This window comes from Macrotis lagotis, chromosome 1 (assembly GCF_037893015.1).
Source record: "Macrotis lagotis isolate mMagLag1 chromosome 1, bilby.v1.9.chrom.fasta, whole genome shotgun sequence".
NCBI lineage: Eukaryota > Metazoa > Chordata > Mammalia > Peramelemorphia > Peramelidae > Macrotis > Macrotis lagotis.
This window is the reverse complement of record NC_133658.1, coordinates 466,355,562-466,427,650: the sequence shown is the minus strand read 5'-3', so window position 1 is coordinate 466,427,650 and position 72,089 is coordinate 466,355,562.

The following is a 72,089-nucleotide window of genomic DNA, read 5'->3' as shown; positions in this document are numbered from 1 at the left end:
TACCAGCTCCACCTGCTTCCATTTCCCGGATCTGGGCTGCCACTGCCACCTCTGCTTGCTGAGTGCCCTGAGGGCTGGGCTTCATGTGCTTACTCTGGCAGAGGGGCCCCTGCTGATCTTCCAAGTTGTGCCCAGTGCTCCCTGGGGTATAGGTCAAGAAACTGTCCCCACTGCCATGAGCTGTGGCTCCCAGGAGCCCTGGGCTGAAGTTCCTTCACTCTGGAGGGCTGCCCCCTAACCCAATGGAGCATTGCCTTGCCACTATTTTCCAGGTTACCTTTGATTGGAAATTGCATTTATCTGAGTTGTTTAATCTTTCCCTTACCAATGTTATATAAATTAGATAAAAAATGTCCCCCTGTTTCTACTCACATTATGTCCATTAAATGTCTCCAGGATTTTTTATCCTTTCATTAATTCTATTTTTGTATCTGTTTATATATTTTAATATAATTAATGTATTTCATTAAAATCTCCTATTTACATGAATTTTTTTTTACTATTTTTAAAATATATTTTGTTTAAAATTCTCTTCTTCCCTTTACTTTGTAACAGTTTATATGTCTTCCCAGGGCTTTCTGAAACCATCATTTTTTTCTATTTTTTTGAAACCATCATTTTCATCATTACTTATAGCACAACAATATTCTATGACAATCAAATATGACAACTTTCTGTCATTGCATGCTGTATGGGATTAGTTCCAAATTGTTCTCCAGAATGATTGAACTAGTTCAAAATTCTATTATATTCTATTAAATATATTATACAAACTAGTTTATTATATATATATTATTTTATTATCATATATATTATTATTACTAATATTTTATCAATTTTGCTGTTTCTTATTTTATATTATTATATAACAAATAATAATGTACTCATTGCTCAAGGTCCATGAATAGTCAAGAATACTTATTCCCTTGCTTAAACCGCCATCCTGTAGTACTGTAAAATCATTCCATAAATATAACAACTTTAGATTGAAGTTTACCTATGTGGGTAAAATGAAATTGCAAATGTTCAAGAGTCAAATAATGCACAATTTTGGTGAAGGTTGGTTTTCTCAATGACCTATGCAGTCAGTTTTTCTATAACATGTCCATAGTGCTAGCTCCACATTCAAAAAGGGGAAGAACTTCAAATGACTAGAAAATCAATTAATTCTTTCCTGGACCTCCATAATTCACATGATCAACAAAATTTTTCTTTATATTTTTACTTTGCATCTCATTGTTCTTAGAATTAGTTCTTCGATCTGCTACCCCAAGCTCAAATCACTATTCATTACTGGTTTAGAAACCCCTGTCTCTTGTCCAAAGAAAATTCCTGCAAGTATATAGCATATCTTCCATAGAAACCAGGACATCTGTAGTTTTCATTCACTTCCCATTACTGCCACCACAGTCTTTATACTAAATAAACTCTTTTGAACTAAGACCTCCTGGGTCTTATTCTAATATGTTTATAGTCAATATTCTAGCAGGGTTCTTTGTGTGACATACAATCCCACATTCTTGTTAGATAAAAGATCAGATAACTGTGAAGTCCACACAACTTGCTCCTTTCAACCAGCTAAGAGGGGGACTGGAATCAATTTATCTCTTCTCCATTTCATATATGCAATCCGTGGTATGGTCAATACATTCCACTAAGGCTGTAGAGAACACAACCTATGTAATTCAGCTTTGCACCTATCTCCACCATTTGTTGAATCAAACCAAGCAAATCATTTCTAGCATGAAAGAACATTAAGTAAGTATGAGAAACCTTGGAGAAGGTATTAAAAAATGGGGGTGTGTTGCCCAGAATCCTTCTTTCATGTCAAAAGCCCAACTCCAAATGTTAGTAATTTTAAATCATCTTGCATGAACATTTGGATTGTCTCAGTCCCCTGGGTATCCATGCCACTAGGTTGAGAGGTGTTGTAAGTCTCAAAAGTAGATAACAGATATAAAGCATTTTTAAGCCTTCAAGTACTATATAAAAGCCGTTGTCCACAGCAGCAAAAGCCTATAGTCATCAGGTCTATAAAATCATAATGATTTTCTTTCCTGAACTTTCTACTACAGTCCTGCTGATGATGTTTTATAAAGCAATATAGGGGTCTACTTATAAATGTTTAACAACTGGCCTCTTTAGAAAAAAAAAGAACATAGATATTATGATATGCATTATTAGCACTTTCTGAAGTCTAGCCCTGATTTTCAATATTAGGGCCAAGTACACCACACCCAGACCAAGGCCTTTCAGTAACCATTTGAGGATTACTGTATATCAATATATAGTATATAAAGAGAGAGTTTTAGATTGTACACTAGCTTGTGGTATGTGAATGTGATGGAAAATTATTTTGCTATAAGAAATAATGAAGGAAGAGACTTCAGAATAAACTAGAAAGACTAGTGTGAACTGATGATGAGTGAAGTGAGCAAAACTAGAAAAACATTGTTCACAATAGCAGTAACATTGGGTAATGATCAACTATGTTGGACTTGGACTTGTTCATTTTAGCAGTACAATAATCAAAGACAATTCTAAAATTGGACAGAAAATACCATCCATATCCAGAGAAAAACATTTGGAATTTAAATAAAGATCAAAGTTTACTATCTTCAGTTTTTAAAAGTTGTCTTAAGTATTTAATATTTTTTCCACTTGATTCTTCTTTTTTAGCATTATCAATATAGATGTATGTTCAGCATAATTATTCATATATAAGCTATAATGGTCTTCTGTTGGGGGAGGGAGGAGGGAGTAAAATGTGAAACTCTAAACCTTGCAAAAATGGTTGTTGAAAACTATCATTGCATGTAGTTAGAAAAATAAATAAATAAATTATTTTTAAAGAGAGAGAGAGAGAGAGAGAGAGAGAGAGAGAGAGAGAGAGAGAGCCATTTTCTGAACTGGAGAACTAGAATTACCATCCCAGACAACCTCTCATCCACACATTTTGACCTGAACATTTGTCTTTAAATTAAATTTGTGATCTTGGATGGAAAAGATGACCCACTGTGGTTCTCCTTTGTATTTTCCCAGAAAATAGGAAGTTCAAGATAGAAGAGATAGTATGAAAATGATACATGAGAGTGAACAGATCCAAATTGACCAGGGTACTAAGAGAATTTATGAAGATGATTTTTGAGGTACAGAGAACATAGCATAGAATGGTCTTGAATAAACTAGATTTGAATCCTGCTTTGCATACTCTCTCCCTGTGTAGTTGGAATATGAGGTGTGTTCCAAGAAGACTAATACCTCTAGTGTGAAGGCTACCAAGTCTTTTTCAGGACTGCTCTCCACCTTTGGTGTCCACCTGATTCACTCAACTTTCAGTTCTGGCTCTAAGAAGCTATCATGATCACTGCACAGTTGCTAAATCAGGTTGAGGGTAATTGAGGGGTCTCAGGTCCTCCTGACTGCAGGGCCAGTGCTTTATCCATTGCACCACCAAACTGCCCCAATTGAAGGGTCTCAACATCTACACTTGAAGACATTAAGGTCTTTTCCTACATCCTAGGTCATCACCAGTCATTTTAACTTTGTCCTGCCACTGGACTTTGACGACTCTGGAAAAGATAATGAGGTCAACAATGACACACAACTCTGCCTAACTTATAACCAATTCATGTGCAAATCAAAAGACATCATCCATACCATTTTTTACCTGGCTCAAAATCCTGTGCCAGAGGCAAGTGATGAAACAACATGTGCAAAAATACTGGAAGCTGTAGTCACAACCTTTCACACAGGTGGTCCAAGTTATAAGTTCATCTTCTCAGTGGAAACAGCAGTGTGATTCAGCAGTTATCTAAGACTGAGCAGTCTTTTAAGAACAACACTGATCATCTTCATGTATGAAGGAGGATCTAGAAAAGGTGCCCTAAAAATTGACTGCATACCCAACCCTGGCCTGTTTTTCACAGTGGGTGGAGATCACACTCTGAGATTAAAACACAAAAAAATGTGCAAAAATCTTCTGCAAAAATGATTCCACTTTTCTTCAGTACATAAAATGTGCATACAATTATGGCCAACACAAAATCCAGTAGACCTGAAAGATAAAGAACTCATCTTAGGAGAGAATTCAATAAATATCACATCCAAATAGCAATCCTAAAGTCAAAACAGGAGACATGGTTTTCTGGAATAGCCTCAGGGATGGGAAACACCATGAACTACCATAGATTTTTTTGCAATCCAAACTAACCTAGTCAACAAGATTATATGCCTACCAAAAGGAATGAACAACAGACATGACATTGCAATTGCTACTTGCAGTAAAGAGCTGCACCACCATTTTCAGTGTATATGTTCCCACAATGACAAACTCTGATCAAAGGAAAAAATTATGAAGACCTAGAGACCCTTACCATAAATATCTGAAAGGAGTACCTTGTAATTCTGAGTGATTTTAAAGCAAGAGTAGGTAAAGACTACCAGATGTGGTATGGAGTCCTTGAGAGGAATAGGATCAGAAACAATAACTATAATAGTCACTAACTCCTGAAGACTTGTGCATCATTTGACTTCTCATCACTAACACTGTCTTCTGTTTGCCTAAGTACAATAATATTTCTTAGATGCACCCTCATAGCAAGTTTTGGCATCTAATAGACCATGCCATTATAAGAAGAAGAAACAGACAAGATAGGGGAGTGAAGACATAGATGACCATGTGGCTCAGAATCCTGGATTAATCATAGACTTCCTCTTGAGTCCAGGAGGCAAATATTTACAGTAAACAAAAATGGTGGACCCAATGAAAAATGACTATCAGGAGACTTAATATCAAGCAATTAGAATACTTTGAGGGGGAACAGTTCAGTGCTAACTTGGAGGGAAAGGAAAGTCAATATAGAGTTGACGATAGTGGAGCAGAAAAGGAGTGGGTAGATTTTAGAGATTTGACATACAGCACTGCATTTGCTCATCTAGACACAGAACACTAATAAATGACAATATTCCTCTGAAAAAAAATGATAGGGAAGCAGCTAATCAAAAATGAGAACTCTATGGGGTTTAACAGTAGAAAAACTTGTCCATCTCTGAGAAAACAGCATTTAAATCCATCAAAAGTTAAATGCAGGTGAAACTTAGAGAAATGCAATATTCTCATCTTAGTAAGGAAGCCGATGAAATACAGATTTATGCTGATAGTTCCAATGCAAAATTATTTTATGATGCCCTAAAGGCTACAGGGTGAAAGATTTGCTATATTTGAACTAGTCAGTACAGATGGAACCACAGATCATCATCAACTGATGTTGAAGTCATTGACCAGATAACTCAGATTCAAACCAGTACCTCTCTTGTCAAACTTTCAACTGAAGAAGAGGTTTTGAATATTATTTCAGTTGAAATTTACAAGGCAGGGGATTCACTGCTCATGTAAAAACTGAGTAAAATCTTCTGGGTTATATGGCAAGAGAAGTTTATTCACCAGGAGTTCAAGGATGTCTCCCTTCTTTATCTCAACAAAAGAAAAGGAAAAGAACTGCCCTGTAACAATACCAGGTTAGGGAGGGGATAGGTGTTTCTCTTTCTTATTGCTGGGAAGACATTTGTAAGAATCATTCTTAATAGACTGATCTTTCACCTGGAAGTTAGTCATCTATTTGAGAGCCATTGTGACTTCACAAAGAACTGAGGAATGGTGTTTGCCGCCCAACAACTTCAGAATAAATGACCAAACAGAGATCTGTATGCAAAATTTCTTGATTTGATCAAAGCCATTGATAGTGTTAATCTTGAGGGCTTGTGAAAAATTATGTCAAAATTTGAATGACCAGAAGAAATCCATCAATTTTGTACCTCCATAACAACATGTTCACCTGGGTTCTGCATAATGAATGATGCTTCACATTTTACCAGTCACCAGTGGAATAAAGCAAGACTGTATTCTTGGTCCCTTACTTTTAGCTATGCTACCAGACTCCTTCAAAGAAGATGAAAATGGCATCAAGGTCAGTTATGGCACTGATGGCAAATTATTCAGCATGAAAAATCCACCAACCAAGATTAAAGGAGAGTTGGTGCATGATTCTTTGTTCAAAACTGATTTTGCACTTGATGCAGTCTTGGAGACTGATTTTGACCAGACAACACCCTAGGAAAACCCAGGTTTTTCACCAGTTAGACTCATATTGTCTATACATGGAGCCATTGATTACAAAAAATAGAAAAATTTGAATGCTGTAAATAAGTTTCCTTACTTTGCAGTATACTTTCCAGGGATATCAACATGGATGATGAGGTTGACGATCTAGTTCAGTGTTTGAGAGGTTCCAAAGGAAAGAGTTAGAATGAAGATGTATTAGACTGCCTACCAAACTGAAGGTCTACACAACTATTGTGTAGACTTCATTGTTGCATCCTTGTGAAAACCAAACAGTCTACTGCTGCCATTCCAGGAAACTGAGTTGCATTCATTAGAATTATGTTAGAAAGCTTCTGAAGATCACCTAGCAAAATAAGGCACTAGAAACTGATATCCTTTCTTAAGTTAAACTGCCAAGCATTCAAACACTATTACAGAAAGCACAATTAACTCTGATGGGTTTCAATTGTATGTTTTCCTAAAATATTAGTTTAAAGAGAATTCACACAAGACACTGAAATTGTGGTCAAAAGAAATAATTCAAGGACTCTCAAAGTCTCTGTGAAGAACTTCAGACTAGATTGTATGACTAGGTATACTACACTACAAAGGACATTCCCTGATGGAATGTCTGAAAATTTTGACATAATTTTTCATAGCTCTCAAGACTAACACTATCAAATGCCTTGGTAAGATCAATAAATATTGCATACATATCTCTGTCCTGTTTCTGACATTTCTCCTGGAGTTGTTGGGCAGCAATGCATCTCCATTCCACATGTTCAAAGAGACTATTTGTGACCAAATTGTGGTAGAATCCTTGAAGCTTGTTTTGGTCACAAAGGACAGCAACCAAACTGTGTGATTATAGATACATCACTTAACACCCCAAAACCTGAGTTTTGTCATCTAGAAAATAGTGACAATAATACTTTCACAAGAAACCTTGCATATATAACAGTGATTCCTCTATTTCCCACAGCCACATGGCCAAATAGGTTATATTTCTCTCTTCAGAGAACTCTCCTATATCCTTAAAAATTTGAACAATATTTTGTCTCATATTTACTCAAATCCCTAGTTGTGTTCCCACAATTCTAGCTTTTTCAATACTACAATGTCATTTAATAAATTATATTTTACAAAGGTATGTTTGCTTCAAATAAATAGCATGAGCGGACAAATGTTTCCCCCCATTAATCCTATAATTTGGGAGCCTTAGGGGATAAGAAGAGTTTAGATTCAAGTGTAGTTCAGTTCTATACAACATTAAGCTCATCACATTCTAAATTCAAAATTCAACCTGGACTTTCATTCCAAGGGTCTAGACTACTTAGTGATTCCCTGCAAACTCTGGTCTAGAATACTGGGATCAATTGAACTAGGCTCTAGTACTAGGTTTTAGGAACTCTACCTTTTGTACTTAAAAAAAAGACAACAAATCTCCAGCCTATTTCTTGGAGTCACCTGTCCTAGATAGAAGGAAAGAAGTTCACATGACCCTCCCTAAATGTTGTCTAATAACATTTAAGGAGAGGATGCGATCTTCACCCTTTAATTGCCACCAGAAGGAGAAAATGACTATGTGTTGTTCAGGTAGATGCAGTTTTAGCCAGTTCTGACTGTGTAGTCAAATGGAAGAGGCTCCTCCCATACACATGACAGAAAAATGCAGATCACTGACATCTCCTACATGGCAATCTTCATATTAATTGATCTCTCTCTCTCTCTCTCTCTCTCTCTCTCTCTCTCAAACCCCTACTGAACATGTTAAAGGTTAAAGGTGAGCAATATACTTTCGAGACATTAAAGTACTTTGAAAATTTAAGTTAATACCAAGAAGTATCAAGTAAGCAGCAGAGCAAAGAAACAAAAATGAGCAAAAAACTTAAAAGAGCACTCTCTATAGAAAACTACTTTACAAATAAAGATGACAGCAATGCCATGTCTGAAGAAGAAAACAGTGAAAAATCACTCACAGGGGAAAACAGTCTATAAATTGTACTCAAATACAAAGTTCATCAAAGAGCTTAAAAAAATATAAAAACCAAAGAAGAGAGGAAGAAGTAAAATAGAAAAAAGAAATGAGAGTCATGCAGGAAAATAATGAAAAATTTATCAAACAAATCAAATCTGCTTAAAAGCAAAAATAAACTAGAAAAGGAAACATAAAAGTTAATTGAAGAAAATAAAACTCTAAAAATTAGAATTGAACAAATAGAAACCAATCTACATGATAACAAGATTCCATCAAACAAAATAAAGAGGCCAAAAAATGAAGAAAATGTAAAGTACCTTTTAGGGAAAACAAATGACCTGGAAAATAAAACCAAAAGATTCAATCTACAAATCATCAGGCTACTAGAAAGCTTATATCAAAAAATAACCTGGAAAGCATCGTGCAGGAAATTAAGAGGGAAAACTGTCCAATTCTACTAGAACAAGATAATGATATAACCATTGAAAGAATCCACAGAACCATTCCAAAAATAGAGGCCAGGATAAAAATTTGAAGAGCTGTAATAGACAAATTTCAAAACTCTCAAATAAAGGAGAGAATATTGCAAGTAGCAAAAAAAGAAAACAATCAAAAAATCAAATATAAAGGGAACTCAATCAAACTCACAAAGGACCTATCGGTTTCAACATTAAAGGATAGGGAGACTTGCAATAAAATATACAGGAGAACAATGGACCTGGAATTAGAATCCAGCATGTACTACCCTGCAAATTTTAATATTTACTGACAGGGGAAAAGATGGCTGTTCAGTGAAATAGAGGACTTCCAAAATTTCCTGACAGAAAGACCAGAACTTAACAGAGAATTTAATCACCAAATACATGACTCAAATGTTGCATAAAAAAGGTAAATGAAAAGGAGAAGTAAAAAACAAAACAAATGTTAGTCAAGATTATTGAATTGTATACAACCCTAAAAGGAAAGATATAACACTTCTAATTCTTTAGAACTTTACTGCTCTTAGGATAATTAAAGGGTCAAATATAATTTAAGAGAATAGATTTAAGGCTAAGGATATTGTTGAGCCTTATCTCTCCACTGAAGAGGTCTAAGACAACATCACTATGAGACAAAAAGCCATGAAGAAAAGCAGGGGTGTTAACTTTAAACTTGCATCTCATCCTTTTACCAACTTTAATTCTACTGTGCTTAGCCCCTTATCTAATGAGGGCATCATAAACTGTGAAGGCCTGAGTCAGTGTCTCCAGTAACTAAAATCATTTGTAAACTTCTCAAGTGAGACCTCCAGAACCTCCTGGTACTTACAGATCTTTAATACCCTTGCAGTTAATTAAATCAGGGTTTGACTTAATCTATGCTTCACTTAAAAAGGGGCTAAGTACCTTGGATGGGGAGAGTGGGTAAAGTGTATGAGAGAAAAAGGCCTGGGGGAAAGGATAAAAATAGTTCAAGAAATTATATGACTTTGGATGATACTTTGGCTCATAAGAAGGATTGCGTATACTTGAAAGATATTTGAAAAGGGGGTGAGGTAAAAAATGATAATAATTATAATTTGATGTAATTTGGGACAATGCTGCCTATCAAACAAGCAAGCAAACAATCTGTGATGATATCTTGATAGCAACACCAGAGCTTATCAAGCAATAAAATAATCAAATTGTGATTGATGATACCTGATTAATAGATCCAGAGCTATAAATTACACCAAGAAAACAGGCAAAAAAGATTTATAATTTTAGAGGGAAAGAAAGGAGAATGTGAATGCTGAGTAAATTTTATTTAATAGATTTAGACTAGAGTGTGAATAAGATACATTCCCACTTGGGTTTAAAAAAATCTCATTGGGTGGCTAGATGGCACAGTGGATAGAGCACTGGCCTTGGAGTCAGGAGTACCTGGGTTCAAATCTGGTCTCAGACACTTAATAATTACCTAGCTGTATGGCCTTGGGCAAGTCACTTAACCCCATTTGCCTTGTCAAAAAAAAAACCCTAAAAAAAAAACTAGAAACCTACAATCTATTGTCTACAAGAAACACACATGAAGCAGAGAGATACACAGGGTAAAGGTAAAGTTTGGAGCAAAATATATTATGCCTCAGCTGAAGTAAAAAAAAATCTGGGGTAGTGATCCTAATCTCAGATTAAGTAAAAGCAAAACTCAATTTCATTAAAAGGATAAGGAAAGAAACTACATTTTCTTAAAAGGCACCATTGGTAATGAAGCTATATTATTACTAAACATATATGCACCTAGTGGTATAGCATCCAAATTCCTAGAGGAAAAACTGAGAGAATTACAAGGAGACATAGCCAGAAAATCTTTAATAATGGGAGATCTCAATTTCCCCTCTGTCAGAACTAGATAAAGCAAGTCACAAAATAAACAAGAAGGAAATTAAGAAGGTGAATGAAATCTTAGAAAAGTTAGATATTATATACCTCTGGAGAAAAGATAATGGGAATAGAAAAGAATATACATTTTTTAGGCAGTACATGGCACCTATACCAAAACTGACTGTGTACTAATTAACAAAAACCTTATAAGCAAATGCAGAAAGGCAGAAATAATAAATACATAGTTCTCAGGCAATGATGTAATAAAAATTACATTACACAAGAACTAATTGAAAATTAAATAACTTTATCATAAATAATTGGTGGGTCAAACAGCAAATAATAAAAATAACCAATAATGATATCCAAGAAAATGATACTAATGAGACATCATACCAAAATTATGGGATGCAGTGAAGGTAGTTTTGAGGGGAAACACTATATTTCTGAATACCTATATGAATAAAATAGAGAAAGAGGAGATCAATGAATTGATTATACAACTGAAAAAGCTAGAAAAAGAACAAATTACAGATCCCCAATTAAATAGCAAATTAGAAATTCTGAAAATCAAGGGAATGATTAACACAATTGAAAGCAAGAAAATCATTGATTTTATCAATAAAGTTGAGTTGGTTTTATGAAAAAAAAAACAATAAAATAGACAAACCTTTGTTTAATCTGACTTTAAAAACAAAGAAAGAAGATAACCAAATTGCCAGTATCAAAAATGAAAAGGGTGATCTAAACACCATTGAGAAAGAAATTAAAGAGATAATTAAGAGTTACTTTGCTGAACTGTATGCCAATAAATTGGATAACTTGAGTGAAATGAATGAATATTTACAAAAATACAAACTGCCCAGACTAACAGAAGAGGAAATGAATAACTTCAATAACCCCATTTCAGAAAAAAGAAATTGAATAATAAACTTCCTAAGAAAAAGTCTCCAGGTCCAGATGGGTTTACAAGTGAATTCTACCAAACATATAAAAAATTAATTCTTATTCCACAAAAACTATTTAAAAAATAAGAGAGGAAAGAGTTCTATCAAACTCCCTTTATGACGCCAAAATGGTGCTGATACCTAAACTAGGAAGAAATGAAATAAACAATGAAAATTATAGACTAATCTCACTAATGAATATTGATACAAAAATCTTGAATAAAATTTTGGCACTGAGAATACAGCAAGTTATCATTAGGATTAGTTAAGATTTATAATAGGTAGGCAGGGATGGTTCAACAATAGTAAAACACTCAACATAATTAAAAATAGCAATATCAAAAGCAGCAGAAATCATATGATTATCTCAATAGAAACCTGAAAAAGCCTTTGATAAAATACAACATCCATTCCTATTAAAAATACTAGAAAGTTTAGGATTAAATAGTCTTCCTTCAAATAATTAGTAGTATCTATCTAAAACCAACAAATCTAAAATCAACAAATATTATATGTAATGGGAATAAACTCAGAGCATTTCCATTAAAATGAGAGGTGAAACAAGGATGCCCATTATCACCATTACTATTCAATATAGTATTAGAGATGCTAGCAGTAACAATAAGAAAAAAAAAAGAAATTGAAGGAATCAGAACTGGCAATTAGGAATCAAAACTTTCACCCTTTGCAGATGTATAACTCCTTGAAACAATGAACAAATTCAGCAAAGTAGCAGGATATAGAATAAACACACATAAATCATCAGCATTTATATATATATATATATATATATATATATATATATATATATAAACAAAGCCCAAGAGCAAGAAATTGAAAGAGAAATTTCATTTAAAATAGCTAAAGACAATATTAAATCCTTAAGAATCTACCTCCCAAGACAAACCTAGAAACTATATAAACAAAAATTGCCCATGTACTAGGATATAAAAACCTAATGATCAACTACAGAAATGCAGATATAGTGAATACATCTTTCTCAGATCACAATGCAACAAAAGTCATATGCAATATTGGGCCAAGGAGATATAGAACTAAAATCAATTGGAAAGAATCAATTGGAAACTGAATAACCTCATTTTAAAGAATGTGTGGACCAAAAAACAAATTTTAGAATGAATTAATCATTTTATCCTAGATAATGACAATAATGAAATAACATGCCAAAACCTATGCGATTCACCCAGAGCAGCTCTCAGGGGATGTATTATATCTTTAAATGCGTACATGACTAAATTAGAGACAGTGGAAATCAATGAACTAAACATGCAACTAAAAATTAGAGAAAAAACAAATTAAAAATCCTCCATTAAATACCAAATTAGAAATTCTAAATATTAAAGGGGAAATTAAGAATATCAAGAGCAAAATAACTATTGAATTAATAAATAAAACCAAAAGTTGGTTTTATGAAAAAACCCAATAAAATTTGATAAACCTCTGGTCAATTTGATTTCAAAAAAAGAAAGAAGAAAAGCAAATTGCTAGTATCATAAAGGAAAAAGGTGAACTCACCATCAATAAGGAGGAAATTAAAGTAATAACTTGATATTATTACACCCAACTCTATGCCAATAAGTTTAGTGAAATGGATGAATATCTACAAAAATATAAGTTGGCCAGGTTAAATGAAGAGGGTATTAAATACCTAAACAACCCTATCTCAGAAAAAAAAATTCAACAAGCCATCATTGAACTCCCTAAGAAAAAATCTCCAGGGCCTGATGGATTCACAAGTGAATTCTAGCAAACATTTAAAGAACAATTGGTTCCAATTCTACATAAACTCTTTGGAAAAATAGGGAAAGGTGGAACTCTGCCTAACTCTTTCTATGAAACCAATATGTTGCTGATACCTAAACCAGGAAGAGTTAAAGCAGAGAAAGAAAATTAAAGACCTATCTCCCTAATGAATGTAGATGCAAAAATCTTAAATAAAATCTTAGCAAAACGATTACAACAAGTTATCACTGGGATAATACATTATGAACAAGTAGAATTTATCCCAGGAATGCACAATTGGTTCAGTATTGGGAAAACTGTTTGTATACTCAATTATATCAACAACAAACCTATCAGAAATCATATAATCATATCAATAGATGCTGAAAAAGCTTTTGACAAAATACAGCATCCTTTCCTAATAAAAACACTAGAGAGTGTAGGAATAAATGGACTGTTCCTTAGAATAAGTAGTAGTGTCTATCTGAAACCATCAACATGCATTATATTCAATGGGGCGAGGCTAGAGGCATTCCCAATAAGATCGGGGGTGAAACAAGGGTTTTCATTATCACCTCTACTATTCAATATCATATTATAAATATTAGCTTCGGCAATTATAGAAGAAAAAGAAATTGAAGGAATTAGAATTGGGAAGGAAGAGACAAAACTCTCACTCTTTGCAGATGACATGATGGTCTACCTAGAGAATCCAAAGAAATCATCCAAAAAACTACTGGAAACAATTACCAATTTTAGCAAAGTTGCAGTTTATAAAATAAGCCCTTATAAATCCTCAACTTTTCTGTATATGTCTAGCAACATATAGCAGGAAGAGCCAGAAAGAGAAATCCCATTCAAAGTAACCTCAGACAATATAAAATACCTGGGAGTATATTTTCCAAGATAGACTCAGAAAATTTTTGAAAATAATTATAAAACACTTCTCATGCAAATTAAATCAGATTTAAATAACCGGGAAAATATCAACTGTTCATGGATAGGTAGAGATAATATAATAAAAATGACAATTCTACCAAAACTAAACTACCTGTTTAGTACCAATCAAAATTCCCCCCAAAAAATACTTTAGAAAAAGTTGTATGTAAATTCACACAGGGAAATAAAAAGTCAAGAATTTCCAGGAATTTAATGAAAAAAAGTGCAAAATAAAGAGGCTGAGCCCTACCTGATCTGAAATTATATTATAAAGCATTAGTCATCAAAACTGCTTAATATTGGCTAAGAAATAGAGTGGTGGACCAGTGAAATAGACTATGTGCAATAGCAGGAAATGATTATGGTAATCTGTTGATAAACCCAAAGAATCCAGCTACTGGGATAAAAACTCTCTCTTTGATAAAAACATTGGAAGTTAGTATGGAAGAAACTTAGATTAGGCCAACACCTCATCCCCATTTCCAAGATAAGATCCAAATGGTTACAGGATTTAGACATAAAAAACAACACTATAATCAAATTAGAAGATCAAGGACTAGTTTGCCTGTCAGATCTATGGAAAGGGGAACAGTTTATGACTAAGGAAGAAAGATGGAGAACATTACCAAAAACAAACTAGAATATTTCAATTATATTAAATTAAAAAGCTTTTTGCACAGAAAAAACCACTGTAACTAAGATCAAAAGAAATGTGGTAAATCGGGAAACAATCTTTACAACTAATGATGCTGACAAAGGACACATTTCTAAAATATACAGAGAACTGTGTTGTATTTTTTAAAAAGCCATTCCTCAATTGACAAATGGTCATAGGATATGCAAAGGCAACTTACAGATGAGGAGATCAAAGCAATCCATAGCCATATGAAAAATTGCTCTAAATCATTAATTATTAGAGAAATGCAAATTAAAGCTTCTCTGAGGTACCACCTCATACCTCTCAGACTAGCCAATATAACCCAAAAGGATAATGATCATTGTTGGAAGAGTTGTGGGAAATCTGGGACACTATTACACTGTTGTTGGAGCTGTGAGCTCATCCACTGCTGGTTCCATACCCTGAAGAGATGATGAAAAAGGGTAAAAACATCACTAGTACAAAAATATTCATAGCAGCCCTGTTTGTTGTGGCAAAGAATTGGATATCAAGTAAATGTCCTTCAAATGGGGAATGGCTTAGCAAACTGGGGTGTATGTATGTCATGGAATATTATTGTTTTATTAGAAACCAGGAGGGACTGGATTTCAGGGAAGCCAGGAGGGATTTGCATGAACTGATGCTGAGCGAGATGAGCAGAACCAGAAAAACGCTGTACACCCTAACTGCAACATGGGGGCGATGTTCAACCTTGATGGACTTGCTCGTTCCAACAATCAGGGACAATTTTGGGCTGTCTGCAATGCACAATACCATCTGCATCTATATAAAGAGTTATGGTGTTTGAACAAAGTTCAAGGACTATTCCCTTTAATTTAGAAAAAGAGCAGATATCTTATTGTCTGAACTTTTTATCTCATATACTTTTTGTTTCTTCCTTAAGGATATGATTTCTCTCTCATCACACTCAATTTGGATAAATGTACAACATGGAAACAAAGTAAAGACTGACAGATTGCTTTTCATGGGCAGGGGGGAGGAAGTTAGATCGGGGAAAATTGTAAAACTCAAATAAAATCTTTAATAAAAAATATTGTTTTCTTCAGCATTTTTTTGGATTTCCTTGACTAAGCTGCTGACATGGTTTTCATATTTTTCCTAAATCTCTCTCATTTCTCTTCCCATGTTTTCCTTTACCTGACTTACTTGATTTTCAAAATTATTTTTGAGCTCTGCCATAGCCTGAGCCCAATTTCTTTTTGTTTTCTTAGAGGCTTTGGGTACAGACCTTGGACTTTATCACCTTTTGAGTTTGTGTTTTGATCCTCCATGGGACCAAATAATTGTCTATGATCAGGTTCCTTTTGTTTTTCTATTTATTCATTTCCCTAGCCTGTGCCCTGATTTTGAGGTGTTTTCTGAGTTTCTGAGTATTAATGGAACACCCTTGCAAGGACCTCAGTTCCTTCAAGGTCTCATGAGAGTCTTTGAATGTTCTTCTGGCCTCTTCTTTGGTCTGTGGATAACAAGCACAGCCCTTTACCCTAGAGCCATGAAGAAGATCCCTGCTCCTCTATGGTAGTGTGGGGGCCCAGACTGTGACCACAACTGAATATAGACAAAACAACAGTCCTGTCCCAGGGACAGAGGAGAGACATCTACAGTCTCCCCCTACACCCTTACCTTCCATGGGCTAAACACTCTGTGGCCAGCTGCTGGGTGTCTCCCTTCTGGGTGACTCCATGGGCTTGTCTCCATTTCCTGGGATCTGCTGCACTGAAGGCCATGTTGGCCTAGGCTCTGCACTCTCTCTGGCTGAGATTTCCCCACCAATCTTCCAAGTTGTGCTTCGTGTTCCCTAGGCTGGAAATTCACAAAACCATTTCTGCTGCCAAGAGCTAGCATTCCAGGGACCCAGGCACCCCCAGGCACTCTTCCCGGAAGGCTGGACCTCCTGCCCTCTGACGTGGTGATACTTGCTGCACTGTCACCCCCTCCAACTCCATCAAACAGAACCTTCCCACGATCTTCCAGATTACTTGGGTCATTCTGTGGTTTCTGTCTCTTGAAAATTTAGTTAGAATCATAATTTTAAGATTTTTGGAACATTTTTGAAGAGAGTTCCTGGAAACCTTCCTAATGCTGCCATCTTGACTCACCCACATCCTTCTTAAAAGTTTAGTCTCTACTCTGTTGAATTGCTCATCTTCTTTTGGGATGGTAACCTTCTCTCTGGGAGTGTGATTTCCCTTGTAACCTTTCTTGCTTCTATACTTTTCCTTACTGCTCATCCCCTCATGGTCTAAGGAAGTTTTGGTTGCATAGGAATCAGTGATTTACTGCTTTTAGTCTTTCTTTCCCTTGTTTCTTTATAAAATGATATTAACAGCAATCACATGCAAAAAAAAATTATGCAATCACTATAATATCCTCCATAAACTGAAACAACCGAGGAAACTTTTTATAATGACTTCTCACTCAATTCTTCTGAGTTGGACCCCCACCAACAATGGTCAACAGCCTTGTTAAGTAAGAATATGCCTTCCTTGTCCTTGGCTAATATTAGCATTACCTAATAAAATTTTCTTTGTTATTATACCTATCAAGTGATCTTATTTTCACATATGCTTGGGAGTCCTTTGTTGGAAGATTGCCTTTAAATTGACATTTTACTCTATTAAATCAACTATAGCTTTATTGTCAATAAGCAATGACTATATTATACATTTTCTTTCTCTTTTTATTATTGTAAATATATGGTCTATTGTCATTAAAACATTCATAATTTCAACAATGTAGGGATTTCCTGAGAAGAAAACTCTTTGCCAACAAAGGTTCACATCTGCTCTGAAATTCATAATCTTAAAAAGTTAGTGACTTGCCCAAGTCACACAGCCAATCTGTGTAAAAGACAATCTTCTTCATGCCAACCACTAGTAGACCCTCATATGAACATAGGGTACTTGATAAATATTTTATATAGATGGGAAAGTAGGCATAGAAGTCAGGAATTAATAATAATGATTCTGTCACTTATTTACTCCTTAATTATAGCAAGCAGTTGTTATCATTTTCTCTTTTAATTGTCTTTAAAATCCATCCTCCATTGCCCTCAAAATAACATCATGCCCAGGACAAACTTTTTCATGTTTAGTTTTTCGGGTTCAGCTACATATCATGAAGTAGTAGAAATATTGTAAAGAAAAGTAGGTATTATAATTAATTTATTCCTTCTGCACTGATCTTGTATCTCTCATTTAACATTGCTGAAGGCAATTTATATCTTACTGTCCTTTCATTGTTCAAGTGATTAGGATGAGGGCAATGACCTTTTATTGAAGTATCTTGCCTCTCCCTAGTAACCAAACATCTCTATTAAGAAATTAATGGTTTCCTAACTTAGCATAAAAGAATTAAGTCTTGGAGTTCCCCTTATAAACAAAAACCTTATTACCCTATCTCTCTCAGAGTACCAGCCCTCCCACCTACTTCTATGCTTCCCTATGTTTCCCTAGATACCCCCTAAAAGTTCACATTCTACTAAGTTGAGTTACTTGTCTTCTAGTGAAGCTAGACTGCTCTTGGGGATGGGGCATGATCCATGAGGTCATCTCTCTTGCTCCTCTACCTTTCCTTATTGCTCATCCAGTCATGCTGACTTACGTCATCCATGTGGCTGCTGCTGCTCCCAAGGACTACTCCTCTTAGGAGATCCAATGACTTCCAATTGTCTTTATTCTTTCATTTTTCCTTACTTCCTGCTAATACTGCAATATTTATATCTTTTTGTCCCTAAAATTTCTTCTGGATCAGAATTGAACTTTTATTTGAATTTTTTCACCTTCCACCTGAATCTTTAGCTGACTTCATTTTCACCTGTCATCATTCATATCTTCCTCATGAAGCAAAAAAAAAAAAAATTTAAAAACCACCATATACTGCTTAATTTATAATCATTAATGAAGAAAAGCTATCTATAGAAGTCTTCATGAATCGTTTTGTTATTCTACATCTTCATTTTTTAAAAACATTCAGAATGATCTTTCTAGTTAAATTAGGGTTTCTTCACAAACTTTCTATAAGAAATTTTTTTCCATAAGAAAATGTTTTTGCTACCACTCACTGTTCTTAAATCTTTAATCCCCATTTCCATTTCTCAATAGTCAATTTATTGTTAATTAAATTAAATTTTATTACTTCCCCCATTCATTGAGAAAACAAAAAAAACCCATTGCAAATATGTATAGATTAACTTCGTTGCTTAATAGAATGCTTTATCTTCACATTTTCATTCTTTTTTATTTTAATATTGATTTGTTATTGTCTCTAAGAAATTTGGGTGTTGCAGGCAAAAAATTTAATGTGTCATTTCCTATTCTTTAGTATTTGGTTTGCTTCTCCTTTTTTATGACCATATTTACCACTTTGTCTTTGAAGGAGTTTTTCCATTAAATGTAGGCATGATACTAAGTTGTTTAAACTTTCTCATTTCTTACTTTTGAGTTATATTTTCCAGCATTTCCCCCCCATAAGCAGCTATGCTTTCCACCAATCCATTAATCAAGTTTGGATGATCTTATTGAGCTCCCCACTCCCCCCATTTCCTCATCCTCTGTAACATAAGCTAGTTCATAAATCCAAAAGAGATTCTTTTCTTGATTTTTTTTGCAAAAGTTTATTATGTGATATGAAGTGGTCAAGTATCATATGAAATTAAATTCTTTACTTTCTTTTAATGAAGAATAAAATCAAATCTACCAATGATTCTCTACAAAGAATATTTGTGAGGCATTCTTCCATTGCTTAGCTCATTTGTTCTGACATCAAGATTAATATAATCCTATTCTTCCAGCAGTATGCCCACTTCTTCAATGGATCAGAATCACACAAAGAGGATGTCAATAGTCAAGTTAATGTATATAGATGGCATAAAACTGGTATTTTAAAAATATTATTTTCCTCTTTATAACCCACCCTGACAGTATTACTGTGCAGTTAGAGGGAGTCAGCCAAGCAATGAAGAAATTTTTTGAATTTTTTTTAACATTTCATAAATTTCCATAACCAAAGAACTAATTCCAAAGTGGTCAGATTACTGTGGACAATCATCCTCTATTGAACTAGCTTGTTGCTCAGAAAATAGCACACAACTGATATTTTCCCACAACAGTAGAAATTTCAAGTGCCTAAATTTTTTTTGACAAACTATATGTGACTCCAAAGTTACCTCTTTGCCAAGGCAAAGGATTCCCATAGAACTTAATGGAGGTTTTTATACACTTTAAGTACAGTAAATGCTTTTTTTTAGGTTTTTGCATGGCAAATGGGGTTAAGTGGCTTGCCCAAGGCCACACAGCTAGGTAATTACTAAGTGTCTGAGACTGGATTTGAACCTAGGTACTCCTGACTCCAAGGCCGGTGCTTTATCCACTACGCCACCTAGCCGCCCCAGTAAATGCTTTTTGATATTTCCTAATTACCAGCTTTCCTGGATATACTTATGTGAATGCCACAAAGGGAATTAGTGACAGCACCTGAATCCTATTATTAGCTTATCCCCTAAAACATTATTTGACCACAAGAAAATTATTTTAACTTCTCTGTGATTCAGTTTCGTTGTATGCAATTTTATGGAATTACAGAACAGTAAATTATATAATATCATTTATTATTTAACACTTTAATCTTATTAAAGTGCTTTTTGGCATAACAACTCTGTCACATACATAATGCAACTGCTATTATATTCTTTCTGGAGATAGGGGAAAGTGAGGTTTAGAAGTATGTGATTTTTCTCTCATAACTCAGCTGATGAATCATTACCTGGAATTAAATAAAGTTAATATGACTTAAAACAAGTCTTCCTTAATTATACAATCTTGCTTCTTTTCATGAGTTCCAAGATCTCATCTAGCTCTAAATGCCTATAATTCTGTTATGTGAACTAATGAAATCTTCTTGCTTCAGGTCATTTTCCTTTATATTTTTTACCTTCTTCTTGCATTCTTTGCAACTTTGCTAATGCTAGAGAATTTTCTTTATTGCATCAAAAATGAGACATTAGAGAGTAATATTCCCATAGTAATTGCCAGGCATTTAAAGGTTTATTATTATTTTTGCTGATTGGTTATTATAGGTTTTCATTTTAATTGGCTAATTGAAGGTCATGAATAGAATGAAGGGGAAATGGGAAGAGAAAGATAAAAAGTGCATACACCTGGTCTGGGACATCATCTTACACACACTTAAGTGCCTCTAGAAGCCAGTCAGGAAGAAAATTAACATTTTGTGAGAGCAGTGAGAACAACTATTTGCATATTATTTTTCTTCCTGGATTGTATTTAGAAGAGCAGAGTTAATTATCTGATAGAACCATATTGACACACCAGGTGTTGGAGTACAACATCTATCTCATTGTTTCTTAATGCTTATTATCATGCATTGCTCTGGAAGTGTCAGTTCTCCATTCATAAGTTGCACATAGAATGTAGGGATATGACTACTTTTATTAATCACATTTCAATCCTTATTAAACCCTATATAGTGATTGAGTTAAGAACTGTTTGCTATGATATTTTGCTGTATTCCATTTAAAGTAAGTTTTAAAGAATGTAGAACAGTCTGGAATGAGGACAACAGGATACTGACAATGATATGCAATATGATGTGTGAAATCCCTAATTGGTAACAAATTATTTATAGTTGGGTATGTTTTTAATCACTCCTTACAAATTATTAATATTTTGATGGCAAGAATTATATAACTTATATTCTCAAAAAAATGAGCAGAGATGTGTAGACTACTCAGATTTTCATACTAATATAGCTTTTATATTTCAGAAAAAGATCCTTCTGTCACAACACCATAATGGGAAGTGACCCTGAATTGTTGAAGGCAATGTTATGAGTCATATGATCTTCTAGGTTCTACCAGTTCAAAAACATCCTGAAAACAATATTAAAGAAAAACTATCTGCTTACTGAAAAACAGCCCAAATATAGAGTTCGTCCACTACAGTCATCTGTAAGTCATATGTTTGATAGCATAACTGAAAACACCATGCTAAAATGTATGGGAGCAAGGACGCATCCTTGTTTTACTCCCTTGGTGACTGGGAAATCTCAAGAGCATCATCCACTATCCAGAACCCAGGCAAGCACACTCTCATGAAATTTACGTACAATACTGATGAACTTCTCCAAGCAACCAAATTTTGATGTAATTTTCCATAAGCTCTCATGACTGATGGTATCAAAGTCTTTGGTCAAATCTACATATGCTATATGTAGACCTCTGTTCTGCTCCTGGTATTTTTTCCTGTTGGGCAGCAAACATTGTTTCCATTGTTCCTCTACCCTTTCTGAAGTCACACTGGCTCTCAAGGAGCTGACCATCTTCCAGGTGAAGGATTCACATATTAAGAAGGTCTCTGGCAAAAATATTACTATCAATGACTAAAAGAGAAATATACCCCTGTGACTGTCAAAGGACACTCTATTCCCTTTATATTTATACAGATGATCAAAGGAGGCATTCTTGAATTCTTGGGTGACAACCTTTTCATCCCATGTAACCTGGAAAATTTCAGTCAGTCTTTGGATGAACAAGGGACACTCACCTTGTAGATTTCATCTGGAATAGAATCAGCATCAGGTCCTTTTGCCACTTGAAAAGAGCCTAATGGTATTCAAAACCTTTTTTTTCAAAACCTATTCTTCAGTTGGAATTTCAGCTAGGAATGGATTAAATTGAGTTAAATGGTCAATGACTTTTGCATTGATTGATGATCATCTATTAAGAACACTATGGAAGTGTTCAGTCCATCTCTCTAAGATCATGTCCCTATCATTAATCAATGTGGATCTATCAGAACTGAGTAGTTGAGATGCACCATATGTCGCTGGCCCATAAATACCCTTCAGAGCATCATAAAAGCATTTTGTTTTGTTGCTGTCTGCATAAAATTGAATTTCATCTGCCTTCTTACTGAGTCAAGAGTCCTGCATCTCTCTAAGCTTTCCTTTTTATCACACTCATGGCAAAATCTTCAATTTGAAAAAAACAAAAATAATCTTGCCTATTCCAAACATATATTTTTATCAAAGATGTTTTCTAGTTATGTATGAGCTATTTCTATAATGTATAATTTATGAAATTAAAAAAATTCATAGAAGTGAAAAAGAAACTAAATGTGCCAGTAGTTACAGATGCATGTGTGTCTGGGTATGTGGGTGAGTGCTGTACTATGCTTGGAATCAAGATCTGGGATCTAAATTCTTTATCAGACACTTACTAACTATATGACTGGGCAACTTACTCCTCTGCACCTAAAGTTTTTGTTCTTATGACCAAAGTGAAAGTGGAGGCAGTGTTGGTACATGATCTTCTGTTTGCAGATGATTGTGGTCTCAATGCAGCCTCTGAAGCTGAGATGCAACAAAATATCAATCAATTCTCCGCTGCTTGTACTAATTTTGGTCTAACAATGAACATCATGAAAACACAGGTGCTCCATCAGCCAGCACCACACCATCCATATATGGAACCATTGATTACAGGAAATGGAGAAGTGGAGAAGTTCACTTCATTTGGCAGTGTCCTTTCCAGGAAGGAACACATTGACAATGAGGTTGGCACTGACATTGCCAGAGCTAGCTCAGTATTCAGGGAGACTCTGAGACAAAGTATGGGAAATAAGACCTGTTAGACTGAATACCAATCTGAAGGTCTACAGAGCCACTGTGCTGACCTCATGTGAAACTTGGACAGTCTACTGGCACCATGCCAGTAAACTGAATTGTTTCCATTTAAATTTACTTAGAATGATTCTGAAGATCACCTGGCAGGAGAAGATACCCAGACACTGAGGTCCTTTCTCAAGTTAAACTGCCAAGCATTCCAACATTACTACAGAGAGCGCAACTACGATGGGCTGAACATGTTGTTAGAATGCCAGATGTATGCTTGCCAAAAAGACTATTTTAAAGAGAACTCACACAAGGCAAGAGCTCACAATGGGGACAGAAGAAATGATGCCAAGACACTCTGAAGGCCTCACTGAAGAACTTTACAATTGATTGTACAGAATGGGAGACACTGGCACAGGACACCCAACATGGTGTGCCCTCAACAGTAGGGGTGCTGTACTATATGAGGAAGGTAGAATTGAAGCAACTCAAAGGAAGTATGGCATTCATAAATTTAGAGTACCCACCCCCATATGGACTATCTGTGCCCAACTCATGGTAGAGCATTCCAAGCTTGTATTGCTCTGATCAGTTGCAGTAGAACACACTAATTTGTCTCAAACATAGTGATGTCATTTTGGTCTTCTTCAATAATGAAGAACAAGAACCAACCAACTGTAAGTCATGAATTCACGTAAGTCATAAAACAAGACAAAATGCTATTCCTGTGCATTCAACTTTTGTTACAACAATGACCACAGTATAATAATGGGAAAATACATGAAATATACAAAAAATTTTCTAGTTTTCAAACATCAGTAAGACAGTAACACAGAATCTATTCTTGAGGTGATACTGAAAGTATTAAAGAACTGATTCTCAAGATAACTCAAAAAGGAAAGCTGATTAAGAAAAACATCTTGAAGCAATTGAACCATAGAATTGTTAAACCTGGAAGAGAACTTTGTGGTCATCAGACCAAAAGCCTCAATCACAGAAGAGTAGTTTGTCCAGTCATACAGTTAGTATGTATCTGATAAATAATTTAGAACCCAGGTCTCCTTGATTCCAAGGCTAGCACAGCACATACACACACACACACACAAACACACACACACACACACAGAGACACACATCTGTAACTAATGGCACATATAGTTTCTTTTTCATTTATATGAAATATTTTTAATGAAAATGGCCTCTACACATAACTACAAATTACTCATACATAACTAGAAAATATCATTGATGAAAATATATGATTGGAATAGGCAAGGTTATTTTTCATATCTTACCACATCTTCACAGTTACATAAATGACAATATTTCATTATGCTTTTATTGAATAACAATGAAAAAATTTGCTTTCTAGAATCTACTGCAAAGGTTCTCCTCAAGTAAGCTGTCTTCCATTCATCTTCTAATCTAGAGAAGTACCAAAGTTTGTTGGTTGGTTCTTGTCCTTCATTATTGTTTTGTTTTGTTTTGTTTTGTTTTGTTTTGTTTTGTTTAGTTTTTGCAAGGCAATGGGGTTAAGTGGCTTGCCCAAGGCCATACAGCTAGGTAATTATTAAGTGTCTGAGGCCAGATTTGAACTCAGGTACTCCTGACTCCAAGGCCAGTGCTCTATCCACTGCGCCAACTAGCCAACCCCCTTGTCCTTCATTATTGAAGAAAACCAAAATGACATCATTATGTTTGAGACAAATTACAGTGTTCCCTGCTGTGACTGATCAGATTAATATGAGCTCAGAATGCTCTATCACAGGTTGGGCACGAATAGTCCATGTAAAGACCTAGGATGAGTACTCTAAACTTGTGGTTGTCATGGTTTCTTTGACCTGCTTCAATTCTACCTTCATAGAGTTCAGCATTCTCACTGATGAGGACATGCCATGCTGGGAGGTTCTGTGCCAGGGTCTCCCATGCTGTATAGTCAATTCTAAAGTTCTTCAATGAGGCCTTTAGAGTGTCTTGGCATTGCTTCTTCTGACCTGCTTGTGAGCATTTGCCCTGTGTGAGTTCTCCATAAAATAGTTTGTTGGGTTCTTTTTGTCTGTTTGTTTATTTTTTTTTAGGTTTTTGCAAGGCAAATGGGGTTAAGTGGCTTGCCCAAGGCCACACAGCTAGGTAATTATTAAGTGTCTGAGACAGGATTTGAACCCAGGTACTCTTGACTCCAAAGCCAGTGCTTTATCCACTATGCCACCTAGCCGCCCCTGTTTGTTTATTTTTTGACAAGCATACTTCTAGCATTCTAACAATGTGTCCAACCCATCCTAGTTGTGCTCTCTGTAGTAATGTTGGAACGCTTGGCAGTTTAGCTTGAGAAAGGACCTCAGGGTCTACATTTTCTCCTGCCAGGTGATTTTCAGAATCTTCCCAAGAGAATTTAAATGGAGGTGATTCAGTTCTATTAAAGGTTCTCCTCAAATAAGCTGTCTTCCTTCATCTGCTAATCTAGAGAAGTATCCCGGTTTGCTGATTGGTTCTTGTACTTCCTTATTGAAAAAAACCAAAATGACATCACTATGTTTGAAACAAATTACAGTGTGCCCTGCTGTGACTGATCAGATTAATATGAGTTCAGAATGCTCTATCACAAGGCATGATGCTGGTAGCTTGTCCATGTTTCACAGCATATAGAAATGAGGTCAGCACATCAGCTCTGTAAGTCTTCAGTTTGGTACTCAGTCTAATACCTCTTCTCCCCCATACTTTCTTTCAGAGCCTCCCAAACACCAAGCTAGCTTGGGAAATGCAAGTGTTAACCTCATTACAATTGTGTACCTACTTGGAAAGGACACTGCCAAGAGGAGTGAAATTGTCCATCTGTCAAAACTTCTCCATTTGCTGTAATTGAGGATTCCATATATGGATGATGTGGTGCTGGCTGATGGAACACCTGTGTTTTCTTGGTGTTAATCATTAGGTCAAAATTAGCCCAAACAGGAGAGAATCAATCCATACTTTGTTGCATCTCAGCTTCAGAGGCTGCATTGAGTGCATGATCATCTGCAAACAGAAGATCGTACACCAACACTTCCTCCACTTTATTTGTGGCTTGTAGTCTTTTCAAGTTAAAAAATTTGCCAACAGTGTGATAGATGACCTTGAGGCCATGTTCTTCCTCAGGGAAGGCATTTTATAACATGGCTGAAAACATCATGCTAAAAATTTTGGGAGCAAGGACACATCCCTTTTTTTACTTCATTGGTGACTGAGAATTCTTGAGAGCTTCTTCCACTATCCAGAACCTGGGTAAGCATACCAGCATGGAACTGACATATATTACCGATGAACTCCAAGCAACCAAATTTTGACATAAATTTCCTTAAACCCTCACAACTGACACTCTCAAAGTTCTTGATCAGATATACAAAAGTTGTATACAGACCTTTGTTCAGTTCCTGGCATTTTCCTGGAGTTATTAGGCAGAAAATAACGTATCAACTGTTCCTCAAACTTTCTAAAGCCATACACATGCTCAGGAAGGTGATCACATGTGAAGGATCAGCCTATTGAGAAGGACTCTAGCAAGAATCTTAGCAATGATTAAAAGAAATGTCCTTGTGATCGTCACAAGATAATCTATTCCCTTTACCTTTATACATGTATGATGGAAGTATCCTTGAATTGTTGGGGGATAACCTCTTCATGCCACATAATTTGGAAGATTTGAGTCAATTTTTGCAAGAGCAATGGATCCCCATCTTGTGAATCTCATTTGGAATAGAATCAGCATCAGGTGCTTTGCCATTTGAAAGGAGCCTAATGGCATTCAAAACCTCTTCTTTAGTTGGAACTTCAGCTAAGGACTGATTGACTTCAATTTAAGGTAAATGGTCAATGGCCTCTGCATTGATAGATGATGGTCTGTTAGAAACACTATGGAAGTGTTCAGCCCTTCTCTCTATGATCACATCCCTATCATTAAATAATGTTGATCTATCAACACTGAGTAGTTGAGATGCACCTTATGTTTTTGACCCACAAATAGCATTCAGGGCATCATTAAAGCATTTTGATTTGCTATTGTCTGCATAAACTTCCATATAAAGAAGAAAGGAAGAATACTTAGAGGGGTTTGGACAAGTGAGGTTCATCAGATTTTGAATCTGAAGAAGAATTTGTTGAAATCTAGAAGAAATAGAGAACAACTTGAAGAACAATCCATTGGCCCAGATATTGGTCTATATTGTTTCCTGATTGAAATCAGAAATGGATCGAGGACATTTAAGGAGAATATTAAAGTATTAAAGAGAATTAAGGAGGTTTAAACAGGATTTGGAAGAAAAAACTAAAGATTAAGAATCTAGATAGGTGCAGTAATTTGAAAAACTAAACAAAGTAATAAAAAATAAATAGAATAATTAGAGGATAAAGTAAAGTGAAATTGGATGAAGGGATCTGATAATCTGGTGAAATCTGTAATTGGGCAAGACTGTGGGGAGACTTAAGAAGTTCTTGAGATCAAGGAAAGTAAGTCCGGTTATTAAAATGTAATACTTGTCCATAAAAGTTTAAACTAAATATTAGGTATTGGTGTTAAAATACTAACAAATAATTTTTAAAGATTAAAATTATCAATCATTATGGGAAAAAGGGGGAATTATGCAGTGACTTGTATTGCACTAGGCAGTGCTTATATTTATACAATAGAGAAGTGATTTTTATTTTTGTTCCTAATATAGAATGATGCCTTTTTCTGGAGAAGAAGGTAAAAGGGTTTAAAGAATGATTTTTCCATAACTCCAGGTTGTTAGAGAAAAGGAAATATTTTTTAAAAGAAGTGAGGCTTCAGGGCAGATAGGTAGTGCAGTGGATAAAGCACCAGCCCTGGACTCAGGAGTTCCTGGGTTCAAATATGGTCTCAGACACTTAATAATTACCTAGTTGTGTGGCCTTGGGCAAGCCACTTAACCCCATTTGCCTTGCAAAAACCTAAACACACACACACACACACACACACACACACACACACACACACACGCAAAAAGAAGTGAGGCTTAAGTAAAAATGGTGTCTGAGGTGATAGAGGCAAAACTAGTTTTGTCATTATGTTGGCACATAGACACATATTACACAAAGTAAAAAAAGGACAGTTACATAATAAATGCTTTGAAAATATATTTCATTCTCTTTCTGAAGAAGGAACTGGATGCTCTAAGGAGAAAGGAGAAAGGCAAAGGAATGAGCATTTATATGGTTTCTTCTATGTTCTAGGAACTGTGCTATGTGTTTTTATAATGATAGAGGTAGTTATTATTATACTCATCATCTATTGAAGAAACTGAGGTAAACAGTTTAAGTAACTTACCCTGGGTCACACAGCTAGTTAAGTGTCTGGGTCAAATTAGAACTCAGATTTTAACTTCCTGATTCTAAACCCAAAGCTGTAACCACTATAACACCAACTGCATCCAAGGAAGAAGTAGCTTAGTCTCTCAAAAAATAAAATCGTAGAGTTACAGACATTATCTTTTAAGAGATTATCATACAGAAAAAGAAGAAAGAAAGAAAAAAATAATGACTGGTGTTTCCCTTCTCAAAGATACTAATTTATCAACCTATTAGCAGTAGTAGATAGGTATCTTTTATCCCTTGAGGCACAAATTGACAAGACAGAAAATTTCTTGAACCCTATTGAAAAGTGTAACAATTATCCATCTCTGCTGATTTAGAACATTTTTAGATTTCTATTAAATATGATATTTTGGGAAAGAATCTGAAGACCAAAGGGCACATTTTGCATTTTTTTTCTTTCCCTATTGTCCACTAGAGGCAAATGATACAGAATGGGAAAAATAACATAGAAAGTGAACAACTGCCTAACAAGTCAATATCTGAGAACAGAATTTAGATTTTCAGGTCATTACTTAGGATGACAACTTTCTGACCAGAGATGAAGTCTACCTAACAAAGTCTTATTATAATGTATTTTCTTGGTGTGTCATAAATCAAGGTTTTAAAAAGACTTTGAACTAAAAAGAAAGGGCAGAGAAGATTGAATATGTATATTAATCAAGTTAGATACCATTGAAAGTAGCTACAAACATCAGATTAAATTCATAATGCCATGATTTTTCCCACAGAGCTAGTCTGCTCTACAGAGATATTTTTGGTCTCCACCTGTTTTTAGAAATGTAAGCTCCCGCTTACTTGTCACTTTCACTACTTTAATAACGTTTTTGCTACTATGTTGTGGACATCAATGTCAAGACATTCTCCATGATGCTTGAAATTGCATCTTCCATGATTTACCCTAACTCAGATTTTAAAAGTAAATAAACAAAAGATGGAAGTTAGCCCGGATAACAGAAGATGAATATATTTGGGTAGAAGACTCCTATAAAAAATTTCAGTTATGTTAAAACTCAGAATGAACTCATTTTATTCCTTGGTGCAGAAATTGATGACAGAAAATTTCCTGAACCCTATTGAAATGGGTGAAAATTACCCATCTCTGCTGACTCACATGGACACAAATGCCATGGTCAAATTTCTTTCTTTTTTTCTCAAGTTAATGAGGGAAGCTGATTTTTTTGTTGTTTTTATTTATATTGAAAGAAAAAGGAAGATCAAAGAAAAGAGAGTATCTTTGCTTGGAATGGATGGAATGATGATAATGGACAACAAAGAGAAGATGGAGATATTTAATATTCATTTTATTTATATTTTATCTGTCAAGGAGAATGACTTTTATACTTCTCTATCCAGAAGAATGGAAATGGAAAAACAAAAATGATTAACAAGCAGTTTGTTTCTAAGATTATGATAATAGTGTTTATATAATGATTCAAGGTCTATAAAATACTTTACAAATATTATCGAAATTTATCTTTAGAACAATACTGGAAGGTAAGTACTACTATTATGTCCATCTTACAGTAGAAGAGGGTGAGAAAAGTTAAATAACTTGATTCAGGGTCACACAACTAGTTAAGTGTCTAAAAATAGATCTTTTGAAATCTGATCTTCCTGATTCTAGGTCCAGTGATATATCCATTGCCTGTCTCGCTTCTCTACATAATGAGGTCTCCCATATACTTCTATTTGCTGAAAACATATCACTGATGGTATCAAGCCGCAATCTATAATATGGCTTTCTCACCAAAAAATACAACCAACCAACAAAAACTGATCAAGAGTAGCAAATGAAAAAAATAATTACTCAGACCATTAAATCCATTTGAATGGCAAATTAACCTATCAATACATATATATTGATCAGAACATACTAATTAACAATGATTTGGACTTAGAACTAAATAAGAGAATATATGCTTCCTGAAATAAAAATTCATTTTATTCTATATTTTGTAGATTTCTATAGTTGTAATTTGTGGAATATCAAAATATTAAAGAAATTAAAATTCTAAACATGGTAAAAACACTAGGGAGAATGGAATTTTGGGAAGAAATACATTACCAATACCATTACCACTTTATCAATAATGATTTGCAGATAAGAAATGCATCAGCTGCTGAATGAGATGAACAGAACCAGAAAAACATTGTACACACTAACAGCAACATTGAGGTGATGATCAACCTTAATGAAATGCTCATTCCATCAGTGCAACAATCAGGCACAATTCTGGGATATCTGCAGTGGAGAATACCATCTGTATCCAGAGAAAGAATTGTGGAGTTTAAACAAAAAACAAAGACAATATTACCTTTAATTTTAAAAAAAAAGTTATCTCCTTATCTAATTTTTCTATCACTTATACTTCTCTGTCATCACATTCAACTTAGATCAATGTATAGCATGGAAACAAAATAAAGACTAACAGATTGCCCTTCTGTGAGGGGGTGGGGGGAGAGAAGCAAGATTAGGGGAAAAATTGTAAAGTTCAAAATAAATAAATAAAGAGATTTTTAAAATCTCCCATGGGAAACTTTCTCCAAGAAACTAACTTGATAACATATACAAAAAAAAAAAAAGAAAAGAAAAGTAAAAGGACACCAAGCAGGAAATATATAAACTTAAAAAGGAAGTGGGTTAATGATATCTAGAAAGCATATATCATTACACAGCCATCATCCTATCCTGACACACAAAATGGCAAAAGATAGAATAGAACTCCTAAAAACGTTTAGATGTGTATAAAATGATGTGACTAAGAATTTCACAGAATGAGAAGGTATGAGTGTGTTGTGCTCTATATAATTAATTAGCAAAAGTACTTGTATGGAAATGTTCACAAAACCACTGAAACAATAGCCTTGGGAAAAAATAGGTAAATTATGTCTTAAGAGACATTTCTATTTAATGGTAGAACTGAAAATAGAATTATGTCTTTTAACTACCCAAAGTGTGGCAAAACGATATTGAGCACTCCTTTTTCTTTGGTCTTCATGGGCCAGAATAAAGAAGGAGTATTAAAGTAATCAAAATGTTTCTTTCTGACACCAAAATTGCTAATTATATTTTATTTTAATTATTCCTTTAAATTGCCACTTGATCTTTTTATCAAACAAAATAGGATCATGGTCCTACAACTGTATTAATCAGATTACCTCAATAAAATACTGTTGATAGAGATTTATGTTTTCAAGATGGTGTAAAAGGAGATGGCAAGGTTTCTTTATCTTAAGGATAAATTTGACTCATACCAGAGATATGATACTTAAGGATAATCACAGAATATCCTAAAGTTGACTTTAAAAAAAACACAATTCACAAGCTTTTCTGTTTGGTAGTATATAATAAATCACTTCTTAAAAATCTCATGTGTAAGGTCATGAACCACATTTAAATAATGGCCCTGTTAATAGCACTAAGCTACAGCAGAAATTCCCTAGAAGTATCTATGGTATTCACATATGCACCAAATGAGGCTATTCAGTAAAATGTTATTACAGCAGTACCAATGGGATTGATAATGATTAGGCCAGAGTTCTAATCATTTCAGTTTTTAAAATACATCTTATCAATGCATTTTAATAAAATATCCTCATACCCTTGATGGAGAGATTGCTATTTAAATTAGAAAATGTCACAAGAGCTTTCCAGAAACTCAATTTGCTTATGTTCTTCCTCACTCAGACTGTGCCCATAAGGCATCAATAAGTTAAAAAATGAAGGATTCTATCATAGAGGGGTCTAGGAAAATGCTTGAGAGATGGAAATGTATATGACACTAAATGCAGGAAATGTCTTTTTATTCAAATTGTGATTCCAGTTAATTGCATTTTGGGATGAACTGATTTGCTATATACTATACATAGATTAGCAATTTTTTAAAAATCAGAAAACCAAAATACGCTTAATGGAGTTCTCATTATGCAATAGAGCAAGCAGAGAATACAGAATGGATTGAATTTTCACTAAACCAATATAATCCCTGGAAAATAGCTGTTTTTTTTCCAACCCAAATCCCTATCATCAATTTGTTTGCTTTCTCCTCTGCCTCTGTAACTGCCTTTCTTTCTCTCTCAAAAATCCTACATCAAAGAAATTTTGAATACATGAAGCAAGTATAATAATTATCACTATATGAAAATTAAATTATAAATAAAGATTTGGGGGCACAATCAGAAATAATTATTTTTGTGATGAATGTAAGAAGTTAGTGTGATTGAAGTAGGGCAATAAGGTAGGTTGGATCCAGACCATGGTGGAATTTAATTTGAGTAGAATAATAAGGTCACATTTGTCACTTAGGAGGATCACTTTGATGACATTTTGGAGGATGGTTTAGAAAGGCAGAGGACTCAAGGCATAAACAACTAGACAATTTACAATTGTCTATGCACCAAGAAATCGCAACCTGAACTAGGTCACAATTATGGTGACAGTAGAGCAGCAGGATTACAATGGCATTTTTTTCTTTTTAAAGAGGCAGAGAAGTAAGAGGGCAGCTAAGTGGCACAGTGGATAGAGCACTAGCCCACTAGCTCAAATTCAAACTCAGACACTTAATAATTATCTAGTTGTGTGACCTTGGATAAGTCACTTAACCCCATTGCCTTGTAAAAAAACAAAATTAAAAATAAAAAAACAGGAATTACATGGATAAACTGCATTAATTGAGAACAAACCGTAAGATTCTTTTAAGTGAACTGGGTCTCTTTGAGAGATGAGAAAAATAAGGATAATGAAAAAAGATAATAGGGATACTCAAACCTTTGAGGGTGGTGTTTAATGTTTAAAGTTGAGTAAGAGTTGAAGTACAAGTCAATCCACTTCCTCTGTGAGCTGCACCCTCAAGGGCACACAGAGGTATATTAGTTTTCCACATAATAGTGTCCAAGTTCTGCTGTAGCTTAGGATGCTGAATAAGAGGAGAGATGGGAATAGAAGAAAGTTGACAAATCATCTTTTCACTGTACATTTCATGAAAAACTATAATATTGCAACATAATATTTTAAACTTTCCATCAGCCTTGTCATGGTTTAGAAATAGAATTTTTTTAAAATTTGGCATAAGAAGTTTCATTCTGTGACTAGCTAGCTGTGTGACCTGGAACTAGTGATAATATCTTTGAACCTCAATTCCCCCCATTGCATAATAAGTGATCTAACATATTGAATTCTAATTGCAAATATGCCAATGTTTAGCTCCATATTTATTCACATCATAAAGATAAAATCCTATTCTCAGTGATGTGGAAATATAACTAAAGCATATCATGGTTGTCAAGTGAACTCAAGTTTCCAAACAGCAAGGAAAAAATGGAGTAGAGAAGTCCTAAAACAAATATTAGTTGCAATGAAATTAATTCACTCAAAATTTTTCTAGGATTAGAATTCAGTTCCTGTGTCAATGATAATTATATAAGATAATAAAATGAAAATTTATAAAAATTATACCAGTAATAAATTTACAATAATCTCTATCACAATAGTTATCAGACATCCTAGATAGAGTAAAGGATAGAATGCTGGACTTAGATTTGGAAAAAAATCGAAATTAAATTTCTACCTCAGACACTTACTACCTCTGTGAACCAGGAAAATTATTTTGATCCCTTTCAGACTCAGGTTACTTATCTTTAAAATGGTTTAAATACCTTTTATCTCAAAGGGTTGTTCTAGGGATCCAATGAGTGAGGACAAAATTTGAATGATAAGTATTGTTATCGATATTTATAATAATATGTGATAATCCTTTCTCACCCAAATCCTATTATGAAAGTAATGAAAGTACCATGACTAACATGGAAATATATTTTGAATGACTGAACATTAACCTATATCAAATTGATTACCATCTCAGGGAGGAGTAAAGAGAGAGGCAGAAAATTTAGAATTGAAATTATTTTTACAAATGAATATTTAAAATTATTTATACTTGTAATTGATAAAAAATAATATTGCTGTAATTTTTTTTAGTTTTTTTTGTTTTTGTTTTGAAAGGCAAATTGGGGTAAGTGGCTTGCCCAAGGTCACATGGCTAGGTAATTATTAAGTGTCTGAGGAGAGATTTGAACTCAGGTACTCCTGACTCCAGGGCCGCTGCTCTATCCACTGCGCCACCTAGCCTCCCTGTAATTTTTTTTAAAAAGAATGTACAAGTGATAACTAGGTAGTACCATTGGTAGAGCCCTGGCTCTGGATTCAGAAGACTCTAAGTTCAAATACAACCTCAGAAATGATGTGACTCCAGGCAAATCATTTAACTGAGACTGAGAGGAAGAAAAGGGCACAAAAAAGGAGAAAGAAAGCAAGATAGTTGTTAGAACAGAGAAACCATTCAACAAAGCTCCTACAATTTTTCTTTCAAACAACATAAAAATATTTGAAATAAAATTTAAGAGTGGCAAAGCTACCAAAGATCAGTGAGACATTCTTAAAGCTCAAAACAATTTAGGAGATCAGGAGGAGAGATCTGTGACATGGAAGTGGAGGCTGACCCAAAGCCCACATGGATGAAACATCTGTGGCAGGAACAGATAGTAGCAACAGAAGGAGCAGCCATTTTGGAAGGTCTCAAGCTAGAAAGAGTAAATTTTTTTTTTTAAATCCCTTGCAACTGGTCATAAAGAGGTTATTTGACACACCTGTTTTAACACTGTACTCAAGACCAGAGGTTGTTTGGCAACTTCTGGATCATAGTTGAGAGGCAGAGAGGACCACTTTTGATCAAGAGGGAAGGGCAATCCTGAAAAGTAGTTTTGCTTGGGACCAGGGACCCTTGCTTGATAAGGATCAAAATAAAGATGATGAGGAGCACTAACCACATCCTCCCCAGATCACACTTCCTTGGGAATATTGAAAAATTTCAACCTCCCAGAACTTACTTTGGAAACACCAGTAAGGAAAAGTCTGAAGCATGAGATTGTACCCCTTTCCCCAAACACACACACACACACACACACACACACACACACACACACACACCAGGAATGGAGCCAAATATCAACATAATGTTTAAAATCGTGAAATAAAGTGTAAAAATGGAAACAGCATAAATATCCTAGATGTTGGGTATAAAATAGAGATAGGAAGGATGGACCAATCACCTCCTGAATGAGATTACAAAACTAAAAGTCTCAAGATTATTATAATCAAATTACAGAGCTCACTGGTGAAAAAAAAAATATTTCAAGGGGTCAGAAACAAATCATTTAAATATTGCATAGCCATAGTCAGGATCACTCTAGATTTAGCAAGTATCACATTAAAGGAGTGGAGGGGTGACTTCCAGGGCAGAGGCAAGATTATAGGTGTAAAAGTGTGAAGCTGCTGAAGCTTTTTCCAAAACAATTTTAAATGAAGCTTCTACATGGATCTCAAAGCTTCAGATCCCACTAAGAAAAAAGTGAAACAAGTTCCTAACTCAAGGCATCCGGAGTAACTTAAGTTAAGGTCTGTCTCTTCTGAGTAAAGGGTAAATATGGACCAGAGTGGGGGGAAGAGCACAAAAGCCAGCAGGAGACTCTTAGACTCAAGCAGCTTAGGTTCTAGCTCAGCAAGCCAGTATAGCAGCAGTCCAACAGCTAGGGACCATATCCAGTCCCCAGCACAAAAATATCGGGCCTTTATTACATTCCTTGTATGCCAGGGCAAAGTACAACTAAGAAAATGAGCTAAAATAAGTACTAATCATAGAAAGATAATATTCTGCTAAGGACAACAAAAATGCCATCTCAGAAGATGAAAATAGAAACAAATTGTCTACATGTGGACCCTCAAAGGAGTTTATGATTTGGTCTCAAATCCAAAAGGACATCTTAGACAAGCTCAAAAAAGATTTTAATAAACAAAAAAGAGAGGAAGAAGAAAAATGGAGAAAAGAAGTGAGAACCATGTAGGAGAATTGTCAAAAATTGACTGAAGAAATCAACTCCTTTAAAGGTAAAAATGACCTGTGGGGGGGGGGGGGAAGAATATTACTCATCAAAAACTAAAATCGACCAATGGAAAAGGAAAACAACTCATTTAAAAATAAAATTAACCAACTGGAAAAGAAAATACAAATGCTAAGAAAATGTAAAGAATCTTTTAGTAAAAATGATCAATCTGCAAAAATAGGTCTAGAAAAGATAATTTAGAATTGATTAGTCTACCTTGAAGCTTCAATCAAAAAAAAATATCTAGAAAATATCTTTCAGGATATTATCATAGAAACTGAACTAATATCCTAGAACAGGGGTGTCCAAAACTGCATGTGTGAATTTAATTGGTTCCCTGTGGGTTTACTAAGCTTTATTAAGCAAAGCAAAACTAATGCAAAACTCTCACTAAAATGGCAAATCAAAATATTTTGTCTATTCTTTCAATAAAAACTTTTAAAAGTAAGGTTGGACAACCCTGTTCAAGAACAAGAAGACAAAATTGTTCTTAAACAATCTATCAGTCACTCCCAGATAGAGATCCTAGAATAAAAACTTCAAAGAATATCATAATCAAATTTCATAATTCTCAGTCAAAGGAAAAAATACCATAAGCTGCCAAAAACATGCAATTTAAATAAAGAAACCACAATCAGAATTATGCAGGACTTATCACCTTCAACTTTAAAGGACCAGAGAACATGAAATATGATATTCCAGAAGACAAAGAACCTTGGATTTCAGACAACAATCAACTGCCCTGCAAAATGCAGTATATTTTTCCAGAGGAAATTATACATTTTCAATGAAATAGAGGAATTACAAAAATTTCTGTTAAAAAGAACAGAATTGAGAAGAAAAATCTATCTTAAAACACAAGACTCAAGGATGTGTTCAAAAATTAAATGGAGAGAGGTAAAAACATTAGTCAATAACATTAAACTAGATACATCTCAACACAGTTGAAAGAAACATAGTTAGAGAGATGTTATGAGTATAGATTGACCATGAAATGATGGTGATTTATTCAATACTTTAATTAATGAGGGTTGAATAAAGTTGGAGGAATTGTACTTAGAGGGTCTAGGTATAAATGGATCATGAAGTGATTTTGATTTATTGGATTCTCAAGCTCACGAGAGTTGTATTTCTATAGAGGAAATGTGGAAAGAAAGTGTGTCATAAATTCATTACAATTTGATGTTGTTTATGACTCCTGAGAAATGTATTTCAAATGAGACAGATGAAGGGAGTGTACTTGGACAGAGATTATGGGCATGAAGTAGCTATGATTATTATAAATCAATCAATCAATCTACCCTTGAGAATTGTACTTCTACCAGCACAGAACAGGCATGTATTTTGACAGAGGGGTTGTGATACAAGACATGATTTTTTTTTCACTTTAAAGATTTTATTTATTTTGAGATTTACAATTTTTCCCTAATCTTACTTCCCCCCCACCCCCCACAGAAGGCAATTTGCCAGTCTTTTCATTGTTTGCATGATATACATTTATCCAAATTGAATGTGATGAGAGAGAAGTCATATCCTTAAGGAAGAAAAATAAAATATAAGAGATAACAAGATTACATAATAAGATATTAGGTTTTTTCCTAAATTAAAGGTAATTGTCCTTGGTCTTTGTTCAAATGCCACAAACAAACTCCATGTTGCTATCACAGATAGCCCCAAATTGTCCCTGATTGTTGCACTGATGGAACGAGCAGGTCCATCAGGGTTGATCATTATCCCCATGTTGCTTTTAAGGTATACAGTGTTTTTCTGGTTTGGCTTATCTCACTCAGCATCAGTTCATGCAAATCCTTCCAGGTTTCCCTGAATTCCCATTCCTCCTGGTTTCTCAAAGAACAATAGTGTTCCATGACATACATATACCACAGTTTATTAAGCCATTCCCCAATTGAAGGACATTTACTTGATTTCCAATTCTTTGCCACCACAAGTGGGTTGCAATGAATGTTTTTGTATAAGTGATGCTTTTAACCTTTTTCATCATCTCTTCAGGGTATAGACCCAGTAGTAGTATAGGTGGATGAAAAGGTATGCAATTTTTGCTGCCCCTTGGGCATATTACCAAACTGCTCTCCAGAAAGGTTGGATGCACTCACCAGCTCCCCCAACACTGTATTAGTGTCACAGATTTCCCACATCCCTTTAAACATTTATCATTGTCCTTTCTCATCATATTGGCCAGTCTGAGAGGTGTGAGATAGTACTTCAGAGATGCTTTGATTTGCATTTATCTAAAAAATAATGACTATAATTGCTTTGATTTCCTCATCTGAGAATTGCATTTGCATATCCTTTGATCTTTTATCATTTGGAAATGTTTTTTTTTAAAAAATTGACTCAGTTCCCTGTATATTTTAGAAATGAGTCCTTTGTCAGAAATACTAATTGGAAAAATTGTTGACCAATTGTCCCATTTCTTTTGATCTTGGTTACAGTGGTTTGGCCGTGCAAAAGCTTTTTAATTTAATGTAATCAAAATTATCTAGTTTGATTTTAATGATGTTCTCCATCTATTCCTTGGTCATAAACTGCTTCATTTTCTATATATTTGGCAGGTAAACTACTCCTTGATCTTCTGTTGGCTTATAATAATGATTTATCATGTCTGAATTCTGTATCCATTTGGATCTTATTTTGGTATAGGGTGTGAGATGTTGGCCTAATCTAAGTTTATTTCATACCAATTTCCAATTTTCCCAACAGGTTTATCAAAGAGAGAGATTTTATCCCAATAGCTGGACTCTTTGGGTTTATCAAATAGCAGATTACTATAAACATTTCCTGCTATTGCACCTAGTCTATGCCACTGGTCCACCACTCTATTTCATAGCCAAGACCAGACAGTTTTGATGACTGATGCTTTATTATACAATTTTAGATCTAGTAGGACTAAGCCACCATTAAATCACTGGAAATTCTTGACTTTTTATTTCTCCACATAACTCTAACTCATTAAAGTAATTTTTTTGGAATTTCGATTGCTAGGGCACTAAACAGGTAGCTTAGTTTAGGTAGAAATGTCAATTTTATTATATTAGCTCAACCTATCTATGAGCAGTTGATGTTTACCCACTTATTTAAACTTGAAATTTTTTGTGTGACAAATGTTTTGTTAATTGTTTTCAAAAAGTTTCTGAGTCTGCTTTGGCAAATAGACTACCAGATGTTTTACATTTTCTGTGGTCATTTTGAATGGGATTTCTATTTTTAGCTATTACTGCTGTATCTTGTTTATAATACTTTTTTAGATGATTTTTTTTCAGATTCTCTAGGCATACCATCATGTCATGTGCAAAGAGTGGGAGTTTTGTCTATTCCTTTCCAATTCTAATTCCTTCAGTTTCTTTTTCTTCTTATTCCTGAAGCTAACATTTCTAATGCCATATTGAATAGTAGTGGTGATAACAGCCATCCTTGTTTCACCCCTGATCTTATGGGGAATGCAGCTAGAATATCCCTGTTGTATATAATGCCTGTTGATGGTTTCAGATATATTATGATTATTATTCTAAGGAACAGTCCATTTATTGCTACATTCTCTATTGTTTTTAGTAGGAATGGTTGCTGTATTTTGTCAAAAGCTTTTTCAGCATCTATTGATAAAATCATATGATTTCTGATAGTTTTGTTAATGATATAATTAATTATTCTAACAGTTTTCCTAATATTGAACCAACCCTGCATTACTGGGATAAATCCTACCTAGACAGAATGTATTGTTCTAGTGATAACTTGTTGTAATCATTTTGCTATATTTAAGATTTTTGTATCTATATTCATCATGGGGATAGTTCTATAATTTTCTTTCCCTGTTTTAACTCTTCTTAGTTGAGGTATCAGCACAATATTGGTGTAATAGAACTATTTAGGCAGATTTCTGTCTTCACCTATTTTTCCAAAGAGTTTATATGGAATTGGAACCAATTGTTCCCTAAATGTTTGATATAATTCACTTGTGAATCCATCAGGCCCTGGAGTTTTTTCTTAGGGAGTTCAATAATGGTTTGTTAAATTAATTTTTCTGAGATAAGTTCATTTAGGTATTTAATCTACTCTTCATTTTACCTGGGCAACTTATATTTTTTTTGTAAATATTTGTCTATTTCACTTAGATTGCCAAATTTATTGGCATAGAGCTGGGCAAAATAATTCCAAATTATTTCATTAATTTCCTCCTCATTGGTGGTGAGTTTACCTTTTTCATTTATGCTATTAACAATTTGGTTCCTTTATTAAAAAATCAAATTAACCAGAAGTTTATTAATTTTATTGTTTTTTCATAAAACCAACTCTTGGTTTTATTTATTAATTCAATAGTTGTTTATTTCTATTTAATTCATTTCTCTTTTAATTTTTATAATTTCTAATTTGGTACTTCCTTGGGGGTTTTTAATGTGTGCTTTCTCTAATTTTTTTAGTTGTATATTTAGTTCATTGATTTCTTCTTTCTCTAATATATGTATGTAAGCATTTAAATATATAATTTAAAACATGACAGCCCCCTTGAGTGAATCCCATAGGTTTTGATATGTTGTTTCATTATTGTCATTATCTAGGATGAAATAATTAATTCTTTCTATAATTTGTTGTTTGATCCACTCATTCTTTAAAATGAGTTTATTCAGTTTCCAATTAGTGTTGGTTCTATATCTCCCTGGCCCACTATTGCATATGATTTTTATTGAATTATGAACTTAGAAAGATGTATTCACTATTTCTGCCTTTCTGCAATTGATTATTAGGCTTTCATGCCCAAGTATATGGTCAATTTTTGTTTAAGTGCCATGTATTGCAGAAAAATGTATATACCTTTCTATCCCCATTCAATTTCCTCCATCATTCTATCATATCTAGGTTTTCTAACAATCTATTTATTGGGGTGGGTAGGTGGTGCAGTGGATGAAGCAACAGCCCTGGAGTCAGGAGTACCTGGGTTCAAGTCCCATCTCAGACACTTAATAATTACCTAGCTGTGTGGCCTTGGACAAGCTACTTAACCCCATTTGCTTGCAAAAAACAAAAAACAAAACCACAATCTATTTATCTCCTTAAATTCTTTCTTGTTTATTTTATGATTTGATTTATCTAAATCTGAGAGCATGAGTTTGAGGTCTCACTCTACTAGCGTTTTGCTGTCTATGCCTTCCTATAGTTCTTTCAGCTTCTCCTCTAAGAATTTGGGTGCTATCCCATTGGGTGCAGTCAGTATTGAAATCACTTTATTGTCTTTGGTACCTTTTAGGACGATATAGTTTCCTTCCTTATCTCTTTTAACACTCTATTTTTGCAGCTGCTTTGTCTGAGATAAGGATTGCTACCCCTGATTTTTTCACTTCAACTGAAGCAAAATATATTTTTCTCTAGCCTTTGACCTTTACTCTATATGTATCTCTCTGCTTCAGATGAGTTTCTTGTAAGCAGCATATTGTTGGATTCTAGTTTTTAATTCACTCTGTCATTCACTTATATTTTAAAGGAGAGTTCATCTCATTCACATTCAAAGTTATAATTACTAACTCTTTATTGCCCTCCAACTTCCCTTCCCTCTGCTTGTATTTTTCCCTTTTTCCCACTTTATCCATATTCCCCAATATTTTGTTTCTAAATGCCAACACCTTTAGTGTGTTTGCCCTCCTATATCTATCCATTTCCCCTTTCATTCCCCTTTTCCTTTTTCCCCTTTTCTTTCCCTTCCTTCTGTTAGTTCCCCTGTTTTCTCTCTCCCTGTCTCTCTCCCCCTCCTTTTCCCCTTTTAATATTTTAAAGTTAAGATGTTTCTTAAGTTCACTGAGTGTTTGTGTAAGTTAACTTTAAGCTAAGTATGATAAGAGGAAGATACAGGTGTTTCTCATCTCCCTTCTTCCCCTCCATTATACTAGGTCTTTTGTACCTCTTTATGAAATGAGGTTTACTCCATTCAATCCCTTTCATTCTCCCATCTCCTTCCTGTACCCATTTTAAGGTGGTTTTTAAATTCTATCTGAGTAACAGTAAAGCATGAGTATCCATCATTTCTGGCTAAGTATACTCTCTCTAATAGAGTTACAGCTCTCAAGACTTATTAGTCTTTCTCCCAAATAGGGATATAGCCAGTTTCTTCCCATTAGATAGCAGTCTCATGGATAAGAATCTTTTTCCCATTCTGGGATATAGCCAGTTTCAACTTCATGGATAGCAGCATTTTTTTCTTTACCCCCTTTTTTAAAGTTTTTCATGCATCTCTTAAACCTCCTGTTTGATGTCCAAATTTTCTATTTAGCTCTAGTCTTTTCATCAAGAATTGTTGAAAGTCTCCCATTTCATTAAATGACCATCTTTTCTCCTGGAAAAGAAGGCTCAACTATGCCAAATAGTGGATTTTTGGCTGCATTCCAAGCTCCCTTGCCCTTCAGGATATGTTGTTCCAGCACCTTCAATCCCATAATGTTGAAGCAGCCAGGTCCTGCATAATCCTTACTGAGGTTCTTTGGTATTTAAATTGTTTCTTTCTGGCTGCTTGCAGGATTTTCTCTTTTATCTGATGGTTTTGGAATTTGGCCACAACATTCCTTGGTGTTTTCATTTTAGGATCTCTTTCCAGCAGGATTGATGTATTACTTCAATATCTATTTTCCCCTTGGGTTCCATGATATCAGGGAAATTTTCCATCACTAAATCCTGTAATATTAAGTTCAGCCTTTTTTTTTTCTCTTCAGTGTTTTCAGGAAGGCCTATAATTCTCAGATTGTCCCTCCTTGATCCATTCTCGAGGTCAGCGGTTTTGCTAATGAGGTATTTTACATTTTCTTCTATTTTTTTTATTTTTGGTATTCGTTTAACAGACTCTTAATGTCTCATGAAGTCATTAGTTTCTACTGACTGTTCTTTTTTTTAGAAAAGAATTTTATTCATTTACTCTTTGCAACTTCTCTTCCAATTGATCAATTCTATTTTTGAAAGAGATTTCCATTTGACCTACTGAGGCTTTGAGAGAATTATTTTCTTGTTTCAAGGTTTTAATTTCTCTCCCAAATTTTCCAGTTGTTTTTTAACTCCTTCCTTATTTATTCAAGGAAACCTTTCTGTGCTGGAGACTAGGTCATATTCTCCTCAGAGGTTCTAAGTCTCTCTGAGTTAGTGTCTTTTCCTTCCAAGAATTTTTCTATGGACCCTCCTTTTCCCTGGACTTTCTTCATTATTCTAAGACCTTGCATTGGGGAGGAGCTGGTTCACAGAGTTTGGTGTTGGGATCCCTAGAGGCTTTACTCACTGAGTGTAATATCTCCATCTGGCCAGTAGGGGTGAGGTTGCTTTCTCGGGAGTGTCTGTGACCTTGATTGAGGCCCTCTCCCTTGTCTTGGAGCGAGTGGTTGAAACTGTTGTATACTTTGATCAATAGTGTGCTATACCCTGGGGTGAGATAATCACTCTGCCTATTCACAGTTGAGGTGGTTCTGCTGCTTACACCTTAGCCAGGGATGGAGGTGAGCTGTAATTGTGTTTGTTCTGGGAAGAGGCCTCAGCTGAAAAGAAGGTTATGGACTCTGAGTTCTTCTAGACAAGAGGGACCCGGGGTTCATTGTCTGCAACTCTGACACTGAAACTGTCCTTCCAGCCCTGTACACAAGCTCCAGATGGTCTGCACCACAACAAATGCTTCTATTCTCTAATTGGCCCATGCCCCCATGGCCAATCAGGCTCTAGCCCCACCACTGATCAAGCCAGTTCTCAAGCCCTCAGGATCTAGGCTCCAGCCCTGCTGCTAATCAGGGTAATCTGAAGCTAATCCAGGCTTCTAGGCACATGCCCAGTCCATGCTCCCAGTAGAGTCCACCCTCTGCACCTGGACTCACCCACAAATCCTGAGGTAGATGTTCTCCTGGCTTTTCTTTCCGGGTTTTGCAAATCAGATTTCTCTTAAGAGGTTTGTTTTATGTTATATATGAAGGAAGATAAGGAGACTAGCACTGTGCCTGTTTTCTCTCAACCATCTTGGCTGGAAGTTCTACAAGACATGACTTAAACAATTAAGACATAAAAAGAAGTGTTATACTAGGAGAAGTCTAGGCATTCGGGGTTAATGACACCACCCGAAGAGGTACAAACCATATTATAGTTGAGGGAAAGAACAGATAGTGTGAACACTAAAAAATTTAACCTAACCTTCAGTAAATTAAAGGGTAAAGGAAAAGAAAAAGACATAACTGATAAAAGAGAGGGTAAAAAATAAAAGTAAAGTTAAAGTTAAAATGGCAAGGAAGAAGAAAATGAAAAAGGACTGATAGGAAAAAGGAGTGATTGAGAGTCAGCAGTGAGAAGCAAAATATTGGTGAGGAGGGATAAGAGGAAAGAAAAGTGAAAAATATGAACAAAGGAAGAGAGCATGGAGGGAAAAATAGACATAGTAAGCATAACTCTAAATGTGAATGGGATGAATTTTCCCATGAAATGGAAGTAGATAGCAAAATGGAATAGAAATCATAAGTTTACTCATAAGAAATACATTTGCTGCATATAAGAAACACATTTGTTGCAGAGAGACACACAAGTATAAGTAAAAGGCTGCAGCAAAATATATTATATCTCTGCAAAAATAAAAATAAAGGAGGCATAGCAATCCTGATCTCAAAAAAGCAAAAGCAAAATAGATCTTTTTGAAGGGATAACGAAGAAAGATCTTCTTAAAACATAACATTGGCAATGAAATCATTATGAATAATTAAGATATCATTATTAAATATATATATATACATCAAGTTATATAGTGTCCAAATTCTTAGAGAAGAAATTAAACAAATTATAGGGAAACATAGACAACAAAACTATAATAGTGGAGGACTTCAACATCCCTCTCTCTAACCATAAAATAAATAAGAAGGAAGCTAAGAAAGTGAATAAAATTTTAGAAAACTTAGACCAGATAAAACTCTGGAGAAAAATTGAATGATAATAGAAAGGGTTGTACCTTTTTCTCTGCAGTGCATAGTACCTACACAAAAATTTACCTTGTACCTGGGCATCAAAACCTTATAATAGATTGCAGAAAAATAGAACTATTAAATGCATCATTTTCAGAAACTTATGCAATAAAAATTGCATGTAATAATGGTCCATGGAATGATAAACTAAAAATTAATTGTAAACAAATTGTAAACAAAATTAATTTCAAAGAATAAGTGGATCAAATAACAAATCCTAGAAATAGTTAACAATTTCATCCAAGACAATGACAATGACAATGATGACTTGTGGGATGCAGTCAAATTAGCTATTAGGGGTAATTTTAAAATTCTAAACACTTATTTGAATAAAGTAGAGAAAGAAGAGATCAATGAGTTGGGCATGCAACTAAAACAAAAGCTAAAAAAATAAAAAATTAAGAATCCCAAATTAAATATCAAATGAAAAATGCTGGAAAATCAAAGAAGAAATTGACCAAATTTAAAGTAAAAGAAACACTGAACTAATAAATAAAACTAAGAATTGGTGTGTATGAAAAAAACCAGTAAATCAGATAAACATGTAGTGAATCTTATTTTTTAAAAACTAAGAAGAAAACCAAATTACCAGTATCAAAAATGAAAAGGATGAATTCAACACCAAGCAAGAGAAAATGAAATAAAAATTTGGAAATATTTTGCCATCTGTATGCCAACACATTTGACTATCTAAGTGAAATGGATGAATATTTGCAAAAATGTGTTAACCATATTAACAGAATAGGAAATAAAATACTTAAGTAACTTAAGTAAAGAAATTGAACAAACCATAAATAAACTTCCTAAGGGAAAAAATCTTCAGAATCAGAAGAACTGGGAGATCAAGAAATATTTTTGGATGGGGGAGAATTTTATGACCAAATAAGAAATAGAAAACATAAATTGAAAATTAATTTATTTCGACTGTATTTAATTTAAAAGATCTTGCACAAATAAAATCAATGCAACCAACATTAGATAGAATGCAGAAGGGTGGGAAACAATTTTCACACCTAGTGCTTTTGATAAAGTACTCATTTCTAAACTATATGCAGAACTGAATCAAATTTGTTAGATTTCAAATCATTCTCCAACTGATAAATTACCAAAGTATATGAATAGATAGGTAGTTTTTAGATGAAGAGATAGAAGTTATTTACAATCATTTGAAAAAATGTTCCAAATCATTATGGATATGAAAAAATGCAAACTAAAACAATTCTGAGGTACCACCTCATTCCTAATAGATTTTCTAAGATGGAAAAAAAAAAGGAAAATGACCAATATTGCAGAGTATGTGGGAAAATTGGGACACTAAGAGAGGTAGAGCTGTGAACTGATTCGGACATATATGGAGTACAATTTGAAAGCAAATCCAAGTGGCAATAAAACTTTGCACACCCTTTGACTACTAGGTCAATATTACAAAGAAATAATAAAATAAATAATAAAAATAGGAAAAGTCTCACATGTCCAAAAATATATATAACAACTTTTCGAGTGGCAAAGAATTGGAAATTGAGGTGATGCCTACAAATGGGGAATGATTGAACAAGTTATGCCATATTAATGTGATAGGGTGTTATTTTTCTCTCAGAAAACATAATTGGCTAAATTTTAGAGAAGTTTGGAAAGTTTTGCATGAGCTGATTCTGAGTGAAGTGAGCAGAAACAAGAGAATATTTTACTCATTAACTGCAACATTATATGATTAACTATGGTGGATAAAGCTATTTTCAGTAGTTCAATGATCAAGGACAATCCTGACAGACCTTAGGAAAAATGACATCCAGATTGATTCAGAGAGCAAACTTTGGTTTCTGAAAGCAGAGCAATGCATACTATGTTCAGTTTTTTAAATTTCTATTATCTTTTTCCTTTCTTTCTCCTGTTTTCCCCCTTAGTTCTAATTGCTCTTTCACTGCATGATTAATATGGAATTATAATAAACATGATTGAACATGTATAACTTTGATCAGATTGTTCACCATAGGGAGTTAGGAGGGGAGGGAGAGTGTTTGAAAAATGTGAAACTCATAAGCTTACAAATGGACAGATAATGAAAACTACTTTTGCATATAATTGTAATTTTTTTTAAAAAATTTAATTTAAAAAAAGTAGAGGATTAGGAAAATGTTATTCTAGAAGGCAAAAGATCTACAACTACAAACAAAATTAACATACCCAGATAAATGAGTATAATCTCTCAAGGGCAAAATGGATATTTAATGAAATAGAGAATGTTCAAATATTCCTGATGAAGAGAAGACAGATTACTAGAAAATCTGACTTTCAGATACAAACATAAATTGAAAAAAAGCATAAAAGGTAAATAGAAGCATAAAAAGTAAATATGAAAGACAAAGAGACTCAATAAATTTCAACATGTGCTGTTATATACTGGAAGATAATACATATAATTTCTTATAATTTTTTTCATTTTTTAAGGCAGTGAGTTGTACTCTACTTGAGAGGGTGAGAGTGAGTAGGAGTTGCTTGTTGAGGTGATAAAATAAATAGGCAAGAAAGAGGGATGCTCTAGAAGAAGGGAGATGAAGAAATGAAGGAAAATTATCTAACATAACAGAGGTATATAAGAAAGATCTTTTACAATGGAAAGAAAAATAGGAGGGCCCATGCTTGAATTTCACTAATATATAAATAGGTTCAAAGAGAAAATACATATGCATATATGTACAAAAACATACATAATAAATGGATAATGAAAATCTACCTTTTGCAAAAAGAGGACTAGGAGAGAAGGGAATAAGAAAAGTAGGATAATGGCAAAAAGTAAGAAAGATATAAGATGGCAATAATCAGAAGCAAAATAGACATTAAAGGACACCTAGGATAAACAGAGAGACAAAAGGATAAACAGAAGGAAAGGCAGTTTGTAATCAAAACTATGAATGTGAATAGGATTAATTCACCCATAAAATGAAGGCCAATAGCAAAATAAGTAAGAAATCTGAATTCAGGACTTCTGGCCAAGATGGAGGAGAGAAGACAAGCACAATTCTAAAGTCTCCTGATCTTTCCCCATTTATCATATGAAACAAACCTCTTAACAGAAATCCAACCCACAAAATCCAGAAAAAAAGCCAGGAAAAAGAACATCTACCTCAGGATTTGTCTCCCACAGCAGCATTGTGTGAATTCAAGTGGGTGAGTTTGGGCACAGAGGGTGATTAAGCCCGGGGTCAGACAGATTAGTAGCTGAATTGGAGCCAGGAAGGCTGAGGCCCCAGAACTGGACCTGTTGGATCAGCAGTAGGGCTAGAAGTCAGGGGCTTGAGTCAACTAGAGAGCAGAGGCACTGGTGTTGGTACTGACCCTCTAGAGCTTGCCAGCAGAGCTAGGAGGAAAGTTCCAGTGCAGGAGAGCCACAGACAACATTCCTGGGCTCCTTAGGTCTGAGGAACTCTGAGACCTTGCCTCCATGAAGGCTGAGGCCTCTTCCCAGAACAAACACAATCACAGCCTACTTCTGCCTCAAGCACAGGTGTGTGAGCAGAAGAACCAGCCCAAATGACAATAGGGAGTGGGATAACCTCAGCCCGGGCTAGAGCCCACCATTGATTGGACGCAAAAGGATTCAATAGCTCCAACATTCCCTTCAAACAAAGGGAGAAGGCTTCAATCAAGGTAATAGACATTCGAGAGAAAGCAACCAGCACTTCCTACTGGCCACCTAAAGAAATTTCACTCAGTAAGTAAATCCTCTAGCAATCCTAAGCCCCTGTGAACCAGCCCCTCCCCAACTCAAGGTCTTAGCAAAATGAAGAAGGGTCAGCAGAAAGGTGGATCCATAGAAAAATTCTTGGAAGGAAAAGACCCTAACTCAGAGAGACCTAGAACCCCTGAGGAGAATATGATCTGGTCTTCAGAACAGAATGACTTCCTTGAAGAAATAAGGAAGGAGTGTAAAAATCAACTGGAAAATTTGGGAGAGACAATTAATATCTTACAACAAGAAAACAAATCCTTAGAAAATACAATTGGACAAATACAAAATGAGACTAAATCTCTCACAACATCAATTGGACGAATACAAAAAGAATAATTCTCTCAGGTCCTCAATTGAGCAAATGCACAAAGAAAATGATTCTCTCAAAACTTCAATTGGTCCAATTGAAAGCTCTTTCAAGAGTAGAATTCACCAATTGGAAAAGGAGTTGCAAAATATTAATGAAGAAAACTCCTCCCTAAAAAAAAAGAATGGAGTCTGCAGAAACTATTTACTCCATGAGACAGCAAGAGCCAGTTAAACAAATATAAAAAAATTGAAAAAATACAAGAAAATGTAAAATAAACCATCAGCAAAGGCACTAACCTCGAGAATAGGTCGAGGAGGGACAACCTGAGAATGATTGGACTTCCTGAAAACATTGAAGGGGGGGAAAAAGCCTGGAATTAATATTACAGGATCTAGTGATGGAACCAGAGGGCAAAGTAGTTATTGAAAGAATACATAGATCCCCTCTAGAAAAAGATCCTAAAATAAAAACACCAAGGAATCTTGTGGCCAAATTCCAGAACTGTCAGATAAAAGAGAAAATCCTTCCAGCAGTCAGAAAGAAACAATTTAAATATCAATAAGCCACAGTAAGAATTACTCAGGGCCTCCCTGTATAAACATCAAGGGATTGAAGGGCCTGGAATGAAATATTTCAAAGAGCAAATGAGCTTGGAATGCAGCCAAGAATCCACTATCCTGCAAATCTGAGCCTTCTCTTCCAGAGAAAAAGATGGACACTTAAGGAAATGGAAGAATTCCAAAAATTCCTGATGAAAATACCAGAGCTAAATAGAAAACTTGGACATTAAACAGGAGGTTCAAGAGACATAACAAAAGGTAAAAAATGAAAAAGCGGGGTGGGGGTGATAAAAGAAAAAACTGCAATCCAATAAGTTCAAACTGGCTATATCCCAGCATGGGGAAAAAGATTCTCATAAATCTTGAGAACTGTAACTCTAACAGAGAGAATATACCTATCCATAAGTGATGGACATTCATGAACTATCCATGAGACTGCTATCCAAATGGATGTAACTGGTTTTAACCCCACTTGTGAGAAAGACTCTAATAACTGTCAAGAATTTTCACTCCATTAGATAAAATGTACTTAGCTAGAAATGACAGATACACAATATTTTCTAGGACTAAGATAGAAAGATCTAAAAACTACTACCTCCTTAAAAGGGGCGACAGGAAGTAGATGGGAGGAGGAAGGGGACTGAATAAGGTAAATCTCATTACACTAAGAAGTACAAAAATGCCTATGGTAATAGTGGGGACAAAGGGAGGAGATGAGAAACAACTGGATCTTCTCATCAGACTTAGCTTAAAGTCAACTAATACATACATAGTTAACTTATAAACCATCTAACCTTTCAAGTATTAAAAGGGAAAAAGGGTAGGGGGCACAGAGAAAGGGAGGGGGAGTGGGGAATAAAGGGGAACTGATGAAAGGAACAGAATGGAAAAGGGAAAAAGGGAAAGGGGAAAGAAAGGGGAGGGGTTGATATAGGAGGGCAAACACACTGAAGGGGGTGGTATTCAGAAACAATATTCTGGGGAATACAGATAAGGTGGGGAAAGGGGGAATACAAACAGAAGGAAGAAAAGATGGAGGGAAATAAAAAATTAGTAATCATAACTTTGAATGTGAATGATATGAACTCTCCCTTAAAACATAAGTAAATAGCAGAGTGGATTAAAAACCAGAATTCTACAATATGCCACTTACAAGAAACTCATTTGAAGCAGAGAGATATATATAGAGTAAAGGTAAAAGATTGGAGCAAAATATATTTTGCTTAGCTGAAGTAAAAAAAGGACAAAGCAGACAAAGAAAGGTGCTGTATAAATAGATACCTTTAAAAGTGATAAGGAAGGAAACTTTATCCTCCTAAAATGACAAAATGACAACAAAGTTATTTCAATACTGAATATATATATATATATATATATATATATATATATATATATATATGCACCCAATGAGATAGCATCCAGATTCTTAGAGGAGAAGTTGAAAGAACTACAGAACTACAGGAAGACAGAGAGAGCAAAACTCTACTAGTGGGAGACCTCAAACTCCAACTCTCAGATCTAGATAAATCAAATCATAAAATGAGCAAGAAAGAAGTTAAGGAGTTAAATACATTATTAGAAAAACTAGTTATGGTAGACTTATGGAGGAAATTGAATAGGGAATGAAAGGAATATACTTTTTTCTTGGTAGTACATGGAATGTATATAAAAATTGACCATATACTAGGACACAAAAACCTAATGATCAAATGCAGAAAGGCAGAAATAGTGAATATATCTTTCTCAGATCACAATACAAGAAAAGTCATATGTAATATTGTGACAAGGATATATAGACCCAGAATTAATTGGAAACTGAATGACCTCATTTTATAGAATGAGTGGACCAAAAATAAAATAATAGACAGAATTGACAATTTTATCCTAAATTATGACAATGATGACACAAAATACCAGAAACTATGGGATTCACTCAAAGCATTTCTCAGGGGATATATTATAGTTGTAATTGCTAACGTGAATTAATTGGAGAAAGAGGAAATCGATGAACTAAGCATGCAACTAAAAAAATTAGAGAAAGAACAAATTAAAAATCCGCAATTAAATACCAAACTAGAAATTCTAAAAATTAAAGTCAAAAGCAAAATAAACTATTGAATTAATAAATAAAACCAAAAGTTGGCATTATGAAAAAACCAATAAAATTGATAAACCTCAAGTCAATTTGATTAAAAAAAGAAAGATGAAAATCAAATTGCTAGTATCATAAATGAAAAAGGTAAACTCACCACCAATGAGTGGGAAATTAAAGTAATAAATTGAAATTATTTTGCCCAATTCTATACCAATAAATTTGATAATCTAAGTGAAATGGATGAATATTTACAAAAATATAAGCTACCCAGTTTAAATGAAGAGGAGATTAAATACCTAAAAAAACTTATCTCAGAAAAAAAAAAAAATCAACAAGCCATCATTGAACTCCATAAAACAAAATCTCCAGGGCCTGATGGATTCACAAGTGAATTCTACCAAACATTTAAGGAACAATTAGTTCCAATTCTATATAAACTATTTGGAAAAATATGGAAAGATGGAACTCTGCCTAACTCTTTCTATGAAACCAATATTGTGCTGTTACCTAAACCAGGAAGAGTTGAAACAGAGAAAGAAAATTATAGACCTATTTCCCTGATGAATATAGATGCAAAAATCCTAAATAAATCTTAGCAAAACTATTACAAGTTATCACTGTTATAATACATTATGATCAAGTAGGATTTATCTCAGGAATGCAGGGTTGGTTCAATATTAGGAAAACTGTTTGTATACTCAATTATATTGACAACAAACCTATCAGAAATTACATGATCATATCAATAGATGCTGAACAAGCTTTTGAGAAAATGCAGTATCCTTTCCTACTAAAATGGACTGTTCCTTAAAATAATTAGCAGTATCTATTTGAAACCTTCAACAAGCATTATATTCAATGGGGAGAGGCTAGAGGCATTCCCAGTAAGATCAGGGGTGAAACAAGAGGACCCATTATCACCAATACTATTCAATATCGTATTATAAATTTTAGCTACAGCAATTAGAGAAGAAAAAGAAATTGAAGGAATTAGAATTGGGAAGGAAAGACAAAACTCTCACTCTTTGCAGATGACATGGTGGTCTACCTAGAGAATCCAAAGAAATCATCTAAAAAACTACTGGGAACAATTACCAATTTTAGCAGAGTTGTAGGTTATAAAATAAAGCCTCATAAATCCTCAACATTTCTGTATATGACTAGCAAGATACAGCAGGAAGAGCTAGAAAGAGAAATCCCATTCAAAGTAACCTCAGACAATATAAAATACCTGGGAGTCTATTTTCTGAGACAGACTCAGAAATTTTTTGAAAACAATTATTAAACACTTCTCATGCAATTTAAATCAGATTTAAATAACTGGGCAAATATGAATTGCTCATGGATAGGTAGAGCTAATATAATAACAATGGCAATTCTTCCAATACTAGACTACCTATTTAGTGCCCTACGAATCAAAATTCCAAAAAATTACTTTAATGAGTTAGCAAAAATTCCAAGTAAATTCATATAGAGAAATAAAGAGTCAAGAAGTTCCAGGAACTTAATAAAAAAAAGTGCAAAAAAAGGGGGGCTTAGCACTACCTGATGTAAAATTATATTATAAAGTATCAGTCATCAAAACTGTTTGGTATTGGCTAAGAAACAGACTGGTGGACAAGTGGGATAGACTCAATGCAAAAGTAGGAGACGCTTATAGTAATCTCCTGTTTGATAAACCCAAAGAGCCCAGCTATTGGGATAAAAACTCTCTCTTTGATAAAAATGCTGGGAAAATTGGAAGTTAGTATGGAAGAAACTTAGATTAGACCAACACCTAACACCCTTTACCAAGATAAGATCCAAATGGTTACAGAATTTAGACATAAAAAACAATACTAAAACTAAGCACATTAGAAGATGGAGGACTGCTTTACCTGTCAGATCTATGGAAAGGGGAGCAGTTTATGACTAAGGAAGAGTTGGAGAACATCACCAAAATCAAACCTAGATGATTTCGTTTACCCTAAATTAAAAGGCTTTTGTACAGATAAAACCTCTGTAACTAAGATCAAAAGAAATGTAGTAAATTGGGAAACACTCTTTACAACTAGTGATTCTGACAAAAGACTCATTTCTAAAATATACAGAGAAGTTAGTCATATTTTTAAAACAAAAAGGCATATCCAGTTCACAATTGGTCAAATGACATGCAAAGGCAATTTACAGATGAGGAGATCAAAGCAATCCATAGCCATATGAAAAATTGCTCTAAATCATTAAATATTGGAGAAATCCAAATTAAAGCTTCTCTGAGGTACCACCTCACACCTCTCAGACTGGCCAATATGACCAGAAAGGATAATGATCATTGTTGGCAAATTTGGGACTTTATTACACTGTTGGTGGAGCTGTGAACTCATCCAACCTTTCTGGAGAGAAATTTCGGACTACACCCAAAAGGCAACAAAAATGAGCATACCCTTTGATCCAGTAATACCACTACTGGGTCTAAACCCTGAAGAGATGATGAAAAAGGGTAAAAACATCACTTGTGCAAAAATATTTATAGCCACCCTGTTTGTGATGGCAAAGAATTGGAAATCAAGTAAATGTCCTTCATTTGGGGAATGGCTTAGTAAACTGTGGTATATGTATGTCATAAAACACTATTTTTCTATTAGAAACCAGAAGGGACAGGATTTCAGGGAAGCCTGGAGAGATTTGTATGAACTGATGCTGAGTGAGATGAGCAGAACCAGCAAAACACCATATAACCTAACAGCAACATGGGGATGATGTTCAACCTTGAAGGACTTGCTCATTCCATCATTGCTACAATCAGGAACAATTCTGTGCTATCTGCAAAGGAGAGTGCTAGCTGTATCCAGATAAAGAGCTGTGGGTGAACAAAGTTCAAGGACTAGTCCCTTTAATTTAGAATAAAACAGATGTCTTTTTGTCTGATCTTGTTATCTCTTAGACTGTTTGTCTCTTCCTTAAGGATATGATTTTTCCCTCATCACACTCAGTTTGAATCAATGTACAACATGTACACAAAGTAAAGACTGACAGATTTCTTTCCATGGGGTGTGGGGGAAGGGAAGTAAGATTGTGGGGAAAATTGTAAAACACAAATAACATCTTTAATCAAAAAATAACTACTGGATATGAACTGACAATTTCCAAACAAAGAAATTAAAGCCATATATAATCTTATGAAAAAGTGTTTCAAATCATTATTAATTAGAAAAATGCAAATTAAAATAACTTTTAAGTGCTATCTCACACCTATCAGAGTAGTTAAGATAACAAAAAGGGAAAATGATTAATGTTGGAGAGGTTGTGGGAGGATTGGGACATTGCTGTATTGCTGGTGGAATTGTGAAGGATCCAGTCATTCTGGAGAGTAATGTGGAAGCGAACCCAAGAGCAATAAAATTGATCTTATCCTTTCACCCAGCAATACCAATACTAAACCTATATCTAGAAAAAAATCGTAAAATTCGAAAAAGTCCTATATGTTCTGATATAGTCAGAGTAGCACTTTTTGTGGTGGCAAAGAATTGGAATTTGAGTAGATGGCCATCAATTGGGGAATGTTTGAACAAGTTATAGTATATAAATGTTATAGAGTACTATTGTTCTATAAGAAACCAAGAATGGTCAGACTCTAGAGTATCATGGAAAGAACTACATGAACTGATAGTGAGCATGCAAGAGAACAATGTGCACATTAACAACAACATTGTGAGTTGGTTAACTTTGATGAATTCAATTCCTCTCAGCAGTTCAGTTAGGGCAACCCAGGGATACCTGTTATGGACAATGCCATTCACATCCAGGTGGAAACAAACAAACAAAAAACCTTGAATTAACACTATGTTCATTTTGTAAAATTTCTCTTATGTTTTCCTTTCATATCACATGGTTTTCTATTTTTCCCCTAATCTTAATTTTTCATACACAGAACAAGTAATACGTAAACATGTTAAACACAAATGTACATGTACAATGTTCACTAGACTGTTCACTGCTGAGGGGAGGGGGGAAGGGGAGGGAGGAAAAGTGAGTCATGTATAAATATGCAAGTGGATGAATGTTGAAAAACTGTCATATAATATAACTGGAAAAATAAAATATCAAAAAATAATTACAAAAAAGAAATCTGAATTCAACAATATGTTTTTAGATGAAAAACACTTGAAACAGTCAATAAGTCCATCTTTGAAAAATAAATTCAAAGTCATCAATAAGCTCTCTAAGAAAATATATCCCATGATTTATCAGATTCAGAATGAAATTCCTCCAAACATTAAAGAAATATTAATCCAAATACTAAATAAAATTTTTTAAAAAGTAGGCTAAGAAGAATTCCTACCAAATTTCTTTTAAGAAGGTAGAGAAAGGGTCCTGGCTCTGTCCTCTTAAGTAAGAATTAGCTCTTGAGAATCCTGGATAACCAAGAAAAAAGCTAATTGAAGCAATTCACAACTTCATCATGATTGCAGGATATAAAATAAATCTACCAAAATGATCAGTATTTCTGTATTCTACCAACCAAACACAGCAGATATAAAAATAGAAATTCCATCTAAAATACCTTCAAAAATATTTGATATTCTACCTATCAAAACAAACCCAGAGATTATATAAACACAATTATAAAATACTTCTCATATGAACAAAAGAAGAAATAAGCAATTGGAGAATTTTTAAATGCTCATGGGTAGACTGAACCAATATAATAAAATTACAGTTCTCCCTAAATTAATTTACTTATTTAGTTCCATCTCAGTCATATATCTAAAATTATTTTATAGACCTAGAAAAATAATATCCATCTAGATGAATTAAAATCAAGAATATCAATGGAATTAATGAGGAAAATGTAACGGAAGGTGGCCTAGCAGATCAGATTTCAAACTATCAGAGATAAATTAGTGGAATACATAATACACAGTGGTAAATGACTGTAATAATGTAGTGTTTGATTTAACCCAAGATCTAAAGTTTTGGATTAAAAACTCAACATTTGACAAATTTCTGGGACACTGGAAAGTATTTGGGCAGAAACTAGGCATAGATCAACATCTCACATCATATATCCAGATGCAATCATAATGAATTTATTTAGATATAAAGCATGATATCATAAATAAATTATAGGAGCATTAAAAAATATACCTGCCAGATCTGTGATTAAGAGAAGAGTTTATATCAACTGTAAAAAACTTGGGTTCTCTGACCAAGAAAATGATCCAAAATAATTCTGAAAGACCTCTGATGAAAAATGTCATACACTTTGAGAGAGAAAACTGATGGACTCTTAATGCAGATTGAAGCAAAATCTTTTTAAACTTTTAAACTATCTTTGTTTTTCTTAATTATTTTTGTTTTCTTTTGCAACATGACTAATATGGAAATAGGTTTTGCATGACTTCACACACATAATCAATATGAAATTGCTTGTTTTCTCAGAAAGTAGGTGGAAGAGAATTTAGAACTCAAAATCACTAAGTTCAGCTCTTACCACAAAATGGCCAGACTCTAGAGTATCATGGAAATACGTTTCCTTCAAAAACCTTTCCATGTCAATTGTATTTCCTTTTCTGTGTTTGCATTATATCCTGCTACTAGAATGTAAATTCTCCTTCAAGAGCAAAGATAGTTTTGTTATCCTAGTTGAGTATTTTATACATAGTAGATATCTCATATATACATGTTGAATTAAATTATACCTCCTCAATTTTATTTGGCAGTTTCTAATCCATAAAGTATTTAAAAAGGATTACAGCACTCTAAAAGGGGAAAAAGTAATTACTTAACGTAGGGTTAAAAAGAATGACCTTTAGAAATAAGTGAAAAATGCTATTGTACTTGGATGAAATTAAATATGTATAATAAGACTAAACTCTAATTAAATTGTTACTTTCTTTGTTACTTCACTTCCCATTAGTGCTGATTACAAAGATGTTGATGAGTAAACAAGTTTTCTTCCTTCTGCCCAATCAATTCGATGAAGTTTCAGTCCACGATCTATGATAACTTTGATTCCACTTTCTCTGAGATAAATTGTGGAACTTCAATCGGACTAGTGAAATGGTCTTTCTGAATATAAATGAAGCAAAGGGAAGGGAGGGGAAAAAACAGAAAAAGTAAAAGGGAAACTATCTTCACATGAATTTATTGTTGTCATGAAATTGGGATGATGTGCATGGCATTTGATTGGATATTTGTGAAAGTATTTTATTTCTGTGGATATATGCCATTTTGGATGTTTGCTGAACATTTTGTGCTACTGGCATCTTGGGTGAGAAATTATAGATAACTTTAATTATGATTATATAAATATAGAACTATAACTTCCAACTTAGTCTTGATCACCAAGGAAAAATATTTTGGAACTTATTCATATAATGTTCTATTTTACTTTCAAACTGCTCCATGAAGTGCCTCTCTCACTATATTGTAATTTCCTTAAGGAAAGAGATTTTTATATACATATGTCTATATCTGCCTATCCATCCATCTATCTAGCTAGCTAGCTATGTGTGTATCTGTGCATATATGAGTGTACATATATGTATTTGTAAATATGTATATATATTAATTATTATATTAATTTTATTACTCATCAGGATATCCTTAGCAGGGTATGAGGTGTGGGACCTTCATATTTAATTTAGATGAAAATGTTGTTAAATTAAACAAAGAAAGTGGACCAAGAGAACATAAATCACAAAAGGCAACCTGAGAATTTTGTGCAGAAGAGGGATTTTCCTTAGGGATAGAGAAGTGATGTATGAGTTATTTGTAAATATGAACTGAAAGATCTGTTGTAGTACAAGCTACTTTCTCCTTTTTTCTCTAACTGCCTTTCTCCTTGAGACACTGACAAAAATAAATAACTTGGACTCATTAGAGCACAGCTCCCTGGGTGGTCTTTAGGAAATACTATAGCCTAGGAACATAGCTACTCTTCCCAAATGTTATGCACATTGTAAATGCTCAGTAAATACACAAAGAATTGAACTGAATTATATAATTTGTAAAACTTTTAAATATCTCCTCTCCAAACCTCAAATCAAGGGCTATTTATTTTTTAACAAAACCATCCTCTTGGACTTTGTAAAACAACAGAAACAAAGTAGTATAGAGGGGGAAATATTGGATTTGGAGCAAAAAACTAATACAAAGAAAAACACCTGTATCTGAATCCTTTCTCTGCTCTTTCCAAATCGTATGGCTTTAAGAAATTTGTCTAGACACACTCAGTCTTGGTTTCCTCATTTGTAGGAAGAAGTTAAACTACCATTAATTAAGAATTTGTTATTTGCCAGCCACTGTTAGGTATTGGAATTCTAAGAAAATCAGGAAATACTCCCCACTCTCAAGAAGCTTGAAGTCAAATTGAGGGGAAAAACATGCAAATATGTACAAATATTATATTATATAAAGGAATATAATCAATAATAGGAAGACACTATAATTAAGGGGTATTGGGAGATGGTTCTTATAAAAGGTGAGATTTTAGTTGGGATTTGAAGAAAGCCAGGGACAACAAGAAATGGAAATGATGAATGAGAGAACTCCAAAGATGGAGAACAGTTGATGAAAATGCATCAACTGGGGATGCAACCCTTATGAATGCAAAACAGCTATAAGAACAATGGAATTAAATAACATAGTATTTGGAAAACAGAAAACTGTAAAAAATACTAACAAAGTAAAATGGGAATAGGCAATAAAGGAACTTCAAAGTCAAACATAGGATTTTATATTTGATCTTGGAGGTAATAGTGAACCACTAAAATTTATCTAATATGATGTGATATACTAGACATGCATTTTAGAAAGAACATTTTAATTGCTGAATACAAGACAGAATAGAGAGAGACGAGGCAGGAATATCAACAAGAAGGTTATTGTAATCACCAGGTGTGAAATGATGAGAATCTCTTTTAGGATAGCAGCAGTGTAAAGAGGAAAGAAAAGAGTCTATAACAGACACATTATGGAGGCAGCTTGTAGAGGATTTGGCAGCTAACTATGAGAATTGGTGGTAGATGAGGAATCCAAGATCAGCCTGAATGATTGTGTCCTCAATAGGAAAGTTTAAAAGAAGAGAAACCTTTTCAAGAAAGATGTTCAGTTTTGTGCATGTTGTGTTGAAAGAAGTTTCTCTTACAAAATCAGTACCATAGATTTATATTATGAACTAGAAGGAAACTTAGATGTCATCGAATCCGTCTTATTCATTTTACAAATGAAATTAGTGAGGTTCAAACAGGTCATGACTGACTCAGGGTCTCATAGGTAGATAATGTTTACTCCTGTGGGCTACAAAAATAAGTATCTTAGAATAAGAATTACATGAGCTATCATTAAAATAAAGGGAGACATATGCTCAAACTGATTTTAAAACATGAAAAACTACTTTTCTTGAGTTTGTTATAGCCTAACCTAAGGCTCAAAAAAGTGTTCTATTAAAACCTTCTTCAATTAATCTCAAATACTCTAAAATAGTATTAAAATACACCTGTTGATTTATTAATATAAATATTCCCTCCAAAAAGAAATTGAATGAGACTTATTTGAGACTCTTATTATGTTTTCCTATAATAAGAGTGGTATCCTATGTTTAGGATACCTTCCTCACATTCTCTTGACATTTTTAAGGATAACTATGGAGCACCTATGCTTTCCATTGATCATCTTTTGTTCTGACTATAGCATCAACCTATCTTATTTTTGAATTATATATTTCTTTGGACATATTCTTTAGTCTCTTTCTACTTAATATTTCCTCATTGTAGACATTCTATTGTATTCCATATATCATAATAATTTTTACTTATTTTTAAATAGTAGTCTATGATTCATAGCTATATAATACTACTGGTAAAATGTTGATATTAAAATTGGTTTCATAGAGAAGTTCTAGATTTCCCCAAGGGTTCTTTTGTTTAATTCTAGATTTAACTTATTGTCTGTTCAAGAGATAACTAGATAGGTAGAGAGATGATGAATAGATGATAATGAATAGAAAGATCTATAGGTAGGTAGATAGATAGGTTAGGTAGGTAGATAAGTAGGCAAATAGGTAACTAAGCAGATAAGCGGGGATAGAAAGAGGAAGGAAGAGAATTTGGTTAACCACCCAAAAAATATTTATTAAGTACCTATTTTGTGACAGGCATTAGGTTAAGTGCTACAAAAACAAATAAAAATAAAAGAACTTACTGATGGAATACAACATGTTTGCAGACAAGTAAATATAGGATGCATATAAAATCAATGCCAACTAATGCAGTAAAAGGTATTAGTAACTTTGGGAATTAGTAAAGATGGCTAAATGGAAGTGGCACTCGAAACAATCTTTGAAGGAAGCTAATAGTTCTGAAAAGCAGAGGTAAAGAGCAAGACCTTTCCCCTGCAGGAAAGAGCCTGTACAAAGGTAGAGTCAGGAGATATAATGTAATGCTCAGAGAAATAAAATAGGTTAGTTTGACTGTGGGATAAAATAAATAAAGGTAGTAAGTAATGCACAATTTTACTGATAAAATAGTTAGATTGTAACATATTATAAATTCCAGAGAAATGTATACTTTATTCTAAAATCCATGGGTGTCACCAAAGCTTAATGAACAGGTGGGGGGTGACATGTTCATACCTGTACCTTAGTAATATCAATTTGACAGCTTTTTGGAAGACAAATTGTAGAAAAGAGGGAAAGAATACAAATAAACAAATAGGACAATGATATAATAATCTAGGTAAGAAGGGAGAAGAAACAAAGTAGTTTGAAATTCATTTAACTGTCTTTAACAATCTATATAATAGACATTCTTCTGCTTTTCCTGATTTGGGTGAATAGACCAGTTCTTTTGAATTGTTATGAATCTTGCCCAAGAGATTCTGCAATGCATTTTGTTGTAACCATCATACAACAGCAAAATAAGAGAATGTAAAAGACCTCACCCCCTCAACTTGGTCTCTACATAGAATTATTTCCACTATAATCTGCTAGATAGGTAGAAGAAGTTCAGGTTACAAAGAGCTTTGGATGCTAAAAAGCATTCTGCATTTGATGCTAGAGGTTAAGGGAGACACAGTAGTTCAATGAGTAGCTGATTGACATGATCAGACCAATGGTTTAAGTAAATCACTTGTATGACTGAATAAGAATGACTAAAAGTGAGGAGAGACCTGAGGCAGCCAGACTCACCAGCAGGCTATTCTAATAAATAACACAGGCAAGATGTGATGAGGGTCTGATGTAGATCAAAGCAAGAAGAGGACATAGTCAAGAGATTTCTCAAAAATGAAATAAATAAGCCTGGGAATCAGATTGGATATGGGAGGAGGGCTGAGAAACAGAGGAATCAAGGAAAATTACTAGGTTGTGAAGGGTTGGAAAGGATAGTGTTCCCCTCTAAATAATTAAGAACTATGGAAGGAAGAATTGGGAAGAATAAATTATGTTTTGAACATGTTCAGTTTAGGATGTCTAATAGACATCTAGTTTAAGAAGCCTCAAAGACTGTTGTAGATGTAAATTTGGAACAGAGAGGTTACCATCAACTAATTCATTCTGTCTACCTTTGAAAGGAAGAACAACCAATGTTTATTTGTAAATTGTGATACAGTAATTATTTCTGTATTATTATTTTTAAATAATATTTTCTCTCTCCAATTACTTAGAAAAACTTTTTTTAACATTTCTTAATTTTTTTGAGTTTCAAGTTCTGAATTCTAATCCCTTTGACTTCCTCCACCGTCCCCGAAATGATACGCAATCAGATATGGGTTATACAAATGTAACCATAAATTATTCCATGATCTCTTAATTTGTTTATGATATAATACTTTAGGTGTTATTTTGGTAAATGTTGTGAGATATTGGTCTATACCAAATTTCTCCAGTTTTTGTCACATAATGAACTTCTAACACTAGATTACTATGGTCATTTAGTACATTTTGTATCTAATCTATTCCACTTATCCACTCTATTTCTTAGGTAGAACCAGACTGTTTCAATAATTACCATTTTACAGTACAGTTTGAGACATGGTATGGTTAGACAACCATCCTTCACATTTTTTCCCTTGATTATTCACATTAATTTCTTTGATATTCTTGAACCAAATAAAGGTTCTAGATTAATCTTATTTTTCCTAGCTCTATAAAATTGTTCATACTTGATTGGTATGACATTGAAAAAGAAATTAATTTAAGTAGAATTTTCATCTTTATTGTATTGACTCAGCCTACATGTGAGCAATTGATGTTTTTTCAAATGTGTGGATATGACTGTTTCTGTTCTATAATTCTGGTCATATTATTTCCTGGGTTTGTCTTGGCAGATACACTCCCAAGTATTCTATATTGTCTGCAGTTATTTTAAATATATTTTCTCTTTCTATTTCTTGCTACTGAATTTTGCTGGTAATATATAAATAATACTGATGGTTTATATGGGTTTATTTTATATCCTGCCAATTTGCTAAAGTTGTTTATTATTTGAAGATATTTTTTCATTGTTTCTCTAAACATACCATCATATCATCTACACAGAATGATAGTTTTGTTTTTTCATTGCCTAGTCTAATTCTTTCAATTTCTTTTTTATTGTCATTCTTTCGTGCTCAAACTAGCATTTCTAGGACAATATCAAATTAAAGTGGTGATAATGGACATCGTTGCTTCACCCCTGATTTTGATTTTTTGGGAGGGGTTCTAGTTTATCCCCAGTACAGATATTATTTGCTGATAGTTTTAAATTAATATTATCATTTTTATGGTTTTTTCTGCATTTATTGAAATAACCATATGATTTCTGCTGTTCTAGTTATTGATATGATTAATTACCCTGACAGTTTTTATAAATTTTGAACCAGCCCTGCATTCCTGGTATAAATTCTAACTGCTCATTCATCCTTATAATATGGTACTTAGAATATATTACTGGAATCTCCTTGTTAGTTTTCTATTTAAAAATTTTGCATCAACATTCATTAAGGAAAGTGATTTATAGTTTTCTTTTTCTGTTTTGGTTTTTCCTGGTTTAGGTATGTGCAACAAATTTGTGTCATAAAAGGAATTTGGTAGTATGCTTTCTTCATCTATTTTACAAAATAATTTTATAGTATTTACGATTAATTGTTCTTTAAATGTTTGGGAGAGCTTGTTTGTGAATCCTTCTGTCCTTGGTATTTGCTCTTAGGGAGTTAATTGAGGATACATTCAATTTCCTTTTCTAAGAGTGATTTATTTACATTTTTTTATTTCCCTTTCTATTAATCTGGACAATTTGTATTTTTTTGTAAACATTCATCTATTTCACTTAGATGTTAGATTTATTGACATTAAATTGGGAAAAATAGCTCCTAATAATTGCCATAATTTCTATGTTTTGTTTTAGGAAGATATAGTTTCTTTCATTAACTTTTAAAATTAAATCTATTTTTGCTTTTGTTTTGTTTGAGATCATAATTGCTCATACTGTGTTGTTTGGTTTTTTGAGTGAAAGCATGTTAGATTCTGCTCCAATGACTTATCTTTATTGCATGTTTGACTCTGTGCTTTAAATATGTTTCTTTTAAACAACATATATTAGGCTTCTTATTTTTAATCCATGCTGCTATCCATTTCCGTTTTGTGGGTGAGTTAATCCTATTCACGTTTACAGTTATGATAACTATGTATTTCTCTCCCTTCCTATTTTTCCCTTGCTTATCCATCATTCTCTATTTTCTTTCACTCTGTCCCTTTCTGTAAGTGTTTTTTTCTCCTGATCATGATGTCTCCTAATCTATTCTTCTTTCTATGAATACCTTGACTTCTTTTTCTTCTCCATGAAATAAGATAGATTTTTATATCAACTGAGTGTATATTTTATTCCCTCATAATTCTGATGAGAGTAAGACTCAAACATTGCCCACCACCACCCATTTCTCCTCCACTGGAATAGCTCCATCAGATCTCTTTTATGTGAGAGAGACTATTTTATCCCATTCTACAATGCAATAACCTTTTCCACCCCTTAATTTTGAGTTTTTGGATATTATCCCATCATAGTAATCCTACATCTGAACCCTCTTTCTATGTATATACCTTCCAACTGAGTTGAGTTACAAATATCATTTTGCCATGTAAGAATAGAAATAGTTAAACCTTATTGAATCTCTTCTTTTCTTTTTCTTGTTTCTTTTTACCTTTTTATGTTTCTTTTGAATCTTGTACTTAAATATATATATTTTTTAATTTAGTTCTGATCTTTTAATTAGGAATGCTTGAAAGTCTTCTATTTCATTGAATATCCAATGACTCTAAAGTTGCATAAAAAGTGATTTGGAAAATACAGGACAGACATTCTATGAATTATTAGGCTACCTGAAAACCATGATCAGAAAAAGAACCTGGACAATAGCATTAAGGAAATCATCATGGAAAACTGACCTAATATCCTATAATAAGAAGATAAAATAATTCTTTAAACATCCATTGATCACTGCCAGAAAGCAATCCCAAAATTAAAACTCCAAGGATTATTGTAGTCAAATTTCAGAATTTTCAGAAGAGAAAATACTATGCAAGCTGCAAAAAAAGAAGTAATTTAAATATTAGGGAGTGGAAGTCAGGATTACACTGGATTTATCAGCTTCTACATTAAAGGATCATAGGACCTGGAATATGATATTCTGTAGGGTAAAAGTTTGAATTATAACCAAGAATCAACTACACTGCAAAATGTAGAATATTCTCTCAGGGAGAAAAGATCAACTTTGAATGAGAGGATTTTCAAACTTATTTGATAAAAAGACCAAAATTAAACAGAAAATTTGATCTTCAAAGATGAGACTCAAAAGATGTGCAAAAAAGGAAAAGAAAAAAAAATTAGTTTTATTTTAATTCTTCTTTCACACCATGACTAATATGGAAATATGTTAAGCACAATTGTACATGTGCAACCTATATCAGATTATTTGCTGCCTTGGGGGAGGGGGAAAGGAAAGAAAAGGTGGTAGAAAATGTGGAACTCAAAAGTTTGCAAATTATTTCATTGAATGTCCATTCTCCCCTATCGCCCACTCCCCCCCCCACCTCCTTACCAAAGGATTATGTTCAACTTCATTGGGTAGGTGATTCTTGGTTGTTATCCTAACCCCTTTGCCTTCTGGAATATCATATTCTAAACTCTCCAGTTCTTTAATATAGAAGTTGATAAATCCTGTGTAATCTTCCATGTGCTCTTAAAGCTCTATAGGTCTTACCATAGAAACTTTCTATAGTTCTTATGCTCATTTTTTTCTATTTTGTGACTGTATTTTTATGTGAAAATTGGACTCTGATCCTATACTATCACTAGCTTCTTCTGCCAGGGCTCAAAGGCTTTTTATGCTGATGATTTTTTTTTTGGGGGGGGGGTTGTTGTTGCTGTTTTTGCTCTAGACCTCAGACCCTATCTGCTGACTTAACTAGAGGGTAGAATCTCCTTATGACTGGTATTGGGAAAAAGACCTCCTTGTTAACCTGCCCTAGGGATTGGGTCTTGCTGCTTATTGCCTCAGGGATGAGACCTCATTGCTGGCTTACTATGGAGGCTGGATCTTTCTACTAGAATGGGATCTTGCTGGAGATTGTTCTCACTCTTGCCCTGACTCTGAAGTATGAGACCTGCATTTACTTTAATATAAGTATCTGTGATATTTATACTACTTTACTATTACGTAAATAATATTAGTTAAGATCTAAAAGTGGCATTATTAAAAGTGACTGGTATTATATAAATGGAAATACATCTCTAAGAGGAACAAAGAACTAAAATAATGAATAAGCATTTTATCCTCCAATAGACTTACTCCTTGCTTCCAATAGGAATGTGAGATGGGGGGCAGCAGGTAAGGTAGGGCTTAGCTTCACCTCTGATTGTGAATGGTTGAGCACATACTGACAATGTCAAAGGTATGTGCTCAACCCTTTGCAATCAGAGGTGAGGCTCAGCTCTGCCTCACCTGTCACTCTCTCAATTACCCTGACAAACTAATTAGAAGGTATTGAATATTTATATTTTCAACAAATGGGTTCAAGATTCAGTGAAGTTCCCCATTTTGGGAGATTTTTAAATCAGTCAAAATTCTTGTTTCTAACTTTTCAAAGTGTGTAAACATGAGACATTCTTTTTTAAAATCACTTTGAACAACACAGAAGAGAAGAGAATCTTAGAGAAGAGAACAAATAACAGTGTCAGAGGATTCAGAATGAACCATCATATATGGCAATTAAGAGATCATTGTTACCTTTGAAGAGAGCAGTAATGCTCCTAGAACCTAGACTTAGCAGTGTGAAAGAAGGTTGGAGTAGGAGACTCAGCCCAAAGAGTGAGTAGGTGTTCAATTCCTTGTGTAGAAGTTTGAGATTTTCCAGTATGGGCGGCCACTCCACTCATGTGTTGTAGAGAGAGATCCTTTAAAATTTTGATTAATGCACCAGAGATATTTTCTGGACATAATACCATTGTCAACCTTTAGACCTTTCATTCATGTTCACATGCGTAAGAACAGCATCAATGTTTAATCTTGTTTTCTGTAGATTTCTGTGAGCTATACCTAACTACCTCCAAATTTCAGTGTTTTAAAAAATTAATGACAATAAAACTGACCACTAGCTAGATTATGTAATTATAATCTTTCTGAAAAATATTGAACTACTTGATTAGAAATTGATGTTTTAAATAATACATTGTTTTTTATCCAAGTGCCAAAGAAAACTATTTTAAAAATCATAAAATTCAAGAAAGCAAATTTCAAAGAGAAATTTTACTGAATAAAACCAGCATTTTTCTCTAACATTATTAATACTCAAAATTAGAAACCACCATATGCCAAGAGATATGTTGTAGAAAATGATTTTCTTATTCAATATTTCTAATCTGTGTTTTTCAACCCCTGGGTGTTTTTTCTTCTGCAATTGTCCAGAGCTTTAAATAAAAGAATAGAAATGATTGGATTTTCATTCATTTTTCTTCATAGGCTTAGATATTTAAGTTTGAAGACAGAACAGAGAACACAAGAGAAATTACTCTAGTAGAACTAGTTTATGAAAATCATCTTGGGTCACCTGAAGTCATTATCTGGTTCAGCACAATGAAAATCTTGGGAATATCTTTGGAGGTGGAAAATTATTGTCTATTTTGGCAATGGTGTTCAAACCTACCTGATTCACATGTATCCAAATCACCTTAGCTTTTTCCCATAGAGATAAATACATTAGAAATTCATCTAATACAATACTTTCATTTTGTAACTGAGAAAAAGTAGTCTAAGAGGTCAATAATTTCCAAATATTTTGTCAGTCATTCTTATCAGTAAAACGCTGTTGAGCATACTCCCAATATAATTCCGTATTCATAATTCTATATGTTCCATTATCCTAATTCTTATAAAGTTAATTTGAAATTAACATTTAAAGGATGAGTTCAAGATGAATTTAATTTTTTTTTATTTTTTTTCATTGGCTGGGCTGAAAAAAATTTTCTGTTTATACCATAATTATCATTAAAGATTTGTTTCCCTGGTGAAGGTAGTGTTTCATTTTTGGACTCCTTGTGACAATGATTTTTGGTGGTCTGTTTCTAATTTAAATTTATTTTGTTTTATTCTTTGTCATAGCTGAAAACATACTTCAAAAAGATAAACAGAACCAAATGGGAAAAGGGCATTAGTTATACTTCTTAAGATATAATATTCATTTTCTCATATCATTCACCAAATATGCAAAGATAATTGTTGACAACCATCTATTAAATGCCATCTTCCCTGATGAAAACAATTTCCCTAAAAAACTAATTAGAAGGTGTTGAATATTTATATTTTCAACAAAGGGCTTCAAGATTCAGTGAAGTTCCCCATTTTGGGAGATTTTTAAATCAGTTAAAATTCTTGTTTCTAACTTTTCAAAGTGTGTAAACATGAGACATTATTTTTTAAAATCACTTTGAACAACACAGAGGAGAAGAGAATCTTAGAGAAGAGAACAAATAACAATGTCAGAAGACTCAGAATGAACCAACATATATGGCAATTAAGAGATCATTGTTACCTTTGAAGAAAGCAATTTCAATTGAATGAAGAGAGATATTAAGGAGCTATAGGACATGGAAGACTGGAAGGTTGTTGGTACCCTTGAAACAAAGAAATATAGAAGTAAAGATGAGGAGTAAGTTTTGGGAAAAGATAAGGTAATGAGATCTATAATGGAAATAGTAAATCAAATGGCATTTGTTCATCCTGGTTTATTCACTTCCCCACTAAAACAAAACAAAACTTGAAAGAGCCATTGGATTCACAGACAGCCACTGGTCCAAATGCAAAACTCACCTTTTAGAACCATAAAGTGATTTGGCATGGGAACAATGAGGTGGTGTGATATTCTGGATTGGGAAATTAATAGGGAATTTTGTTCTCTGTGCAGTTGTGGATTCCTGGAATGACCTTAGTTTTTAACTCCCTATAATAGAGTTCAACAACTGGATGATGGAGAGTCAAAAGTAAAAGGGTGCAGAGATAGGAAGTTTTGAGTTATTATGAGTGAAGAGAATAACATAGTTGTTTATATACATATATATATATATATACATATGTAGGTGTGTACATTTATAAGCAAACACAAGTTTTTAAATTTTCTCATTATTAACATATTCTTCACCACTTTTTGAAATCTAGGCAATTAACAAAAAAATAAATTAAATCCTGTTTTGTAGTATTAGCAGATTCCCAAGATGTAAATGGACACACTGAAAATGTCACAATTCAATATTCAGTCATTTAAGCAGATTCCACCAACTGTGAGCCATCTATGGCCAAAGAACCATCTTCTTGCACTTTGATTGATTGATCGATCATACATTAAAATAAGGTCATACCCCTTTGCAGTCAGAACAAGAGGCTATAACCTCTACTTTGTAGGTGACTGTTCTACAGAAATGAAATCTCTGAACTTTAGCTTTTATCCAGGTAGCATACCAAGGTTTTTGGTGATTTTAAGATTTCATTAGTTCACCATTAATTTATCATATGAGGTGTTTGGAGAAGGGAGGGGGAGAGAGAGAGAGAGAAAGAGAGAGAGAGAGTATTAAAGACATGCTGAATTAGAATGAATACTTCCAATGATTCATTACACATTGGAAATGAAGTAAGACAATATTGTGTAACAATATGATATAAAGATGTCATATTTATATGATAAAATACATGGTGATTTCAGGCAATAGAGAATCATCCAGTTAGTCTAAAGCATTTAATTAACAAAGGGCAAATAATACAAAAACAAACCCTAAAACTACAGGAATAATAGCTTGTAGAAGAACTTGAGTCCATCAGGGAAGTTGGAATTGGCAATAGCATCATCAAAAAGAATAGACTTTACCAAATCTATATACAAAGAATGTTAGTCTGGCAGCAGTAATGAAAGGTAGATTGTTTTTTGAAACATGGGGGTGTAAAGATAGTTGAAGAGGAAAGACATATTTTAAAATATTTTTCCTTTGTTCAGAGAAGTGATAATGAATTTCTAAAATAAGGGGTGGAAATGGATATAAAGGTGGGATTGATATAAGGTAGAATTGTAGAGGGAAAATTTATAAGACTACATCAATGAACAGCAGTTAGAGGTGGGCTAAAATGATGAATAAAAAATGTCCACAATTATGATAACTTATTTTAAACTGCACTTAATATTCACAAATTGTTTTGCATATATTAATTTGGTCAACAAACAAGAATAACTGGATAAATGGTGGTATTTAAGTAAAAATAATTAGCTTCTTCTAACTGGACATATTGAATTTTATGAAGGATATGACAGCAAATTTCAAAAGAGAGATTAGGGCTGGAAATGTAGGAGTCGTTTTTATAGAGGTGGTATTGAAGAGGAAAGAGGATTGAATTTGCCAAATGTGCAATGAGAAGAATGCTAAAGATTTCAAAAACTTTTGGGATGACTCAGAAAGAAAATAGTAACAGAGGGCAGAAGAAAATAGGATATTTTGATGTTTCTGAAGCCAAGGAAAATAGCAGTTTTTGTTATGTTTTTGGTAGCATGAAGAATATTCTAGAGAATTCAAAGATGGATGAGGACTGAGAGCGGGGCAAAGCAAAACAACAAAATCTCACTGGATTTGTTTAGAAAGCAGTTGCCTCAGAGTCAGCACATCGGTTCTCATCATTTGTAACTCTATATATGTAGAAAATGTAGGGGATTGGACTGAATGTTTATGATCAACCAATTCATTTCAGGAGCTATTTTAACCAACTCACTGCATCCATGACCAGTGCTCTCCAGTTTTTGGGTTCAGCTCATTTTTCCCAACACACTGGTCCAGGAGAAGGAGAAGGAAAGTGCATGATCCCTACTACTGTGGGTAGATAGTCCCTCTATCATTTTCATTCAATAACTACTTCTTTAAGATTTTCTCTACTTGCTAGCTGTGTGGCCTTGGGCAAGCCACTTAACCCCACTTCCTTGGGAAAAGAAAAGATTTTCTCTACTTGGAAAGGCTATCCTTCCTATATCCAGAACTTCAGAACCTGAATTCTAGTCTTCCTTTTCATACCCATTCCTTACTCTTATATAAGAGGACTAGAGCAACAACTTATGCTGATGCTTACATAATTTTTTTCCATAAAAATGGCTTAACAATTAAGTAATTTTGTCCTCACTCAAAATTAATTTGCTTTCTGTGATTCCTTTGCTCCACTTAATTTACCACACATAAGAACAATTCATATCATTGATCTCAGTATCATCCA